This window comes from Delphinapterus leucas, chromosome 1, assembly GCF_059928025.1.
Source record: "Delphinapterus leucas isolate spDelLeu-1000000601 "Yukka" chromosome 1, BTC_Dleu_Yukka2, whole genome shotgun sequence".
Classification (NCBI taxonomy): Eukaryota; Metazoa; Chordata; class Mammalia; order Artiodactyla; family Monodontidae; genus Delphinapterus; species Delphinapterus leucas.
Genome location: NC_143129.1, coordinates 66,690,358 through 66,762,446, shown reverse-complemented (window position 1 = coordinate 66,762,446; position 72,089 = coordinate 66,690,358). Strand labels below are relative to the sequence as shown.

At 40.6% G+C, this 72,089-nt stretch overlaps 1 protein-coding gene and 1 pseudogene across 1 annotated transcript; both read right to left on the bottom strand.

Moving 5' to 3' along the window:
- Window positions 1-10,761: 10,761 nt before the first annotated feature.
- LOC111167364 (riboflavin kinase pseudogene) lies at window positions 10,762-11,651 on the bottom strand (annotated as a pseudogene).
- A 5,751-nt stretch (window positions 11,652-17,402) lies between these two features.
- DPT (dermatopontin) lies at window positions 17,403-57,176 on the bottom strand. Its single transcript, XM_022560130.3, has 4 exons — window positions 56,467-57,176; window positions 34,402-34,527; window positions 22,187-22,294; window positions 17,403-18,551 (listed from the first exon to the last, which is right to left on the bottom strand). The coding sequence occupies exons 1-4, from the start codon at window positions 56,769-56,771 to the stop codon at window positions 18,485-18,487; spliced, it is 606 nt and encodes a 201-aa protein (XP_022415838.1). The 5' UTR covers window positions 56,772-57,176; the 3' UTR covers window positions 17,403-18,484.
- Window positions 57,177-72,089: the final 14,913 nt, after the last annotated feature.

The following is a 72,089-nucleotide window of genomic DNA, read 5'->3' as shown; positions in this document are numbered from 1 at the left end:
ATTAGGAAATGGAACTTAAACCCATGCACTATAGGGAGCATAGAAAGTAAGAGTTAAAGATCACTATGTTAGATCACTCTCTCAGCCATGTGTAAGTGGAATTTGAAGGAGGCAAGTCAGAATGGAGATAAGGAGACCAAATAGAAAAATGTTGCAGTAGTTTGGAAAAGAGATGATGAGTTCTACTTGTAGTTATTTTTCATGGAACTGTAGACTGTCTGGTGTTGGAAGGTACTTCTTTCATAGTTTAAATATTTATATAGTTAATAGTTAATAAATACCTGCTGTATGTGGGACAGTGGGTACAAAGGGACAAAGAGAACATTTAGTCTTTGTCAAAATAGGAAAAATGCAAAAGTATGACAAATGCTGTGAAGTAGGTATAGTTAGGTATTATGGCAGCACCAGTGAAGGACTACTAATTCACCCTGGGGAATCAGGGGTACAGCACTGTGAGACAGCCAGGGAAAGAAGGTGCAGGTACAGAGGCATCCGGGAAATATAGGAATGGGAAATAATATATAAAAGACACAAAGTCATGGAGGGACATGTCATGTTCTCTTCAGGGAAATGTGAATAATTCTGCATGGCTGGAGCAGAATTACACCCGAGGGGCACAGTGTGATAGAATATATGTCACTGGTAGGAATATGTTTAGGAATCATGTGAAGATTTTAAGCAAGGACAAAACATATTAGATTTATGTTTAGAAAAATCTTCTTCCAGCAGATGGGTAGATTTCAAAAGAAAACTGTAGCTAAGGAGACTGTGAGGCAATGATAAGGGTTTAAATAAATGTAGTAGTTGGAGATTAAATAAAATAGGTCAAATCCAAGAATTGCTCAGGAGGCAAAAATTATAATTGATGATTCCATAGTACTGGGAGCAAATGTGAATGTATGGCCCCCACTCAAGAGGAATGCAGGGAAAACCAGGAGTTACTAAAAACAAGGAGGAGGCGAGGTATGAGTCTATGAAAATGATGGAAAATGTATGCTTATTTATTTTCTTTTTTTGAGCCATGGGATAGAAGTTCTAAGAGCTTAGGTAGTAAAAATATTTGGGGATGTGAGAATGAAAGCAATAGTGAGATAATATGATTCGAAGAATATGAATAAAGAGTATGGGAGAGAAGATATAAATAAAGGGGCTGCCACTGAGGGCATTAGCCAAGAATAATCAACTGAGTAAGCCATTCATTCACTCAACAAATACGTTTTGATCTCCTATAATGTACTAAGTACTCTGCTAGGTGTTGGGAATACAGTAATGGGTCATGTTTACCAGGGGAAAACTGACTGGCTTTATAGTTTCAGATGTTGAGTTGATTTGGTACTCTTGCTGGCTGAGGCCTCAAGTGGGGAGAGAAAGAATGAAATTAGCGGGTCCACAGCATCACCTACAAAGAGCAGCATATTGCAGTCTACATTACAATACTCATGCACTGGACTCAGCCAGGTCTGAGCCAGCTCTGATGTGTAGGGTATGTGGCCTTGAAAAAGTAATTCAATTTCTCTGTTGTTTTTCTTGTTTATAGAATGAGAATAATGATAGTCACCTTGTAAGTCTACTATGAGTATTCAAATGAGGTGCATTTAAGGGCTAAGTACCCGGCTCAGAGTATGTACAAAATAATTGTTATCATCATCACAATTTGGTACCTATATTTAGAGCCACATGTAAATCAAAGACCTGGTTACCTCAGGACATGGAGACGGACTCTGAATTCACTGAGGCCTGTGTGGGCTGAAGTGACACGTAAGGTCAAAGGCAGCTTCTTTAAGGACGACTGACTTCATGTGCAAGGACCTCAAAATTGCCACTACTGTTAACTTGCTTATTTTCTACTTTTCTTTTAGCAAGTGAGATCTTTACAATGTTTGATGGAGCTGGGACACTTTATTCTACTTGTTTAGATTAGGGGTCCAAATTCCTTCACTGGGATTAAAGCTAATAAAGAAAATAATTTATATTTTTATTGAATAGGTTGTGATTACCAAATTCTAGTGATCAATTTGGTTTATGATGCAGGTAACCTTCATCCCTCAAGATAATGTTGGAAAAGAGCCTCATGATAATGTTGGAAAGAGCCTCTCTTCTCATGGAAAAAGAGCCTCATGAGAAGAGCTTTGATATCAGCCCAACACAGTTACCAGTCTGCTAACACACTGGGTATCCTGGGGTTTAATCAACTGAAGAGAACAGTAGTACTTATTAAGCATGATGATTCTCTAGGCAGAAATCTTCCCAGGGCACATGTGGTAAAGAAAAATGAGGCTGTGACTCTGTGTGGAGCTGAAATAATTGGGGAGGCTGGGGGACCAAGCAAAGATAATTATTGTCTCAGTTGTCAGAATAATCCTGCTTACTTGGGTTAGATTGAGCTTATGGAATTGAAGGTTTGTGATGTAGGAGTCATTTTAGAAGGCAGACAACAAAGAGTTATTGTAACTACAGGGGATGTTGAATCTGTTCCTGATTTTACTATGATGCGTAAAGTCTACAGTAATATGAAAAAGTAGAGTAGTAATGCTATGATTTTCAGACCACTCATCTGGCTTTTTAGACCTCCAACAACATTCTTCCACTTACTGTACAATGTATCTCTCTCTCCAAGGGTAATATGTAAAATATTGGAATACATCTCTAAATCTTTTCTTTATATTGTACAACATTCAGCTATGGAAAAATAAAACACAGAGTCTAAAAATTTTCTGTCTCCTTACTCTCACTGGAAACCCTTGACTCCAAGTTGATACAGCAGAGAGAAACTGGGTTTTGCAAACAGCATGACGGGTTCCAAGTCCACTCTCACTAGCTGTGTGACCTTGGGCAAGTTACGTTCTATTTCAGAAACCCTTGAACCCACCTAAAAAATGACAGTAAGCAAGCCTACCTAGAGTAGCTGCAAGTGTTAAATAGGAAAGCCTGTTAGAGAGGAAAGCCTGTTAGAGCACAGAGTTCAAGGGCCTGAATCACCCTGTCATTTAACCTCACTAAACCACTGAACAGGGACCTGGGAGTGTACATAACCAAGCTAATATCCCAGAGCCTTGAATTCTAGATCCAACTTTGCCACTTATTCATGGGGTGTCCTTGAGCAAGTCGTTTACCTCAGTGGGCTCCAGCCTTCCATGGGTAAGAGGTAAGAATTGGACTAATGGGCCCCAGGGTTTCCCTCAGCTCCTTGAGAAGCACCTCACTTCCATAGGTATGCCCAGACAATCTCCACTACTGGCATGACTCTTATTCTTTTTTCACTTATCCCAATGTCTTCTATTTCATCAGCCCATAGTGATCCTCCTACCTCTGCAATAGCATGAGATTTCCTGGGTGTATCACTCACCATACCCTTGATTGTCACTCACTGGATACTTGATTATAAGCAGCCTTCTTTTAATTTTTAACCTTTCTTGAATTTTAGGTCTTGGCTCCTTATCTAGAACAAAAATCTTCCTGAAGAAAGGAGTCTGTGTGTGTGTGTGTGTTTTGCTTTTTTGTTTTTTTAATAACATCATTTGGTCAAGATTAACTTCAAGGCCTGAAAATATTGACTAATCAAAAATGCCCCTACTGCAATTTCTTATAATATATAAATACTTAATAAAAAACTTTAAAAAATGTAGACACTATTAACTAATTCCTAAACCACACACTATAGGTTTTTCAAAAGCAATAGTAATTTAACAAAATGTAAGGTGACAACACAATATCAAAGAATTTTCACACTTAATGAGGACAGGATCAGCAGCAAGGTACTCGAACAAACACAAATATGTTTTACACTTTCCATGTTCATTTTTAACTGTGTTTCATAGAGCCACTGATAATTGAGGCTTCTTTCAAGTATAGGATTTCTAACATTAAATTACATTTTCTAAGTATTTCTATAGAGGATAAATGAAAAGAACACAAACTACATTGTTTGCTGTAAATTCACACACCAAAAATTCAAAGTAATCCAGCTGAATTTATTGCTGCTTCCCCCTTCTCCAACATTAGCTTTAGATGGTTTTCTAAATATTATATAAACTGTTTTGTTAAAATCAGTTCTCTCATTTATACGGATTAGAGGAAAATGATTTTATAAAGAGTTACCTTTAAAATTAGCTTCTAGATAGCACTCTTTAGCCTTAAATTAATTGTGCACACACAACTACAACAGTTCGCATTTGCTCAGGAACATATAACCACATTAAAAACAAATAACTTTGTATTTCATAGTCTAGTTGGCTCGTCAATAGTTTTCCTAAGGGGGAAACAAGTATTTTGTGTTGTTTAAGAAACTGGTATATATAAATGCACTGCTAGGTGCTCGTTTAAACTTTGAGGAAACCTAAACATGAAGTTTTAGGTGTTTTTTCTAAAATGTAAGAGATATGCACTTGAGTGCTGCCAGAGGTCTGCGGAGAGAAAGATGCTGCCGTGTGGAGGTGAAGGGAATGACAACCACATGCATAGAAAGATAGACAAAATGAAAAGGTGGAGGACTATGTACCAGATGAAGGAACAAGATAACCCCAGAAAAAACAACTAAATGAAGTGGAGATAGGCAACCTTCCAGAAAAACAATTCAGAATAATGATAGTGAAGATGATCCAGGACCTCGGAAAAAGAATGGACACAAAGATTGAGAAGATGCAATAAATGTTTAACAAAGACCTAGAGGATTAAAGAACAAACACCTAGAAGAATTAAAGAACAAACAAACAGAGATGAACAGTACAATAACTGAAAAGAAAAATACACTAGAAGTAATCAATAGCAGAATAACTGAGGCAGAAGAAGGATAAGTGACTTGGAATACAGGATGGTGGAATTCACTGCTGCAGAACAGAACAAACAGAAAAGAATGAAAAGAAATGAAAACAGAATAAGAGACCTCTGGGACAATATTAAATGAAAAAAAATCATTCGCATTATAGGGGTCCCAGAAGGAGAAGGGAGAGAAAGGACCTGAGAAAATATATAAAGAGGTTATAGTCGAAAACTTCCCTAACATGGGAAACAAAATACCCACACAAGTCCAGGAAGCACAGAGAGTCCCAGGCAGGATAAACCCAAGGATAAACATGCTGATTACTATAAACACATGTTTATAGTAACCAAATTAACAAAAATTAAAGACAAAGAAAAATTATTGAAAGCAACAAAGGAAAAATGACAAATAACATACAAGGGAACTCCCATAAGGTTAATAGCTGATTTCTCAGCAGAAAGCCAGAAGGGAGAGGCACGATATATTTAAAGTGATGAAAGGGAAGAACCTACAACCAAGATTACTCTACTTGGCAAGGATCTCATTCAGATTCGATATAGAAATCAAAAGCTTTACAGACAAGCAAAAGCTAAGAGAATTCAGCACCACCAAACTAGCTCTACAACAAATGCTAAAGGAACTTCTCTAAGTGGGAAACAGAAGAGAAGAAAAGGAAATACAAAAGCAAACCCATAACAATTAAGAAAATGGGAATAGGTACATACGTATTGATAATTACTTTAAACGTGAATGGATTAAATGCTCCAACCAAAAGACAAAGGCTAGCTGAATGGATGCAAAAACAAGACCCATACATATGCTATCTACAAGAGACCCACTTCAAACCTAGGGACACATACAGATTGAAAGTGAGGGGATGGAAAAAGATATTCTATGAAAATGGAAATCAAAAGAAAGCTGGAGTAGCAATACTCATATCAGACAAAATGACTTTAAAATAAAGAATGTTAAAAGAGTCAAGGAAGGACACTACATAATGATCAAGGGATCAATCCAAGGAGAAGATATAACAATTATAAATACATATGCACCCAACATAGGAGCACCTCAATATATAAGGCAAATGCTAACAGCTATAAAGGAGGAAATTGAAGATAACACAATAATAGTGGGGGACTTTAACACCTCACTTATACCTATGGACAGATCATCCAGACAGAAAATTCATAAGGAAACACAGGCTTTAAATGATACAACAGACCAGATAGATTTAATTGGTATTTATAGGACATTCCATCCAAAAACAACAGATTACATCTCCTTCTCAAGGGCACACGGATCATTCTCCAGGATAGATCACATGTTGGGTCACAAATCAGGCCTCGGTAAATTTAAGAAACATGAAATCATATCAAGCATCTTTTCTAAATGCAACACTATGAGATTAGAAATCAATTACAGGGAAAAAAAATGTAAAAAGCACAAACACATGGAGGCTAAACAATACGTTACTAAATAACCAAGAGATCACTGAAGAAATCAAAGAGGAAATCAAAAAATACTTACAGACAAATGACAATGAAAACATGATGATCCAAAATCTATGGGATACAGCAAAAGAAGTTCTAAGAGGGAAGTTTAGAGCAATACAATCCTACCTCAAGAAACAAGAAAAATCTCAAATAAACAGTCTAAACTTGCACCTAACAGAATTAGAGAAAGAAGAACAAACAAAACCCAGAGTTAGTAGAAGGAAAGAAATCATACAGATCAGAGCAGAAATAAATGAAATAGAAGCAATGGCAAAGATCAATGAAACTAAAAGCTGGTTCTTTGAGAAGATAAACAAAATTGATAAACCTTTAGCCAGACTCATCAAGGAAAAGAGGGACAGGACTCAAGTCAATAAAACTAGAAATAAAAAGGAGAAGTTACAATGGATACCACAGAAATACAAAGCATCATAAGAGACTACTACAAGCAACTCTCTGCCAATAAAATGGATAATCTGGAAGAAATGGACAAATTCTTAGAGAGGTATAATCTTTCAAGACTGAACCAGGAAGAAATAGAAAATATGAACAGAAGAATCACAAGTAATGAAATTGAAACTGTGATTTAAAATCTTCCAAGAAACAAAAGTCAAGGACCAGATGGCTTCACAGGTGAATTATATCAAACATTTAGAGAAGAGCTAACACCCATCCTTCTCAAAATCTTCCCAAAAACTGCAGAGGGAATAACACTCCCAAACTCCTTCTACGAGGCCACCATCACCTTGATACCAATACCAGAGAAAGATACTACAAAAAAAGAAAATTACAGACCAATGACACTGATGAGTATAGATGCAAAAATCCTCAACAAAATACTAGCAAACATAATCCAACAACACATTAAAAGGATCATAAATTATGATCAAGTGGGGTTTATCCCAGGAATGCAAGGATTCTTCAATATATGCAAATCAATCAATGTGATACACCATATTAACCATATTAATACACCATATTAATATTAATATTAATTGAAGAATAAAAACCATATGATCATCTCAATAGATGCAGAAAAAGCTTTTGACAAAATTTAACACCGATTTATGAAAAAAACTCTTCAGAAAGTGGGCATAGAGGGAACCTACCTCAACATAATAAAGGCCATATATGACAAACCACCAGCAAACATCATTCTCAATGGTGAAAAACTGAAAGCATTTCCTCTAAGATCAGGAATAAGACAAGGATGTCCACTCTCACCACTATTATTCAACATAGTTTTGGAAGTCTTAGCCATGGAAAATAGAGAAGAAAAAGAAATAAAAGGAATACAAACTGGAAAAGAAGACGTAAAACTGTCACTGTTTTCCAATGATATGATACTATACATAGAGAAACCTAAAGATGCCCCAGAAAACTACTAGAGCTAATCAATGAATTTGGTAAAGTATCAGGAAACAAAATTAATGCACAGAAATCTCTTGCATTCCTATACACTAACAACAAAAGATCAGAAAGAGAAATTAAGGAAACAGTCCCATTCACCATTGCAACTAAAAGAATAAAATACCTAGGAATAAACCTAGCTAAGAAGGTAAACGACCTGTACTCAGAAAAATATAAGACACTGATGAAAGAAATCAAAGATGACACAAACAGATGGAGAGATATACCATGTTCTTGGATTGGAAGAATCAATATTGTGAAAATGACTCTACTACCCAAAGCAATCTACAGATTCAATGCAATCCCTATCAAATTGCCAGTGGCATTTTTTACAGAATAGAACAAAAAAATCTTAAAATTTGTATGGAGACACAAAAGACCCCGAATAGCAAAAGCTGTCTTGAGGGAAAGAACAGAGCTGGAAGAATCAGACTCCCTGACTTTAGATTATACTACAAAGCTACAATAATCAAGACAATATGGCACTGGCACAAAAACAGAAATATAGATCATTGGAACAGGATAGAAAGCCCAACGATAAACCCACACACCTCTCGTCAACTAATCTATGACAAAAGAGGCAAGGATATACAATGGAGAAAAGACAGTTTCTTCAATAAGTGGTGCTGGGAGAACAGGACAGCTACATGTACAAGAATGAAATTAGAACACTTCTTAACACCATACACAAAAATAAACTCAAAATGGATTAGAGACCTAAATGTAAGACCGGACACTATAAAACCCTTAGAGGAAAACACAGGAAGGAGACATTTTGTCATAAATCACAGCAAGATCTTTTTTGACCCACCTCCTAGAGTAATGGAAATAAAACCAATAATAAACAAATGGGACCTAATGAAACTTAAAAGCTTTTGCAAAGCAAAGGAAACTATAAACAAGATGAAAAGACAACCCTCATAATGGGAGAAAATATTTGCAAATGAATCAATGGAGAATGGCTAATCTCCAAAATATATAAACAGCTCATGCAGCTCAATATTAAAAAAACAAACAACCCAATCCAAAAATGGGCAGAAGACCTAAATAGACATTTCTCCAAAGAAGACATACAGATGGCCAAGAAGCACATGAAAAACTGCTCAACATCACTAATTATTAGAGAAATTCAAATCAAAACGACAATGAGGTATCACCTCACACCAGTTAGAATGGGCAGCATCAGAAAATCTACAAACAACAAATGCTGGAGAGGGTGTGGAGAAAAGGGAACCCTCTTGCACTGTTGGTGGGAACGTAAATTGATACAGCCACTATGGAGAACAGTATGGAAGTTCCTTAAAAAACTAAAAATAGAACTACCATATGACCCAGCAATCCCACTACTGGGCATATACCCTGAGAAAAGCATAATTCAAAAAGAGTCATGTACCAAAATGTTCACTGCAGCTCTATTTACAATAGCCAGGACATGGAAACAACCTAAGTGTTCATCATTGGATGAATGGACAAAGAAGATGTGGCACATATATACAATGGAATATTACTCAGCCATAAAAAGAAACAAAATTGAGTTATTTGTAGTGAGGTGGATGGACCTAGAGTCTGTCATACAGAGTGAAGTAAGTCAGAAAGAGAAAAACAAATACCATATGCTGACACATATATATAGAATCTAAGAAAAAAAAAAAAAGGTTATGAAGTACCTAGGGGTATGACGGGAATAAAGACATAGACCCACTGGAGCATGGACTTGAGGATATGGGGAGGGGGAAGGGTAAGCTATGACAAAGTGAGAGAGTGACATGGACATATATACACTACCAAACGTAAAATAGATAGCTAGTGGGAAGCAGCCGCATAGCACAGGAAGATCAGCTAGGTGGTTTGTGACCACTTAGAGGGGTGGGATAGGAAGTGGGGGAGGGAGGGAGACGCAAGAGGGAAGAGATATTGGAACATATGTATATGTATAACTGATTCACTTTGTTATAAAGCAGAAACTAACACACCATTGTAAAGCAATTATACTCCAATAAAGATGTTAAAAACAACAATAACAAAAAAAACAAAAAGACACATGCACCCCAATGTTCATTGCAGCACTATTTACAACAACCAGGTCATGGAAGCAACCTAAATGCCTATCAACAGACGAATGGATAAAGAAGATGTGGTACATACATACAATGGAATATTACTCAGACATAAAAAGGAATGAAATTGGGTCATTTGTAGAGACATGGATGCATCTAGAGACTGTCATACAGAGTGAAGTAAGTCAGAAAGAGAAAAACAAATACCGTATATTAATGCATATATGTGGAACTTAGAAAAATGATACAGATGAACCGGTTTGCAGGGTAGAAATAGAGACACAGATGTAGAAAACAAACATAAAGACACCAAGGGGGGAAAGTGGAGGGGGGGTGGGTGGTGGGATGAACTGGGAGTTTGGGACTGACATATATACACTAATATGTATAAAATAGATAACTAATAAGAACTTGCTGTATAAAAAAATAAATAAAATAAAATTCACACACAAAAAAAGTGAAAAGATTCTGAAAATGGGACAGGACCCAATCCCTTAATGGCTAAATAAATTATGATTCTCAAAGTAATTAATTAATAAAAATGGATGTGAAATCTACAAAAAAGAGAGATATGCATTTAATCTCTGTTTATATAGTGAAGGGATGGGATGGCACATACAGACTCAGATGAAACTACATTTTGTAAATGTAGAGTTGTAGGATATTCTAAATGGAAAAACTGACACTGACAATTGTTTACCGGAAGCAAAGGTTAAGAAAAATGTTGAAGAATATCTACTCTTAAAAAGAGAGAAGTGTTATACAACACAAAAATGAGACCTAGAGATTCGAAAAACGCGCGTTTTACTGTTTTAAAAGAAAAACAAAAAAATAATAGGCAGACTGTAGACCAATTAAAACTGAGGCAGCTGTAACAAAGATGGAACACAGTACAGTGATTTGAGCCCTTAAAGGAAATGACTAATTAAAATGAAATTTCGCACGTCTTCATGTCTATAATAATATATAAATGCACAAAATATCAAAAATACGAAGTCTGGATTTTTCCCCTTAGGTTTGTAATAAACTGTCAAACCTCTGCTTAATATAGTTGCTTTTATAAGCCTTCTGATTAGCAGAGCATGCTATGCAGGTACATGCATGCTAGAATTTTACCATGAGAATTATAGTTCTCATCTCAAACTAATGACTTGCCTGTTACCCATATTTATATATATTTCATTTCCATTATAAAACACTTAAGACCTTTCTAGTGGTACATTTTAATCAACATACATATAATAGAATCTCGATTTTTAAAATGAAGCTTTTTAGTACTGTAACATGATGGGTTTAATTGAACGGTTGGAACATAATATGGTAACTACATTAAACTGTTTAATTCACAGCTGTAGGAAAATGTTTGATTTTTTAAAATATAACCAAGATGAGACTGTAGAGTTATGAGCAGTAAAATATTAGAGAATAGTGAATGAATAAATAAAATGCTTTTCCATTAGTGGCCATTCATTATTTTGCTTTTAGGAACCGGGAAGAAATTGTCTTCTTTGAGTTTCAAATGTTCTGGTAACTCTAGTCATTTCTTGGCTTCCTCAATATCACCTTGAATTGCTGAAATAAGTGACTCTAAAGAATCAAAGTTCTTTTCTGGTCTGAGGTAGCCAAAAATGGCCACATTAAGAATTTCCCCATAGAAGTCCTCTTAGAAAGTATGCATGATATGAGTTTCCCTGGACTTTTTTGTATTCTTGTAGTATGGGTTCCATCCTATGCTCACCACCGTCTTACAGACGTCTCCACTTCCAACACTGGCCCAACCATAATAAATGCCAGTGGATACATCAGCTGGAATATTATCTACTACTTGTTCAGGAAACTTAGCTGTAGGGATGCCCGGCTGCTTGGAGCCGCGACCGAAGCCCCGCACCACTTGGCCGCTGCAGAAGTATGGCAGGTGCCTCATGACGTCGTCCGCTCGGGGTGCGGGCTGCGGTCCAGTCCGCGCGTTCGGTGGCGCCGCCGTCGAGGCGGTGTCCGGACCCGCCGGACCAGCCGGGGGATACGGGCTGGAGCTGCGCCGGCCGGCCGGCCCGGCGAGCACACGGGCTCACAACCGGCCGAGCCGCGCGGACTACACGCTGCGGCGAGACCCTCACGCCGCTGACCGAACAGAAGGTGCCGGGCGACGCAGAGGCTGCGTCTGGGCTCCGGAGCGCCGGCGATCGCGGAAGTAAGTCAGGAGTGTGTTTTATGCTTTGTGGCTTCCTTCAGTTTGTTCCAGGAACAAAGTAGGTGATTAATGATACCTTGTTGAAGTAACAGTCAACATTAAATGTACAACAGCACAGATGTGTGAGATTATGGATTTAGAACAAGCAATGGCGCCATTCTGGGAAGGGCTGAGCCTGATGCCCTGCCCCAATAATCCACTCATCCACATCTTTCCATCTTTTTCTATCCGTCTGCAAGGACTTTTATCAAGGCTTACCTACGCATGTGGAGAACTAAGCCTGACTTCTCTCTGAATTTCTGGGAAGTCCTTCTCCAACTTGAACTGTGCTGTTTTACACTGTGAGAGATTTTCAATTCCTTTTTCCTGGGAGCAATGGGCAGAACTAATTTGCATGACATTCTACTGTCTCGGTAGGGGACAGGCAGGTATGACTCAGAGCCTGTTTGATTTCCAAAACGTCTTTCCAAGGGGTTAGGGCTAATGAACTCACCTTTGAGTCTGCCAACAAAAGAGGCCCAAGGAGACACCCAGGTCAGTTGAAATCCACCAGTCTCAGAGAGGGAAGATGTGGCACACCAGCATGGCTTATGAATGCCTGCCAGGCAACCTTATAAACAGGAAACGCTGACTCTGAGAAACTAGCTTCACTGCTTCAGTCCAGTTTATCATCAGCTAATCCCACAAGTAACTCTTAGTGGGAATAACCAGGAAAAACAAGGGTCATAAAGTCTGTATTCATGAAATTTTAATCTGTGTTAGCGTTAGTCTTAGGGCTCTACTTTTATTTATTCATCAAATATTTGTTGTATCGGGGATGCATCAAACAAAAATCACTGCCCTTCCACCCCCCTGGAACTCATATGCTGTTATAAGACTCAAAAAGCATCCAAATTCATACAGAGTTACACCAGTTTACCAACCTGAGCCCCTTTGCCCCTCAGCCCCAAGTCTCTTCAGGTCTTAGTTAACTAGGCTCTATCTCATGTGCAACAAATACCTAGCCCTGTCCTTGCTGCTCAGATATTGATTTCAATATAGTTGAAAAGGTCATAAAAACACCAAAATTCACATTCTGGTCATTAGTGTGGTAACACACTTTCTGAACATGTGACAATTGTGACTGGTGTGTTTTCCAACTCCCTCATCATTAGTGAGTAGGTTTGCAAAGGATGAAATTAATGATTACCTAGTGATGCTGGGGAAAGAGCAGGAGATGGCATTAACCCCCCTCAAAACCGCAGCAGCAGCATCATACCACGCCTCTTAATAGAACTACACAATTTTCAAAGTACCTTTACTCATGTTTTCAATTACTGATTGCTTAGAGCTTTGGTAGGTTTTCCCAATAAAAACTGAAAACCAACTAGAAATCCAGATTAATTTTAAAACATATGTCTTGGATGCCCACTATGTGTAAAACATCTTGCTAGGCGCTAAAAACCTACAAATGAACCAGAGAGGCAGGACCCCTGCCTTCATGAGAGTGAAAACAAAGACGTGGAGTACTGGGGGAGCCAGGGAGGGACCCTGAACCAGTCTTAGAAAGCACTGGAAGTTTTCTGGGGAAACTGAGCCCATGCTTGGCCCTGAAGGGCAAGTTAGACTTTGGTGAGTGGAGGAGTTTAAAATATTAGTTTCTCATTGGCCGTATGACAGAATGAACATCTGTTCCATTGTCTCTGGGGATGGTGAGAGACGTTGGAAAGAGCAGGTAATTCTGCATATTAAATTATACTTCACTAGGTGGCCGGTTAGATGAAAGAGTCTGGTTTTATAATCTTTCTTTCCATGAAGTCACCATATGCTCACCTTTCAGCTGGAACACAGTCCTGGGGCTGAAATGCTTGGCAGCTGGTGACCGTTTTTGTTCCATAAGATTAAAATACTTTTTTAAAAAAATTATAAACACAATCAATGGTAATTGTTTTTTAAAGTTGGGAAAAGCAGAAAAGTATAAAAAAGAACAGAGAAATAAACAGTAATGCTACAATTCGGAGAATTCAGAGAATATAGGAATTTACATTTTTTAAAAGATATTTCTATTCAACATTTTTCACTGATACAGATACTCATTCATTCACACAGACACCTGGGCTCCTTCTGGGTGCATTGGGGAGAGGAGAAGAAGGAGGTCACAAATGGTACATTTCCAGTACTTAGCAAGGCACAGCAGAATCTAATAAATAGGTTTTAAAATACACAGGTAGTGTTGGTTGGTTTTTAGTTTTTAGGAGATTGTGGTTATTTCATCCTGTGAAAAGTTTAAGTTCCATGAAAATCTGTGCTATGCATGAATACATTATTATTTAAAATGACTTTTTGAGGTAGGTGTGTTTTCTTATCCTTGCTTTACAAAGGAATAAGTTGATAAAATATATTCATTTCACTTACCTAAATGACTCTGGCTTCCAGAATGGTAACTAGGCTCTGGTACTACTTCTTAACACAGTGGTTTAACTTCAGAGAGCTAAACAGAAGCGCTAAACAGGTTTAATTAAAACTGATGGAAGCTTTGGAAGATTTTCTTTTTTTCTTTTCTTTGATTTTCTTTGTAAGAGTGGACTCTATTGACTCTATGGCCTTTGCTTGTGTTGGCCACCTTGATATGCATCCCTGTTTGGATGCAGTCTGTATTGAGCAACCTTTTCCTTCATTAATAGGGGGAGAAGAATCTGGAAGTGTAAGAAGAGAATCAAGTAGGTTGGAAGCTAGATGGAGGACCAGCTAGAGAGAGGGAAAACCCCTGACTACATGATGGACAATAAAAAAAAAAAAAACATGGCAGAAGGAAATGTCTAAATTTTAAAGTTTTTTTGTTTTGTTTGAGTTTGTACATTCATTAATGCTTTTATGAGAATACATTCCTCTGAAGGGACTAAAAAAAAATGTTGAGTTTCTGGTCTGGGTCAAAGCCGTTGATGGTAAAGATAATATATGTGGATGAACACCCAGGATGGAGAGAAAACTTCCCAGGCCCTGGTATTGTGCATATGAGAAGAATGGAGGAGCAGAGACGGGAGTTGATAGATTTCCTCTCCCTAGATTTCTAGGAGGCTCCAGCTGCAATCTGAGTTCTAGATAGATATAAAAATTGCAGTTAATATGCATAAATAGTTTATGGTGCTGATGTGAGCACATCCTTAGGGTGTACAGTACATCCTTAGGGCATTATGACTGCATGTGTGCCTCCCAGACACCTTGGTGACATCAGTGTTTCCCAGGGAAGCTTTCCTAAGCGTATACATCTTTTTATGCCTTCCATGATGTTGTTTCTATTGCCTGAAATGCCACTTTCCCTTTTCCCACCCTAACCTTTCACCACTCTCTATTGAAATGATACCTATTCTTGACTTATCAATCTGGACTGTAATGATTTGTTTGCTTGTCTGACTCCCTTAGTTTATAATCCTCTGGAATGTAGGAACTGTGCCTAGGACAGGGGTTAATATATAATAAGAACTTAATAATTTATTGATTCAGTGACTGAATATGAATAAACAAATAAATAAATGAATGAGAGCAAAACTTAAGTCCCACCTCTTTTGTGAATTTTCCTATTCTTTATCTCTACTAATATCCAGCTTACCTGAGGAACATTTTTTCTAATATATACTAATAATATTCCATTCCTCTTACTACATTTATTGGGTACTTATTATGTATAATAAGTAAGTACATATAATAAATATAATAAGACACTGTGAGATTGCATTTAATCCTTACAACAACCCCATGATGTGGGTACTATTATTGTCTTTACTGGTAAGGAAATAGAGTCTCAGGGAAGGTAGGTGACTGAGCCAAGGTCATGCAGCTGATAAGGGACAGAACCAGGATTTGTGCCCAGACAGTTGGACTCCAGAGCCCACACTTTTCCCACTCACCTCACAAGTTCTCCTGGTCCTTCAGGGCTAACCATAGGATTGGCTTCCTCAGGAAACTTTGCTGCACTTGTGTCTCCATTGTCTATTTTCTCATCTCTCCCTACCAGACTGTAGACCCTGTGAGGCAGGAATCATGTCTCTTTTCTTCCCATTTTATGTGATCACCATCTTGTGAAGTTATTGGAAAAGGGATTCCTGTTCGTACGAGGCAGATGAAGAAAGGGTGGGCCCGGGGATTTGTCTAGCATTGCACAGCCACTTTCTGTCAGAGCCAAGGGTAGGACCTAGGTTTTCAACTCTCATCCCAGGCTTCTTCTCTGGAAGAAAATGCCTTAGCAAAGCCCTTTGTAAACAATTTGGGGCAGCTGATAGCATTTACGGAATTCTAGGATTGCAAGAAAACACAATGATTACCTAGATAAATGTCCTCCTAGAGTGGAGAGGTAGCTCATCCAAGGTTGTGGACAAGTAAGTAGAAAGATTGGAGTAATGAGAGCACAGAGAGAAAACTTGCAGTCAAAAGATCTGGGATTTAGCCCCAGTCTGACACCCAGTTCTTACTGACTGACATGATAGAAAGTATAAATTATTCAGGTTTGAACCAAGTTGATAATGTTTTTACTGTTATTGTCCTTGGCCTATATGCAAAAACAGCTTCTCTCATAGTTTTTCTCTCCATGTAGTCTACTTGGCACAGACACTTATTGGATTGCTTTATTATTTTTTTTCCTCGACTTGTGCTGTCTGGCAGTCTTCTGGACTGCTTCTCCCAGCTGCATCTCTCCAACCTCAGCCCTGGTGAGGTGCAACACCCCCTACACACCTTTGGTTTTCATCACAGCTGCTAAGTCAGCCCGTCTGTGTTGCTTGCCTCCCTTCCAGCTGTGTTCCACACACCCAACTAAGTCCATTTCCTGGCTGCCATCCTGACCCAGAGCTACCATTGCTAAAATATTAATGATGCCCATTGTGAAACAACACTGTGAAACTTGCTGTAAAGTAAAATTGCCAGAGAGGTGGAAACAATGAAATGGAAGAAATAAAGCAAAACCATAATATGAAAAAGGGCCTCAGCATTAAGGCAAAGGAGGACATATCCTTAGCTCTGCCTTCCTCTTCCTAATACCAGGATCTCACTGTGGGAAATGCAGCATCACCGGCTGAGATTCACTATCTTGGCCACCTAGATGGCTTGCATGACAAGGTGGGTGACCCCTGTGGTTTTGCTTGGCTGCCTGCTCTCCTGGGTCCCCTGAGAGAGAAAAGAAGGGAAGGGCAGCATAGAACTGAAAAGAAAAGGCCAACTGTACGGGTAAAGGAAATAGGGGCTCCCTGTGGTTAAAAAGCATTGGTGTGAGGAGGATTTAAAGGCAAAGAAATGTGATTCCACCCTTTGTCCAATCCTTAATGGAAGCACTTAGCACTTTATATTTTATGTATTGGATTTCTTAACCATATTCTGTCATTATCGTTATTGTATTCCTGGTGCCATGCATGGTACTTGGCACAAATCACAATGCTAAGCTATATTTTCTGAATGGATGGATGAATAATCAGAAAGCGGACGTGAAGAGAGAAAAAAGCTGACCCTTAATATTTGCAGCATAGTAAATGTTAATATTTTTATTCCTTTTATGACGAAGAGAGTGAAAAGGGCTGGGGACGGAGACATCACAGGAGGAGGAAAGATAATGCCACCTCTGCAAAAGACACTCCTAAACTACACATAGAAGAGAAGTAGACCCCCCAGGACAGACCTTCCCATCCAGAATATTGAGACCAATCCAAGTGAGTTTTCCAGAGCTCTCACAGCTACAGGGTGTATGCCAGCCTTTCCAGGTGCCAGTGAGTCAAACCCCTTTTTCAGTTTTCCAAAGCACCCTGACCACACTCCCTTTCCAAGTTCCTAATTTGAGTTCCATTCTCTGACCTCTCTCTTCTTTCTTGTTTTTGTCTTACTTGAGACTGATTCCCACAGGTTCCCCTGGTTCCGATGCTCATTTTCATTACTGGGTGTGCTAGTAGTCTTCTTCCAATTTAGGAAATTCTTCTAATCCTCAGTCTTTCAGCCCCCAAACTCTTCCACCTCCCCATTTCACCTCACAGTCTCCTCCCTCCTGGAGCACAGAGCTCTGCAGGTGAACTTCTAGGCAACCATGGCTCGTGTGGTGGGGGAGAGTGGAAGCATGTCCCCTGAAGGCAGAAGGTCTGTTCTAGGTGAGGACCCTAGGTTTCCTTCAGACAGTCATAGCTGCAGACCTTCCTTCCCCTTCCTCAATTTCTGCCCCTTCACTCCACTACTGAACCTGTTCACAGACACTGCTCAGCAACAGGCAGCTTATTGGGTAGTAAAAGCAGCAGCAAGCCTGTGACAGGTGCTCCAGCAGCCAGGCATTTTTTCAGGCTGTGAGCATGCACACAGAGTATATGGTGTGCAACAGAGCCATTGTCACTCATATAAAATGGTTGCTATGGAACATGTTGAAAGTGAGAAACTGTGGATTTTATTATATGTGTGATACTAGTCAGAAGGGCCCAGATAGCTGGCATAGCAACTATCAACCAGCTCAGGGAGAAGAAAAGAGAGCAGTAGAAACCATTTAGGAGTCCCAACTGATGTTAACATAAGTGGACATCCTCAGGTCTCCTGGCCCCTTTCCCTTCGCCCAGATTGGTAGGTTGCAAATCTAAACATTTGCAAATTCGCAGTTGTAGTCAGTCATCCGGCACATTATGAACTTCCACTGGCGATCCCTGTGGGGACAGAGTCAGAGAGCTAACGTCAGTGAGAAAAGACACCTTAGGAAAAATCACTGCTAAGAGAAAAGGAGTGAAAAACCTTTGGAGAATTTAGGGCCAACTAGTTTCACTTTCCTCTCAGAAGACACATCTATGAAGTCACTAGAAAACCTACAAGTAATCGTCTATGAGGTCAGGAGTCCTGGACACCGCCTTACCTAGTTCAAGTTGCACCTAGGAGGGGACTAGCTAGGTCACTGGCATGTTGAGGTCCTGTTTATCACCAGTGATCAGTTCACCACTGCTCTGTCTCAAAGGGACCTCTTGGACATATAGGTTAACAACTTGTAATAAAAGCATTTATTCAACATTGTCTCCATTTCATGGTAAAGAATCTTCTCTTACCTAGGCCATCCATCTGCTCATTCTTTCTTTTCCTAAATACCTATCATGTGCTAGGCTCCATGCTATACCCTGTGTGTTCCCCTTCAGAAGACACTATCATAGGGAAATGAAGGGAGGGGAAACAACTCTAAAACCCATAAAGTGAAAAAGAAAATGCCTGCCATTCCTGTATAACAAATTGAAGAGTATTTGTTTAAATGGTCAGGCATGGGTATGAGAGGACATAGAATTGCTCAATTTTGAAAAAGCATGGTGTGGATACATTTCAAGGAATGTTCTTTGCTAAGGGCTAGCCTAAGTTCTTTGTTCACCCTTTTTTTTTTTTTTTTTTTTTTTTGTTCACCCATTTAACAAAAAATTTTTGAGATCCTACTCTGCACAGCACTTTTCTGGTCTGATTTTGTTTAACAATGATAACGGTGATGGTATTGACAATTGTTAACTACCATTTGCTGAGTCCTCCAATATATCCAACATTGCACTAGATGCTTTACATATTTTTTCATTTAATCCTCATGATAAGTCATTGTTAAGGTGAAGAAGCAGACTCAGAGAAATAAGTGACCTTCATTAACATAATTAGGTGACAATTTCAGGTTCCAAGTTTGTTGAACTCAAATCTTCCTCTTTATCTTATATCAGAATGCCTCCATAACTTGATACCCATAATCTCATCGAGGACTTGGGCTGTCACATCCTTTGCAAAGTCTTGATGAAGGGCAAAAAGAAAGAGTCATTCCATATACGATCACACAAATGCTTCCCAAGCACAGTGAGGTCATTCAACCTTAGAATATCCTTCTTCCTTTTCAATCTGAAAGGCCTCTTCCCAGATCAGTTTCTCTAAAACACCAACAGTGGTAAGATCCTCATCCATCTGGAAGGTGGGGCTGACTACTCTCAGTTCTGGGAGATAACAGCAGCTATGGTACATGCTGCTCAAACAGCCTAAGGCAGGCTTTATAATTTGAGTCTGCTGCTCCAGCTTGTTTGTTTAGAGTTATTGGGCATAGGCTCCTCCAGTAGAGATCTTTAAGAGCCTGGATAACCAACTATTTATTAGTATTTATTCCTGCAGTTGTCAACAGAGGACATGGCTTGTTTTAGATGGAGGTTAGAAAATTGGTAGCATGCATATTTATCAAATGAATTTTATTACTGTAGACAAGTCTTATTTATCTCTGTGCCAACAGACACAGGTAAATAAGATCTTCAGCCAGGCATTCACACTACTCTTTTACGAGGCTTTTAATTGATGCTAAGCAAAATGTAGACTACTTGGTTGTAAAAGAATCAAGGTACTCAAATCAGGCTTAGTCGCTGATTTCTTTCCTGGACAGTGGTGCTCAAGCAGGGGCAGTTTTGCTCCCCAGGGTTCGTTGTTGCTGTTGTCACAACTATGGGCGGGGGTTGCTACTGCCAGCTAGTGTGTAGGGGCCAGATGCTGCTGAACATCTAGACTGCACAGGAAAGGCTCCTGCAACAAAGAAGTATCTGGCCCCAGTTGTCGGTAGTGCCCCAGATGAGCAACTCCATTCCAGGAGGAAACCACTATGATTTACATGTAGAGGAAAAGCTCCTGCCCAGTGAGTCCTGTGCACTGACAATATTTATCCAAGGTAGTGGCCTCAGCCTCTTTTAGCAGAGTGGAAGAAATCCAAGTTGTGGACCTTTAAGCCACTGATTGTTAGTGACAGCAGCAAAATCACATGGGTATATTCATTTTAAACAAATGCATGACATAGTATCTCAGTTTTCCAAGATTTTGAGCTAAACCACATAACTGAAAATTTCCAAGCCAAGCAGTTGGACATTTTAACTGCCAAAATGTATTTATTTGGTGGAAATTTTGGATGGCATGCTTTCTTTACTGTATTCCTTCCTGCCTTCTTAAGGAGGAAATGCAGAACTAATTTTCATGATGACTTGGAGACATCATTAGGAATATTGAGCTCTCTGCTATAATGTTATCCAGTGCTGCCCGTTGGGGATACACACTCCTGCTAAATGTCACCGGGCTTCCATAGTCTTTGAGTTCTTAGGTCTTTCCTTTTCTTTCTTTCTTTTTCTTAAGTATGTTTTTGTGTGTGTCACATCATTCAGCTATTTCTTCTCACTGGTGAAGTGAGTCTCATTCTAAGTAATATCTTCCCTCTTTATTTTTTAATTTGCCCCTTCTAGAAAATAGTAACTAAGCTAGATAAAAACATATCTAAAATACAAATAATTAATGTGTGAGAACTAAGAAGTTCTCCTATGAGCAAATGTAAGAGTTTTTGTTCATGGAGCCGGCAACACGTATTGTGTCTTTTCAGAGCTACTTTATGGGGTTTTTTTTTCTGTTTTATTTTTCTTTTTTTAAATTAAGGATTGTGTTAAATAAGTTACTTCAGTTAGGTGTGATATCATTGCACTCAAAAGCATAAATATACACAAAAGATAAGTCACACTCAAATTTGTCAATCTATTATTTAATGAGTTAATGAGTTAGGTTTTGTCCTATTTGAAAAATATTTATTGCTAACTTTTCAGGAATTCATTTGCTGTGCAAAGTGATGATCACCTGACTAAAAGTAGACAGATCAAACTTTTAACACCTGAATTTATTCATATCTCTTTATTAGTAGGGAGGAGAATTTTTATTCTCTTCTTCTTGTTTTGTTTTGATGTATTCAATATTTGTGATAAGATTGGGAGCTGATTGTGAGAGCAAACATATTTAAAAACTTAGTGTCGTTTTCTTTTCCGTTATTTAAATTCTCCTTTTTTATTTCTAAATAAGGTTGGTAAGTTTTGTGTGTTTCTCCCCTCCAGCCCCCTCTCCTTCTTTTCTCTCTCCCTTCCCACAACCCAAAGTGGGGACCATATGGAGAAATAGCATTGGAGAGGGTTCATTTTGACAGTGGGTACTCTTTCAACCATTTTTGTGCTCTCTTCCTAATGTTTGGTAAGGAAAAATGCTCTTTGAAATTGAGTAAAGGGAAGAGCTTAGAACATCATGGAATACCAAGTTGGGAATTTCCTGCTCTGAGCAAGCTGGAACACAACCTCATCTCCAAGGGTGAGCTGCTCCATGAAATGTGTTCAATTCCCATTGCTTTCCACTGTCCCATCAATCTCTCAATCTTTCCTACCAAGTAGGAAACTCAAATAGGGAAAACCCCAGATCCAGGTTCCTGCAGGCATGATCCTTGTGTGGAGCTAATTCCTGACCTTGCTAACCCTAGCCCATGGTGAAGGCTCACCTTTCCACTGGAGAGAAAGTGGTTGTTGCTCCTCGTATATAGTAATCATAATTGTAGGAAATCATGTCCATTTCCTCACCATAGTGGCCTGGATATTCTGTTGTCAGCCTATGTGGGAAGAACAAAAGGTTAGAGGGAAAAGATAAAACTATTATTGCTGGGGGAAAACAGGAGCAAACAAGAGACATACTATAAAGGAGAGATGGAGTTTGAACATTATGGGAGACCCAAACCAGAGTTGGATGGCCTCCACCAAGCTATTCCAGGCTGCAAAATGATGGACAGCTTCCTTGCACTCCTCATATTCCTTCTTGCCGTTAAACTATACACTGAAAAAGATGTAGATAACTCCTCAGGCCTCGAGGAAATATTGATTAATATCAATATTAATCCATTCCATTCAAGTCCACTAGAACCATGTTTTCAAACTGTGGATTGTGACTTAGTTGCAGATCATGAAATCAATTTAATTGGCTAGTACCAGGTGAACTTTAAAAAAAGAAGAAATAGAATAGAAAATATCAGAGACTGCATTGTACACACTAAAGATAAGTTCTTGGGGGTGTGTGTAAAAACTTTGTTTCAAGTATATATGCATGTTTGTATTTATATGATGTTTGTATTGTGTAATAGTTTAATATGCATTGTTTATTGTGAGTCATGATCAAAAAGGTATTTGAAAAATATTAAAGTAAAAGGTAAGCTGTACAAGGGTAGTCTTCACCTAGTCTGCCATTGTTTCTTTGGCACCTAAAACAGTTCCTGGTACCTAGTAAGTATTTGCTGAATAAATAAATAGCCTTGGGAGAGTCATTTAATCTCAGTTTCCTGGTCTATAGAAGAATGAAAGCTACCTTATAGGTTTGTCATTGGCACTAATACAAATATGTGTGACACGTGGTAGGAGTTGAATTATTAGGAGAAATTTTGTTTCTTCTTCCTCCTTCTCCTTTCCTTCTTTCTCCAAAATTACGTCAATCCTGGGCCTCTCTCTGAAGAGGTTCGTTGTGGTCCATCCTGGAATAAATCTAGAATTTCCTGGTTCTTATAAGGCTAAACCACTGGGGCTCTTCAGGACCAAAATAGTCCTTTCAGTATGATACAGGTTCCCCAAAGTCTTCATCTGCACCCCCAAGGCTGCTTGGGAAACAAATAGTGAGTGTTAGTAATTTAATGTGATTTGGGGTCACAGATCATTGTATGTTGATGATAGAAAGATCTCTCCCTGTGTAGTCATGATACTGCAAGATTGTCATGAAATCTTAAAAAGATTGATTTGTAAACTGGAAGGTCTCCCAAGAGAATTTCAGTGCTTAGATGCAACAAGATCAATGGTTAGCTCAGGGTAACCTGGGTTAGCCAGAGCCCTAAAAATTCGGTCTTTGTTCATAACCATCCCTTTTCCCACATTATGCAGTTGTCCTTGTTCTCTGATTTTTCTCTTCTTAAGACATAAGTATGCTCTATCAGGATGCCAGACCCAACATGTTCATGAAGGGAAATAAGGCTAATGCAGAAGTCTATTTTGTGCTTCTAAAGAGACCCAGAACAGGGGCTTTATCTTTCTAATGAAAATCTTAAATGACTCATAAGTGGACCTAATAGGTTGTCATTTGGATTCCATTGGTTTATGATCCCTGAGGATCCTAACAAGTGCTAGATTCAAGTTTACCCAAAGAAAGAGGGATTGGTTGAGAATGTGGATAATGCAAATTAGGATTAAAAGAGATGGAGTAGGAGGTGTTTTTCTTGCATCAGGAAGCACAAAGTATTTTCCAGAACTTTTAGAGCATTCTTTAGATACAGTGTATAAAAGTTAATTGCCAAACATTTAAATACCTGCTGAGGCAAAATCTACATAAGGTAATACTGCATTAGGCCAAATCCAATTGCCAAAACTATTGGAAATAATTAGGCTAGACTTTTATTTAAGTCTTTACTGATCTACCTTCAGGTGATTTGGTTAGTTAAATACATTTGGAATAAGTGGGAAAGAGGCTTGCATTTTAAAAAAATCATGACATTTTAAGCTTCAAAGGGGGACAAAATTCATCCAACGCTTTCTTCAACGAGCATTCCCTATTGCTTCATTTTTGGAGGTGATCAGACCAAAGGGCCTGCTGTTCAACTGGGAGATTTCTCTGTGGGGGACTGCTGTTCAGTGAATTTCTAGAATGCCCTGGCGAAGGTATTATGCATGCTTATTTGTGTATTTCCATCTTGATCCCAGGCAAGTTTTTGTTTTTGCTTGATTTCTGGGGTTTGGTGTTGTTTTGTTTTTGTTATAAAATCATGAGATAAAGTTTAGACTATCTTACAGAATCCTAGATTAAAGGGGCTAGGGAAGGAGTTTGGATATTGATAGAAATTATCCCTACTTTATGAAACTGAAAATACAGAAGGAGAAAGGCCCCTTTCCTCCCCTTTGGGAGGAAAGTGAACCTCCCAAACACCATTCATAGAGGGAGCAGCTGTTTCAATACGGTCCAGGACTCTGAATTTTAGAACCAGATAGATGTGTCTCCGTTTAGTTTGTGATGACATCATGCACACACAAAATATTCTAATAAATGAAAGCCCTAGTAATGGCTCCTCAGAAGAAAAAAAGAATTTAAACTTTCAGAACTAGGTATTGGGACAAGGGCATAGGGACTTGTCAGGAAATTAAGAGACTACAGGGAAGCAGAAGATCAGGGTTTCATAAGCTATGGCAATGAGCTTCCAGAGGGAGAGAAGGGGAGAGTTCAGTGTGGTTCCAGATTCCTTGTGAATTACCAGGTCACTTCAGGCAGCTTTTTGGCAAAGCACACTTCATACTGAGCATTGCCATACATTCCTAGGCCAATTACAACAATCAAACAAGCCTTCAGCTTGGCAAGATGAAAGGAAAGTTCAGTCAGAAACGTGTCTTTATTCAATTTACTGAAATGAGTCTATTACTGAAGCTCTTCTATCAGGAACCTTACATACCCCTTTACAAAGAAGTACGTATCTGTGTGTATGTGTTCCTCCTATCACTTTTAGATGAGTGACTATTGGGGTACAATTCCTCGCTTTACATTACTTTTTATGCCCTATGCAGGCAAGATGAGACAGACAGAGAGTTGTTCCAAAGCTAAGTGAGAACTTGATAACATAGAACCACTTGTACAGCTTCTTGTATTAGATAAGGTTGAAGGAGATGGAAAGAAATTAGTTATGAACTGAAGAGAGCCCATACAAATGGAAGGGATTTTTAAGACTGATATAGGATTTTCTCGTCTAAGGTTATTAAAGCTCTGAAATTATCAGTAGATCCAACTAGAATCAATAAATGACTTCTCTCCAATACGTTACCACAAACTGAACTGCAGCTGATAGATGGCATTCTCCTTTGCTGTGAGACTAGGACATATCACAGAGCTTACTCAGATATATGTTATCACATTCATTTTAAAAAGGAGAGTAGAGATAGAATTTAGTTAGATAAAGAGGACAATTTTACTTTTTGTCGGAGGTTTGCTTAAGAAATTATGCAGTTTTTAATAGTTAAAGGGTTTTGACTCTATTCTTTAACAGAAAGTGACTCAGTATAAGATTTTAACAAACTTCACCTTTATTATTGATTACTGAGACTTGAACATAAAGTCAGACTTCATAGCACCAGCATCTATCTGTTACATGTCTGACCTGCTGGTAGGTAGGACAGCTGGATTATTTGGGGTCATCCTAGAGGCTCCATTTTCAGGCCATGCACCCCACTGTAGTGCACATGAACAAATGGGGCCATGTCTCATGACCCAAAGTCAGCTAGTGTCACATCCTTAACCTTATCCCACTTTGTGAAATGCCAGAGAGGCACACACTACAGACTTCTACTGTAAAAACTGGAAGAAAACTCAGCACTTACAAGTTAACAAACCAAAAGGGGGTACCTGAGGAAGCCATACTTCAGCATTTTTAAAGACAAGAGTAAACAATGTTTTCCATCCCATTTTTAAGAGCTCAGCCCATGCTCAAACAACATTTCAGAGAAGCTTCTTCTGGTCAGTCCAATCTCTAGTTCTGTTTTGCTCCTATTTTCTCCACTTTCCAATTAACACCTTATTTAAAGTATCATATTCTAATGTTCTATTACTTGTTAGCACCATATATTTAGCATCTGATTGAAAACAGAATACTGTATAGCATCTTGTTTCACGATGATGATCAATACAGTGAACTCTTTGAGGGGTCATTGGTACATGGAAGTCATACACCTTTATGATCTAGTTCAGCAGTTGGCATGGAGGAGAAATTCAATATTTATAGACTTGATGTGTTGAAGCTGGCCTACATTCTGCATCCAGCCAAAAAGAGGATGCCCCTTTCTGACAGGAAAATCATTGAGAAATGTCTTAAATAAACAGAATCTCTTTGTGATCAATCCTCTTGCATAATAAATGCTTTTCTAGGTAAACTACAAGAAATGAGAAAACTTTAGGTTAGGCTAATTTGCCAGTGGTCTGGCACCCCCAATAGGTGCTGTACCAGAACCTGTTCGAATTATTTTTGCAAAAATGCGAAAAGTAAAACCCAATTGCTCTTATGCATAAAGGAAAGCAACCTCAAGGGAACAGTCACCCTGGCTTCTACTGCAAAGAGCTGGGGAAAGTGGTCAAGTGAGACTAAATGACTCTGTAGTCACCAAAGTGCCCTTCTCTGCAGAGAGACCCTGAACTCTGGGGGTATGAGAAAGAATGCAGTATGTTCATGTCTGTCCGCTTGTGGCGGATTTTGGAGATCTATATATCAAACAGTTCAAGTATGTATCACAACATGGGGAACACAGTTCCAGAGATATCTGTGACTTAAATTAGAAGAGGAAAGTCCCTAAGTATTTTCCAAATTATTCTCTTAGAACTGAGTTTCCAGCTTGCTGTCCAAGCTCAGGGCTGGTCAGCAAACACATTTGTTTTGATTCATGCTGGCTTTCACTGGCCAACTTACATCATGGTTGCCATGGTCCTGCAATCAGTGGGGGCAACTCCATCTGCAACATCTCCCCTTCAGCAAAAATAACCACTTTCTTCTCTGTTTTCACTACTGGGTGCCTACTCTATTGTTACCTAATACTTCACCTGTCCAGGTCTTATTTCCTTATCAACACTCAGAGCTCAGTTCTCTGCAAAGAACATGGGATTGGGAAGCAGATAGACCTGTTGGAATTGAGTTCAGTACTTTGAACAAGTCGCAATTTCTGCACCTCTATTCTCTGATCTGTGTCATAATATCATGAGTCGCATGTATAAGAAGTAAACGAGGCACAAGCCTCTTAGATAGCCTCATCCACCAGAGGGCAGCCAGCAGAAGCAAGGAGAATTACATTCCTGCAGCCTGTGGAAGGAAAACCACATTCACAAAAGATACACAAAGTTAAAAGGCAGAGGACTATGTACCAGAGGAAGGAACAAGATAAAACCCCAGAAAAACAACTAAATGAAGTGGAGACAAGCGACCTTCCAGAAAAAAAATTCAGAATAATGATAGTGAAGATTATCCAGGACCTCGGAAAAAGAATGGAGGCAAAGATAGAGAAGATGCAAGGTGTGTTTAAAAAAGACCTAGAAGGATTAAAGAACAAACACCTAGAAAGAATTAAAGAACAAACAAGCAGAGATGAACAATCCAATAACTGAAATGAAAAATACACTATAATGAATCAATAGCAGAATAACTGAGGCAAAAGAACATATAAGTGACCAGGAAAATAGAATGGTGGAATTCACTGCCATGAAACAGAATAAAGAAAAATGAATGAAAAGAAATGAAGACAGAATAAGAGACCTCTGGGACAACATTAAACACACCAACATTTGCATTATAGGGGTCCCAGAAAGACAAGAAAGAGAGAAAGGACCTGAGGAAATATTTGACGGGATTATAGTCAAAAACTTCCCTAACAGGAGAAAGGAAATAGCCACCCAAGTCCAGGTAGTGCAGAGAGTCCCAGGCAGGATAAACCCAAGCAGAAACATGCCAAGACACATGGTAATCAAATTGACAAAAATTAAAGACAAAGAAAAATTATTGAAAGCAACAAGGGAAAAATGACAAATAACATACAAGGGAACTCCCATAAGGTTAATAGCTGATTTTTCAGCAGAAACTCTACAAGCCAGAAGGGAGTGCCACGATATATTTAAAGTGATGAAAAGGAAGAACCTACAACCAAGATTACTCTACTTGGCAAGGATCACATTCAGATTCAACAGAGAAGTCAAAAGCGTTAAAGGCAAGCAAAAGCTATGAGAATTCAGCACCACCAAACCAGCTCTACAACAAATGATAAAGGAACTTCTCTAAGTGGGAAACAAGGAGAAGAAAAGGACCTACAAAAACTAACCCATAACAATTAAGAAAATGGTAATAGGCATATACATATCAATAATTACCTTAAACGTGAATGGATTAACTGCTCCAACCAAAAGACACAGGCTCACTGAATGGATACAAAAACAAGACCCATATATATGCTGTCTACAAGAGTCCCACTTCAGACCTAGGGACACATACAGACTGAAAGTGAGGGGATGGAAAAGATATTCCATGCAAATGGAAATCAAAAGAAAGCTGGAGTAGCAATACTCATATCAGATAAAATAGACTTTAAAGTAAAGAATGTCACAAGAGACAAGGAAGGACACTACAGAGTGACCAAGGGATCAATCCAAGAAGATATAACAATTATAAATATATATGCACCCAACATAGGAGCACCTCAATACATAAGGCAACTGCTAACAGCTATAAAAGAGGAAATCGACAGTAATACAATAATAGTGGGGGACTCTAACACCTCACTTCCACCAATGGACAGATCATCCAGACAGAAAATTAATAAGGAAACACAGGCTTTAAATGACACAATAGACCAGATATATTTAATTGATATTTATAGGACATTCCATCCAAAAACAGCAGATTACACTTTCTTCTCAAGTGCAAATGGAACATTCTCCAGGAGAGATCACATCTTGGGTCACAAATCAAGCTTCGGTAAATTAATTGAAATCATATCAAGCATCTTTTCTGACCACAACGCTATGAGATTAGATACAAATTACAGGGAAAAAAAAGGAAAACCCCCACAAACACATGGAGGCTAAACAATACGTTACTAAATAACCAAGAGATCACTGAATAAATCAAAAAGAAAATTAAGAAATACCTAGAGACAAATGACAACAGAAACACGATGATCCAAAACCTATGGGATGCAGCAAAAGCAGTTCTAAGAGGGAAGTTTATAGCAATACCATCCTACCTCAAGAAACAAGAAAAATCTCAAATAAAAAGCCTACTCTTATACCTAATAGAACTAGAGGTAGAAGAACAAACAAAACCCAAAGTTAGTAGAAGGAAAGAAATCATAAAGATCAGAGCAAAAATAAATGAAACAGAAACAAAGAAAACAGTAGCAAAGATCAATAAAACTAAAAACTGGTTCTTTGAAAAGATAAAGAAAATTGATAAACCTTTAGCCAGACTCATCAAGAAAAAGAGGGAGAGGACTCAAATCAATAAAATTAGAAATGAAAAAGGAGAAGTTACAACAGACACCGCAGAAATACAAAGCATCCTAAGAGACTACTACAAGCAGCGGTATGACAATAAAATGGCCAAGAGGCACATGACAAGCTGCTCAACATCACTAATTATTAGAGAAATGCAAATCAAAACTACAATGAGGTATCACCTCACACCAGTTAGAATCGGCATCATCAGAAAATCTACAAACAACAAATGCTGGAGAGGGTGTGGAGAAAAGGGAACCCTCTTCCACTATTGGTGGGAATGTAAATTGATACAGTCACTATGGAAAACAGTATGGAGGTTCCCTAAAAAACTAAAAATAGAATTACCATATGATCCAGCAATCCCACTACTGGGCATATACCCAGCGAAAACCATAATTCAAAAAGACACATGCACCCTACACTTCATTGCAGCTCTATTTACAATAGCTAGGTCATGAAAACAACCTAAATCCCCACCTACAGATGAATGGATAAAGAAGATGTGGTACATATATACAATGGAGTATTACTCAGCCATAAACAGGAACGAAATTGGGTCATTTGCAGAGACGTGGATGGACCTATAGACTGTCATACAGAGTGAAGTAAGTCAGAAAGAGAAAAACAAATATCGTATATTAACGCATATATGTGGAACCTAGAAAAATGATACAGATGAACCAGTTTGCAGGGTATAGAGACAAAGATGTAGAGAACAAATGTATGGACACCAAGGCGGAAAGCGGGGGTGGTGGCGGTGGCGGGATGAATTGGGAGATTGGGATTGACATATATACACTAATATTTATAAAACAGATAACTAATAAAAGCCTTCTGTATTAAAAAATAAAATATAATTCAAAAAAAAGTAAATGGGTTAACATGGTAAGTGCTCAATAAGTAAAAATCATCATTATCATCATCATTGTGATCATCAGGAACTGAATCAAAGCCTATGAGTTGTACTTATTTTATATTCATTTATATTCAGTCTGGTTAAATGAATTCATGAATAGAAGAATGAATGATTATTTCTAGAAAACAGTAAAGGAGAGCAGACTAGAGAGAACAAAATGACAAATTTGGTCTCAAATTGCGAGGTTTACTTTGTTCTAAGGTAGCAAGTAGGGCCTGGCCTTTGTTACCCAATACTTACTAGACAACCAGCGACATCTCTGAAATTTCTGCTCTTGAAGTTTGTGCATAAGAAGGGAGGCAGCACTGATATGCATGCAGCAAACACATTTCTGTATTATAAATATGGCACAGTAATTACGATGGCCACCCCAACTGATGAAAGGTATGACTGATTTTGCTCAAGCTCAGAGGGGCCATTGTCTCCCGAATGAGTGCTTTGTGCATCATGCAATGCCAGGCAACGGTTGATCCAGGGCACCGAAGCATCTAAACTCAATGCAAGCTGCTTTAAATGTTAACGTTCAGTCTTATTTCTCAAAGTGTGGGTGTCTCCATCTCTATAATAACAGCTTCCCACCTGCTCAGAAGAACCAGTGTAGAAGCTGCCCTTCCCACCAGACCTCTGGGAACAGTGCCGCAGCAGGCATTTGAGCTGGGGTGGGGGTGACAGACGCCACAGTGGAGGTGCCTATGAGGTCATTCTTGTGTCTGCCACGATTTCATGGGGAACAGTCATGCAGAGACTATCCATCTTGTATTAAAATCTGAATAATGAGAGTAGGAGTTAAAGATTAGCTTTGATGGAGTGCTTTGGGGTAGACAGAGGAGAATATTATGATGAACTGATTTTCTTGTTGTTGTTAGCTAGAGCTATCTAGGAATTAAGAAGAAAAATTCTGTGGCTATGACTTGAGCAGGGGAGAGGGGGACCAGGCAACGGAAAATAGAATGCAACATCTGAGAGTCATAGAAACTCAAGGCTGAAGGAAAACTAACAGGTTATCTATGTTAATTCTGAGGAAGGCCATTATTTTTTTGGTCAAAACATATTACCCAGTGAACCTGATGTAAGGTCACGAATCTGGAGAAGAACCATTTAGGAAAGGAAACACATACTCAATTCAAAACTGTCGGTTCCTGGGACATATTCTCCACATGGACAGCCTTAGCATGCTGATGGGGGACAGCCTGGTGCATGGCATGCAGCCGCTGGAGCTGTTTGGAGACTGAGGAATTATTTCAAACAGCCTGTGAAAGGTTGTGGCTTCCTCAGTGACGTGTTTGTGGTTTGCAGATGAATGGACTAAGAATTAATTCTCACATATAAATAAATATGTGTAATGTTTACATATGTATCCAATCCCAGTGGGGACCGGTGAGTGACGCCATGTCTGCATCTATCAGGAATTCGCTTTCTTGCCAGAGTTCAGTGATGCTGTATTATCTCATGAGAAACTGCAGAGACTGAAATGGGAGCAGCACCTTGGTTCCCACCAAACAAATAAATCCCGCACTTATGTGGGAGTTGATTGGATGATTTTTTTTTTTCCTGGGCAGAGTGGTGCTATTCCTGAATCCCTAAAAGCTTGCAAGCACAGAGAGGATAGATGCTCACTTCTCAGTGTCAGGCTCAATGCTGCAGAATGGCCTTCAAAGTGGGAAGAGAAAAATGTCCCCACCTACACATGTCCAGTTCCCTGGGAGGTGATTCAAGCTAGTTAAAGTGATGTAAGGGAAGGTTTCAAATAAGAGAGTTATCAGGAGTTTTCACTGTGGGAAGGTGTGGGAAAACAGTTCTCACTCCAAAGAGATGTTAAAAGGATCAAATAAAATGATGCTCGTGAATGAAGTCTTTTTCCACTATAAAACATCATCATATCAATGTCAGGTTTCACCACTGTTACAGTTCCTATGCACCTGTGATGTTTTGTTATTCATTCGAGAAATTTATTAAGGGCCCACTTTGTGCCAGGCAATATGCTGAGATGCTGAAGAACTGTGACCTAATTCATGCCCTAGAGGTTTCATTCAATTTAGAAAAACATATACCGTCATGACTCCGGAAATTTAAAGATGCCACTAAAATGTCTAGACACACCAGTGGGATAGTGAGTCATGCACTGCTTACCATGGTGATATGGCAGTCTCATTCTGCTGCTGCTCCAAGTGTCCCTTTGAAAAAGTACCATTTCCTTGACAACCGTGGTAGCTCTCAGCTCTAACACCATGCAACCAGAAAGAGGTGCAGCCAAGTGAAGCCTTCCTTAGAGGGACCGCTTCTAAGTTGACTTGCTGTGTCTTTCTGAGTAATTCTCTCCTCTCTCCCCCCACCCTTTGGTTCTACCAACCATCAGTGACATGTCTGGGTGATGTAGTGGGATGAGGAAGGGGCAGGGTAGGGTGGTGAAGGAAGATGGGCAGACCATTGTAAACCAAAGCCAAGGATAAATGCTGCTACCAGAGATTTGAATGTCTTGGGCAACTTAAGAAAAGTTGCACATCTCTATTTGTCAGTCTTTGATATCAAGACTTTGTGCCTACCTACATAGTTCCATGTTCATTAATTTCCTAGCACCTTAATGATTGGTGGGCTCCTTCTACTCTACCCCAGAATGTGAAGCCCCTTTGGCCTTGGATTCAGGACCTTTCACAGTTATATTCTACACCCTAGCCATGCCTGTTTGCCTGCTGTGGTGGAGTAAGAACAGCTTTATGGAGGCATTTTGGAAAGCTGGACGAGGTCCCTGCTCCATCAGATAGCTACTGATATCAGCTGACCTTGATCTCTGAAGTTACCATTTATCATTGCTTCAAACAGAAAAATGTTAAGAGTTTTGAGATGCATATCCCTAGAGACATTGTGCCCCACGTGGGCATCTGTGGAATAATGCTCTCTGGTTGCAGAGAATAAGCATAACCCACAAGGCTGTTCTTCCAAGCATCACACTGTGGAGAGATACATCATTTGAGTCAGCCAACGTTCAAATGTTGACACATTTGGATTCCTTTGTCCAAAGCAGAAATGTCTGACTTGTTTGCAGACTGAAGAACTTGGGACAAGTTACGTTGTCAACATCCAGTGTAAGTTATCAGGGTAAATAAATATACACACATTCTCCTAGTCAACCCAAAGTCTAGGTCAGGGGATATTTGGCATCAGCCCAGGGAGCCGGAAAGGAACAAAATTTCACAGACTGGAATTACATAGTTATCTAGAAAGCACTAGCCTCCTTTTTCAGTCTGTAATTATATACTATGTTTGCCACTCTGACCTGGAACAGGGTTGGCTTCTTCCAAAGAAGTCCCGTGGGAAAACATAAGTTCCCAGATGGGTTCAGCAGCCTTGGATGTGATGAGTAGTTATTGTGATAGAGGGAAAAGAGCACTAAAACAGGAGTCAGTACACTTCAGCTTAGAAGTGAACCCCCATGAAATAGCTGGGTGGCTTCGGGCAAGTCACATCCTTGCTCTATTCTGTTTGTTTCCTTTTCTGCCAAAAGAGGGATATAGGAGCAGTGGGTTGATGACCTGTAAGTTCTCTACCAGTGTGAGTATTATTCTGACATTTTCTTCCACTCATCCATCCATCCATCCATCCATCCCCTTCTATAGGCTAGATGCTATATTTAAAACTTGTTTGTGACAGCCCAGGCTTATTTGAAGCCAGAAGCCTGGACCAGAGCACCGCCCCCCACCACCCCGCAAGCTCCCCTCCAGCCCCAGAAGCAGTGAGGAGTTGCGTTTGGCTGCTAAACTCACCAGCAGGAATATGGGCATCTCTTGCTGTAGCGACAACAGTAAAATTGCCACTCCCGATCCAGCACTGACTCGAAGTAGCGGCTCTGGAACCCTGCCACCAGTCCATTGTTGGAGCATGTCTGGTACCTGAAGAGAAGAGAACAAGTCCAAGTAAACCAACCACAATGATGCACAAGTAGAGCCCCCCTTTCCAAGATCCCAGCTCCCTCAGTTATTGAGTCATGACACTCTTTCAATGACCTAGATTCCTTACAATTTATTCTATTTTTATGCAAATCATAAAAAACCTTTGTTTTACTGGTAGGAATGATGTATACTCGCCATTAAAATTCAAATGATTCACAGTCTTTCAACCGAAGGAAAATTGGGAAACTCTGCTCTTGTTAGACCTCTATGAATATATTATTAGATGGAAGAATGCATAAATGAATGGATATAGAGGCATCTAGAATTTTTACAAATGCAATATTATATTGTTCATGCCATTTAAAATAAAAGATAATATAATTCACATTACTTGAATTAAAATAAAAAGAATACAAAGAGAAGCTTTCACAAGACCTTCTTAGAAGCATAAGCCTGGAGACTGAGCACAAGGATACTCAGCAGGCAAAGCCCAGATGGGCACAGCGATTTGTACAGGGTGACCCAGTACAAGCTGTGGGGAGCTGGGACCACAACCCCAAGTTTTCACAACTTATCCAGGAATCTTTCTATTGCCCACTAGACAGCAAGCTCTACGTGGTCAGGGAGTGTTTGGTCAAAATTCTATCCCCAGTGCCCGCTGTGGGTCCTGGCATATGGAGGCAGTCCTTACAGAGTGGTGACGGGCCACCTGAACTCCTCAAACATCCTCTAAGGGTCCCTTTCCTGTCTAAGCTGCTCAGTTCTAATTCTTCTAGTCTACAGACGCTCCCTGCAGTCACATGAATTTTCACTGTTTCATTCTATCTGGGCTGCTGTTGGTCTAGGAATCAGCCTGTTTCATCTTCACAGCACCTTGCTAGCTAAGCGTTGCCTTAGAACGGTGTAATCATTTCTCCCTTTGTTCCATCTCCTGTCCCACTTTCTCCCACTCCTTCCCCATATCCCACCGGTGCCTTAAGGCTTGCCCCTTTTGCTGTGTTGATGAGGTTGCTGTTCTCCACCTGGCCACAGTGGGCTCCCACCTTGCGCAGAGTGAGAGCTTTCATAAAACCTTCCAAAGGAGGTCTTTAGCTACCTCTGCTTCTTTGTATTTTTACCCACCTGGCCATTGATCATGTTCCCTCTTATGAGTAAGCAGAGAAGGCAGTTGTCTCTGTGTCACAACCTGACAGCTGCTGGAATACAACCCTGCTTTTCAAGGAAAGGTAAGTTTGCAGAAAATATAATAGATAAAGTAAGAATAAGTACCTGATGCTGATAGGTGAGAGGGACCTTGCTGACACACAAACTATAAAACCATCAGCGAATGGATTTCATTTCATTCTTTTTAATTATTGGAAGTGATCTTCTGGGTCTGACAAAACTAGATATTAAATATATTTCATGTCTGGTCAGAAAGCATCTGTACTTTTCATCATTTATTATTCATTTATGCTTATATATATTCAAACATGTGTTTATTTATCCATTCATTCATTCATTCATTCAACAAACTTGTACTCCCTCACTATTCTGTTTCAATCACAGTGCTTCTGTGTGGAAAGAAGAATTGAGAGATGGGCTTGGTACTCGGTCACCATACAAACTGGCTTGAATTCCCTGTTGCCAGGACCTGTAAGAAGTTCTGGAAGACCTTAGAAAGCTCAACTGTAGGAGATCAATAGTGCAATTTATGACGTAAATTGAGACCTGTGCCCTTTGATGATCTAGTCTTCTTTGCTCTACCAGTACTCGCATCTCATCAGGAGTATTACCGCCTTGGAAAACACCTGGTATGTATCAGGAAGCCACACACTTGGAATGGACAACCAAGGTCTGAAGGGTAGCCTTGGGGGCTGATCTTCCAGCATGGTCTTATTCTATCCTAATCCTAGCAATGCGAGTGAAAGCCAACTTCAACAGAAAGCTCTAAGAGTTGTAAACAAAGCTCATATGTGTCCAAAGAGAGACGGTGCAGCAAACTGGTGCTCTCTGTGAGCTTCCTCCTTACCATCACTAAAATTCTGCCTTCCTCTAAAACAGCCCTTTCAGAACTGAGCCAGGCTGTGGTTTCCCTGGAGCTGTTGTTCCATTGTCTTGGTTTGTCCTGTGCGCTCAGACTATCACGGGGATAGCATTCCCAGGGTGGTGAGTTCCCATAAGCAAAAATAAATGTAGCAAGATAAGCTGAATGGTTTCACGGGGTACCAGTTCTGAAGGCTATCCAAGTTCCATGAATTCTCCGCCGGCTGCCAGCCAGGCAGCTGACCCCATAGTCCTGTATGGGAAGTGTGTGTGTCACTCTTTCACATACCACCTCAGATAACACTGCCCTGTGAAGATTATTTGGACACTACAGGCCCAGGGCCTAAGAACATATGATGAAAGTTAGACAACCAAAGAGAGCTCACCTCCCCCAGCTTCTGTCCCATTGCACTCACATTTTAGTAGAGTGAGCCTGCACTGGAGTTTGGCAGTACATGAGGCCAACACAATGAAATTATTCCTTCTAGAATTGGATTTTTGTAAGGGTACATTTTCACACTCATGTGGGAGCAGTATAGCAGGGTGGTTAAGAGCATAGGCTATGTTGCTGGACTGGTGCTCCAACCACTTCTGACTGTGTCACCTTTGACAGGCTTCAGACCCTCTAATGGTCTCAGTTTCCTCATCTGTAAAATGGGCATAATAACAGTATGTACTTATTAAAGTTATTGTGAAGACCAAATAAGGCGATGTATATACAACTCTGGGGATAGTGTCTAAATGATTAATAAATTACTTACTATTTTCATCATACTTTCATTTAGTCCACACGGCACTTGTGAGTATACTCTGTGAAATCTGCCCTTGGCTCCCCAGTCTCCATCAGTGGAAAGCTGGTGGACTCATATGTGTTCCTTGAGCTGCTGTTTCCCTAAAACAAAACTCACAGCAGTCGACTGTCTTAGTCACTGACACACCCACTTTGCAGCATAGATAATTGAGTATGACTTATTGCCCCCAATAGATGGTAAAGTCCTTGAAGGAGAAAGATCACTTAATCTTCAATTTGAATTCCCCACAGTGCCTGACAATGGGGTCTAACAAATGTTTGATGGAAGAATGATGAACAAATGAATGATCAGGGCATCTTCCATTATCAGAGGCAGAATGGACTTTTAAAAGCCTGTCATTCAAATCCAGGAAGGGCCCTGAAACTCCCTCCAAGTAGTTCTCAGGAACTCACATTGAGCAATCCATCTTCCCACTTCCACCTTCTCTTTCAGGAACAAAGCCTACTCCAGGACGAGGGTGAAAAATGAATATAGCTTTAGGCGTTTCTCTCCCTTTCAATCACCTTTTTAAAAAGTACCTTATTTAATAAGACTCAGTTAAACATTTGGCCACAAACTGCAGGATTGCAAACACAGGAACCAGGCAGGTGAGAAAGGGAATGAGGGCAGCCTGTCAATGGGAGTGGCGGGGGAAGTTGGAGAAAACTTGAATCATTAAAGTGATTCAGATTCAATTTTTTTTTAAAGAGTTTTATTAGCAACTAATCAAGATGCTTTTTTTTTTTTTTTTTTTTTTGCGGTATGCGGGCCTTTCACTGTTGTGGCCTCTCCCGTTGCGGAGCACAGGCTCTGGACGCCCAGGCTCAGCGGCCATGGCTCACGGGCCCAGCCGCTCTGCAGCATGTGGGATCCTCTCGGACCGGGGCACGAACCCGTGTCCCTTGCATCGGCAGGCGGACTTTCAACCACTGCGCCACCAGGGAAGCCCCAGATTCAATTTTTAAAAAAGGTTGATGGTGAAAAGACATTCTTGAGGATCTGCTTTACTTCCCAGCACTTGGTTGTTGCTCCTGAATGGTCCACAGAAAAGAGTTTGAGCCCAAGACTGTAGCTTTCCTGGTGTACAGTGATAGGACCCCAGCTGAGCCCTAGGCACAGACTCCCTGAGAACATTCCCTCAGAGTCTCAGGACCCTGGGGTGCCCTCATTCAGGACTCTCTCCTCTCCATTTGAAAAGCCATATTTTCTTTCTTATCATCTCTTTGAAGCCTGGAGGCTCAGTTTCACAAACTGGAGCACTGTTAGCTGTGCTCCATCTGACACTAGAAACTTTCTAGAAGGAAAATCAGCAGGCAGTTACTCCTCCTCTGACAATAGTCATGGACCTTTTCTGAGAAAGTGGTCTTTCTGAAAGTGGTTTCTCTCAGGGCCTTCACCCTAAAAGCAAAGACAAAACCTTCTCCTGTGTCCACAATAACAAAACATGGAAGTGATAGGATGCAGGGGAAAGAGCCCTTGTTGAGGAATCAGCAGCATGAGTTCTGGTCCTAGCCCTGACCTTCACATGCTGTGTGGAGCCTCATCTAAGTCACTGTGAGGATGAAATAAAATGATGCCTGCAAAAATCTTGGCGAAGATAGAAACAGGAAGATCCAGGATCCAAACTCAGATTTTTCTGAGGCCAAAGCTCCTGGTCATGAACTTTCAGGGAGCACAAACTGCTGCTCCAGGATTGTCATTCTGCTTCTGGTCCAGTCTCCGGCCAGGCTTTCTCACTGTTTTTTTGTGTTCTTCATTGGATCCAGGGCTGTTGGTCAGGCCCAATGATGGAGGCCAGGACTGGAAGGTGTGCACATATCTGGTTTTGCTGGTGAACTCCTTTGTGAAGTTTTAGTCTCTCCTTCCAGTCTCTGCTGGTCTCAGTCCCAACTCAAAGAAAGTCCAAACTCTTAGCAAGTTGGGGGTGGCATTGGGTTGAGTGGAGAACAGGGTAAAGGAAAGCAGCACTATCTTGGTTAAGAGCTTTTACAGTCCCATCGGATGGGTGGGCTGGTTGTGCTGGTAGCTTTCTTCCAGCTCTATAAACATACAGACGTGTTTCCAGGACTGCTATCCAGTCTTCAGCTCCACGGCAAATATGAAATAAGAGCAGCTTTGATCATCATCCAGGCTGGTGGCCACTCCATGTGACCGGGAGACCATGTGGCAAAGCTCTTACTCCCCAGTGTTTCTCTCCCAACCCAGCTTGATGAGGGTTTAAATTCCACCAAGGGGGACTCATTCTTTTAGAGTTAAGTTTGACTCCTGTAAATTCTATTTTCCCCAGAATAATCCTTTGAGTTGCTATCAGACATTTATAACATGGGTCACAGAGTTTCAGAATGTTTGTTAAGTTTTTCAACAAATAGTCATTAGAACCTACTCTATGTCAGGTGCTGTACTTGGTCTGCAATCCTTTCCAGACAACTGTGCTAATAAGAGACACCACAACAATACAGATATTGGAGAGAAGAAGTAGATTTGTACTAAAGACAGAAAAGAGAAACAAGAGACTGGCTTGGGATGGTGGGGCAGTGAAATGGCAAGGGGCAGAGGCAAACCAATTTGGGAGCACGTTTGCCTACTTAAAGGAGCTTTAAAAGTTCTGGATTTCTCTCTTAAACCCCAACAGAATGACTCCATTCCCCATCTTGTCCTTTCTGCTGACATTTATACCTACTTCCACAAAATGGAGATGACAATTTCTGCCCTGATAGTATTACGTGAAGATTAAAGAGAAGCTATATGTCAAGTGTCTACCCCAGAGCATAGCACAAAGTTTATTATGAAAGGGCAGGAAAGGAGCTCTCCCAGAGATCTCCGTCTGAACGTTAAGACTGAGCTCCACCCAACAGCAAGCAAACTCCAGTGCTGGAAGCCCAATGCCGAACAATTAGCAAGACGGAAGCACAACCCCACCCATTAGCAGAGAGGCTGCCTAAAATCACAATAAGGTCACAGACTCCCCAAGACACACCACAAGACACAGTCTTGCCCACCAGAAAGACAAGATCCAGCCTCATCCACAAGAACACAGGCACCAGTCCCCTCCACCAGCAAGCCTACACAACCTACTGAACCAACCTTGCCCACTAGGGGCAGACACCAAAAACAACAGGAACTATGAACCTACAGCCTGTGAAAAGGAGACCCCAAATACATTAGGTTAAACAAAATGAGAAGAAAGAGAAATATGCAGCAGATGAAGGAGCAAGATAAAAATCCACCAGACCAAATAAATGAAGAGGAAATAGGCAGTCTACCTGAAAAAGAATTCAGAGTAATGATAGTAAACATGCTCCAAAATCTTGGAAATAGAATGGAGAAAATACAAGACATGTTGAACAAGGACCTAGAAGAACTAAAGAGCAAACAAACAATGATGAACAACACAACAAATGAAATTTAAAAATCTCTAGAAGGAATCAATAGCAGAATAACTGAGGCAGATCAATGGATAAGGGACCTGGAAGATAAAATAGTGGAAAAAACTACTGCAGAGCAGAATAAAGAAAAAAGAATGAAAAGAATTAAGGACAGTCTCAGAGACCTTGGGGACAATATTAAACACACCAACATTCACATTATAGGGGTCCCAGAAGAAGAAGAGAAAAAGAAAGTGTCTGAGAAAATATTTGAAGAGATCATAGTTGAAAACTTCCCTAACATGGGAAAGGAAATAGTCACCCAAGTCCAGGAAGCACAGAGAGTTCCCATACAGGATAAATCCAAGGAGAAACATGCCAAGACACATAAAATCAAACTATCAAAAATTAAATACAAAGAAAAAATAGTAAAGGCACCAAGGGAAAAGAAACATACAGGGGAATCCCCATAAGGTTAACAGCTGACCTTTCAGCAGAAACTCTGCAAGCCAGAAGGGAATGGCAGGACATATTTAAAGTGATGAAAGGGAAATACCTACAACCAAGATTACTCTACCCAGCAAGGATCTCATTCAGATTCAACAGAGAAAATAAAACGTTTAGAGACAAGCAAAAGCTAAGAGAATTCAGCACCATCAAACCAGCTTTACAACAAATGCTAAAGGAACTTCTCTAGGCAGGAAACACAAGAGAAGGAACAGACCTACAAAAACAAACCTAAAACAATTAAGAAAATGGTAATAGGAACATACATATTGATAATTACCTTAAATGTAAATGGATTAAATGCTCCAACAAAAAGACATAGACTGGCTGAATGGATACAAAAATAAGACCTGTATATATGCTGTTTACAAGAGACCCACTTCAGGCCTAGGGACACATACAGACTGAAAGTGATGGGATGGAAAAAGATATTCCATGCAAATGGAAATCGAAAGTAAGCTGGCATAGCAATTCTCATATCAGACAAAATAGACTTAAAAAAAAAAGACTATTACAAGAGACAAAGAAGGACTCTACATAATGATCAAGGGATCAATCCAAGAAGAAGATATAAAAATTGTAAATATTTATGCACCCAATATAGGAGCATCTCAATGCATAAGGCAAATGCTAACAGCCATAAAAGGGGAAATCAACAGTAACACAATAATAGTAGGGGACTTTAACACCCCACTTTCACAAATGGACAGATCATCCAAAATGAAAATAAATATGGAAACACACGCTTTAAATCACACATTAAACAAGATGGACTTAATTAATATTTATAGGATATTCCATCCAGAAACAACAGAATACACTTTCTTCTCAAGTGCTCATGGAACATTCTCCAGGATAGATCATATATTGGATCACAAATCAAGCCTCAGTAAATGTAAGAAAACTGAAATTGTATCAAGCATTTTTTCTGACCACAATGCTATGAGACTAGATATCAATTACAGGAAAAAAAATGTGAAAAAATACAAACAGATATAAGCTAAAAAATACAATACTAAATAACCAAGAAATCACTGAAGAAAGGAAAGAGGAAATAAAAAAATACTTAGAAACAAATGACAATGAAAACACGGCAACCCAAAACCTATGGGATGCAGCAAAAGCAGTTCTAAGAGAGAAGTTTGTAGCAATACAATCCTACCTCAAGAAACAATAAAAATCTCAAATAAACAATATAACCTTTCACCTAAAACAATTAGAGAAAGAAGAGCAAAGAACTCCCCAAAGTTAGCAGAAGTAAAGAAATCATAAAGATCAGATAAGAAATAAATGAAAACTAAATGAAGGAAGCAATAGCAAAGATCAATAAAACTAAAAGCTGGTTCTTTGAGAAGATAAACAAAATTGATAAACCATTAGCCAGACTCATCATGAAAAAGAGGGAGAAGGCTCAAATCAACAGATTTAGAAATGAAAAAGAAGTAACAACTGACACTGCAGAAATAGAAAGGATCATGAGAGATTAGTAAATGCAACTATATGCTAATAAAATGGACAACCTGGAAGAAATGGACAAATTCTTAGAAAAGCATATTCCGAGACTGAACCAGGAAGAGCTAGAAAATATAAACAGACCAATCACAAGCACTGAAATTGAAACTGTGATTAAAAATCTTCCAACAAACAAAAGCCTGGGACCAGCTGGCTTCACAGGCGATTCTATCAGACATTTAGAGAAAAGCTAACACCTATCCTTCTCAAACTCTTCCAAAATATAGAGGAGGGAGGAAGACTCCCAAACTCATTCTATGAGGCCACCATCACCCTGATACCAAAACCAGACAAAGTTGTCACAATAAAAGAAAACTACAGGCCAATATCACTGATGAACATAGATGCAATGATCCTCAACAAAATACTAGCAAACAGAATCCAATAGTACATTAACAGGATCATACACCATTGTCAAGTGGGATTTATCCCAGGAATGCAAGGATTCTTCGATATATGCAAATCAACAATGTGATAAACCATATTAACAAACTGAAAGGTAAAAACCATATGATAATCTCAATAGATGCAGAAAAAGCTTTCAACAAAATTCAACACCCATTTATGATAAAAACTCTCTAGATAGGAGGCAGAGAGGGAACCTACCTCAACGTAATAAAGGCCATATATGACAAACCCACAGCCAACATCATTCTCAATGGTGAAAAACTGAAACCATTTTCTCTAAGATCAGGAACAAGACAAAGTTGCCCACTCTCCCCACTATTATTCCACATGATTTTGGAAGTTTTAGCCACAGCAATCAGAGAAGAAAAAGAAATAAAAGGAATCCAAATCAGAAAAGATGAAGTAAAGCTGTCACTGTTTGCAGATGACATGATACTATACATAGATAATCCTAAAGATGCTACCAGAAAACTACTAGAGCTAATCAATGAATTTGGTAAAGTAGCATGATACAAAATTAATGCACAGAAATCTCTTATATTCCTATACACTAATGTTGAAAAATGTGAAAGAGAAATTAAGGAAACACTCCCATTTACTATTGCAACAAAAAGAATAAAATACCTAGGAATAAACCTACCTAAGGAGACAAAAGACTTGTATGCAGAAAACTATAAGACACTGATGAAAGAAATTAAAGATGATACAAACAGATGGAGTGATATACCATGTTCTTGGATTGGAAGAATCAACATTGTGAAAATGACTATACTACCCAAAGCAATCTACAGATTCAATGCAATCCCTATCAAATTACCAATGGCATTTTTTACAGAACTAGAACCAAAAATGTTAAAATTTGTATGGAGACACAAAAGACCCTAGATAACCAAAGCAATCTTGAGAAAGAAAAATGCAGCTGGAAGAATCAGGTTCCCTGACTTCAGACTATACTACAAAGCTACAGTAACCAAGACAGTATGGTACTGGCATAAAAACAGAAATATAGATCAATGGAACAGGATAGAAAGCCCAGAGATAAACCCACGCACATATGGTCACCTTATCTTTGATAAAGGAGGCAAGAATATACAATGGAGAAATGACAGCCTCTTCAATAAGTGGTGCTGGGAAAACTGGACAGCTACATGTAAAAGAATGAAATTAGAACACTTCCTAACACCATACACAAAAATAAACTCAAAATGAATTAAAGTCCAAAATATAAGGCCAGACACTATAAAACTCTTAGAGGAAAACATAGGCAGAACACTATGACATACATCACAGCAAGATCCTTTTTGACCCACCTCCTAGAGAAATGGAAATAAAAACAAAAATAAACAAATGGGACCTAATGAAACTTCAAAGCTTGTGCACAGCAAAGGAAACCATAAACAAGACAAAAAGGCAACCCTCAGAATGGGAGAAAATATTTGCAAATGAAGCAACTGACAAAGGATTTTTCTCCAAAATTTCCAAGCAGCTCACGCAGCTCAATATCACAAAAACAAACAACCCAATCCAAAAATGGCCAGAAGACCTAAATAGACATTTCTCTAAAGAAGATATAAAGGTAGCCAACAAACACATGAAAGTGTTCAACATCACTAATCATTAGAGAAATTCAAATCAAAACTACAATGAGGTATCACCTCACAGTGGTCAGAATGGCCATGATCAAAAAACCTACAAACAATAAATGCTGGAGAGGGTGTGGAGAAAAGGCAACCCTGTTGCATTGTTGGTGGGAATGTAAATTGGTACAGCCACTATGGAGAACAGTATGGAGTTTCCTTAAAAAACTAAAAATAGAACTACTCTTTGGTCCAGAAATTCCACTAGTGGGCATATACCCTGAGAAAACCATAATTCAAAAAGAGTCATGTACCACAATGTTCATTTTAGCACTATTATTTACAATAGCCAGGACATGGGCCCAACCTTAGTGTCCATCAACAGATGAATGGATAAAGATGATGTGACACATATATACAAAGAAATATTACTCAGCCATAAAAAGAACCGAAATTGAGTTATTTGTAGTGAGGTGGATGGAGCCTGTCATACAGAGTGAAGTAAGTCAGAAAGAGAAAAGAAATACTGTATGCTAACACATATATATGGAATCTTTAAAAAATTGGTTCTGATGAACCTAGGGGCAGGACAGGAATAAAGATTCGATGTAGAAAATGGACTTGAGGACACGGGGAGGGGGATGGTAAGCTGGGACAAAGTGAGAGAGTGGCATGGACGTATATACACTACCAAATGTAAAATAGATAGCCAGTGGGAAGCTATCATAGCACAGGGAGATCAGCTCGGTGCTTTGTGACTACCTAGAGGGGTGGGATAGGAATGGTGGGAGGGAGATACAAGAGGGAGGGGATATTGGGTATACGTATACATATAGCTGGTTCACTTTGTTATACAGCAGAAACTAACACAACAGTGTAAAGCAATTATACTCCAATAAAGATGTTTAAAAAAAAAAGGCAGGAAGGCAGGAAAGGTAGTAGTTGTTATTATTACTATTATCATAAATATTTGCAATTAAATGGAAAGAGAAGCTACATTTTAGTCTCCACAAAACACTTTCTGTTGGAGCCTACATTAGGAATTATCAAGGTTGAACCCTTCCAGTGGGGCAGTAAGATTAGCCTCAGAAAGTAGATGATAAAACATAATTTGAAGCTCACCTGCTCCAAGAAATCTTCCTTTCTTGACAATTGTAACTCTTGCTGATTTTTCTTCCTCCTGATACATTGATGTCACCATCACACATTTCACCTAACATGTACTATCTCTGAACCATCTCATCGTGGGATAGTGCACGGGTTTTGAAGGTAAACACTGTACCACTGATTAGTGGCCCCCCTGCCACAATGATGGGGATATGAACAGTCTCTTTAAATAATGCTGAGTTATATGCTGTCTGCTCTCTTCCTGCCCACATCTGGGTAAGAGTTCTGCTATCTTCTCCATGTCGGGTTTTAATTCTGCTAGTATATAGCAGGTTTCAAGATGGGGAATCAGAAATGAACTGCTGAACAGCTTCTCTGGATAGAAAGCCATAGGACAGGACAAGGGAGAAATAGAAATTCTTCCCAAAACACAAACTCCTGCCCTGTTTTAGAAAAATACAAGCAGTAGAGGCTAACCCAAAGGCCTCTGAGAAGATCCAGGTTATATTATGAGATGCATTTGTGTCCTGAGATCACTTTTGGCCTGAGAACAGTTTCAGGTCACGCAGGGGTTTCAGGCTTAATTAACCACAGGAGCTCCTGAAGTCAATTATTTACAATATTTGTTAACCAAGAGATCTGATACTACCACTGTGTTATCTGAAATGTGAAAAATATTTGACACTCATATTGTACACTTAATATGTATACTGAATTATATGTTCCCAAAACGAAATGTTACCTATCAGTGGTCTTTGTAATCTAGCAATTTGTATATTTCAACTCCAGCTTTATAATTTACCAACTGTGTGACATTTATCTCTTTGAGTTTCAGTTTCCAGGGAGTAGTCATTATAGTAAGGATAAATAACTCTTATATAGGACTTACCATGTGCCAGCCATTGTGTTAAGCACTATACCTGCATTATTTATTTTAATCATGAAAACAATCCCGTGAAATGGGCTTGGATAATCAGTTCCCCACCACCACCACCATTTGATGGATAAGGAAACTCAGGTTTAGAAAGGTTAAGTAATTCCCCAAAGGACACACAGCCAATAATACATATATATTATCTCATTTAATTCTCACAACAATTCTGGGGCATTGTCTTTGTAGAAGTAGAAGCTGAGGCTTAGAAAGTTGACATGACTTGCCTAAAGTTAGTAGTGGGGCTGCATTTTGAGAACTGTTCTGTTTGTCTCCAAAGTCCATATTCTTTCAATTACTTCAAGATACCTTGAAGAAACACACACATACACACAGAGAGAGAGGAGAAAGAAAGGTATCCTAATTCTGTGGAAATCTCTTATTCATTAGGAATATTATATCTGACAAGTATGCAGACAGAAGCAAATCCCCTACTGGGAGGAGTGAACGTTTACCATCCTATGAGCACAGCCAAGAGCCATTTTGCAAAGCCCAAGTTCCCTCAGACAATTGATTGCTAGATCTCAGGACAGTGACCAAGATGGAAAGTTGGCAAGAATCCTAGATCTGCTATAACTCTATTCTCCCACACTCAACCTTGTTTCCCTCAGAGGTCAATCTTACATAGGCGTGATATCTTCTTTAGCCCAGAACTGACTACAACTTTATTCAAGACCAAAAATACCACCAACATTTAATATTCACCGGCAGCACTGTGGCATCAGCACTGTGGCTTGGGTTCCACCTCTGCACTATCTATGAGCAGGCAAGTCTCCTAATGCTTCTGAACCACGTTCCTTCATGTATAAAATGGGGGAAATAGTAATGCTGCCTTGCAGTATTATTGTGAAGATCAAATAAGATTAGACCATGAGTAGCACAAGGGCATAGACTGTATGTTATTTATCTTCATAATCTTGGAGTCTGGCAAAGTTTGTGATAATAAACATTTGGTAGTGAATGAATAAGCAAATGAATGTATGACTGAGGAATACTTTATAAACTATAAAGCACCATATCAATTAGGATTAAGATAATAGCACTTATACTTAATGTACTTGTTTCACTGCTTTTTCAATTGCTTCACTCTTGGCTTTAATTCCTAATCTATGATGTAGGGAGGTTGTTCTGGATTTTACATGAGATCCCTCCCAGCGCTGAGATTTTGTGATTCTGTTACACTCTGCCTTTTAAACTCCCAATATATACTCTACCAGCCTGCATCCTTATTTTTTAATCTTTTAATTCTGAAATAATTTTTGAGATACAGAAGATTTGTAAAGATAATACATAGGATTCATGTATGCCCTTCACCTAGATTACCCTAAAGTTATCTTTCATCACTCTGGTGCCTTTATGAACACTAAGAAATTAACATTGTACATCACTAAACTCCAGACTTCATTTAGGTTTTACCAGGTTTTCCATTAATGTACTTTTTCTGTTACAGGATCCAAACCAGGATACCATGTAGCATTTAGCCTGTATGGCTTTTGCAATAAAAAGTTTTGCTATTGTATTTTTAAAAGCATATTGGGACATTAAGATTTGTGGGATAATGGAAACCTAATAAAGAATTTATCCTGAGCTAACAAGTGTGTCAGCCATCCTCTGCACATGGTTTAGAGAACTTCAGGAAGTCAAAAAAGACCATCCTGCATGGTGGTGAATGCAAGAAGCCAAAATGAGATGTGTACAATAAAATTGAGCCCCATATTATAGACACTGGAATATTGAGAATCAAAAATGTAAGTATAAGTTTGTTTTTGAAGTCTGTGAGTCTGTTTGTAAATAAATTCATTTGTATCAATAGGTTCCACATATCAGTGATATCATATGGTATTTGTCTTTCTCTGTCTGACTTATTTCACTTAGTATGATAATCTCTAGGTCCATCCATGTTGCTGCAAATGGCATTATTTCATTCATTTTTATGACTCAGTAGTATTCCCCTGTATATATGTACTGGGGGGGAGGGATAAATTAGGAGTTTGGGATTAACATATACACACTACTATATAGAAAATAATCAACAAGGACTTACTATACAGCACAAGGAACTCTACTCAACATTCTGTAATAACCTATATAGGAAAAGAATTTGAAAAAGAATGGATATATGTATATGTATAATTGAATCACTTTGCTGTACACCTGAGACTAACACAATATTGTAAGTCAACTATACTCCAATATAAAATAAAAAATTAAATAAAAAAATGTAAGCAAAATGGTTTCCCTTGCAGGAAGATCTCAGGCTTCTTTGTTGAGGGCACTGTGAGCTGCTCGATGCACTAACTAGTCTTACTTGGTCTTTTGCTACATATTTAGTGGGGCCCACTATGTGCCAGCATTATTCTAGTGCTGGGCAATATTCTATACAGTGGTGAATGAGACAAAGTCCCTACATTCATGAAGCTTATAATCTGAAGGGGACAAACTATAAATACAAATCATGTAATGACAAGAGCACTGCGGGAAACGTAACGCAGTTTGGGGAGTAGAGTGTGAGAGACGTTGGTTTAGAGGAAGTGGTCTGGGAAAGCTTCTCTGAAGAGGTGAGCACTGTGTGTACTGAATGATCAGAATAATGAATCAGGACGGATTGCTCTAGACAGAACCTTGGTCTCAGTTAGAATCAGATTATGGAAAACTGAGTTCTTACTGTAAAAAATTAATAAGCAGAAACCTCAATTAGAGTCAGGAGACCAGAAAGGGGTGCTCTCATACCCTTCAAACATAGCAGAGCCCAATAGAAGAAGAAAGATTTCCTCTTCTTGCCTGGCAAGAGCTCAGCCAATGAGAGATCGTCATAACGCAACCAATGAAAAGCCATGAACTTTGTTTAATATAGGCCCCCCAACTTCCTTTTCCCCTCTGTAAAAGAGTTTTCTCCTCTCCATTTTGTGGGGGACTTGTGCATGCCTCACTATAGTTGTAGACCCTAAATTGCAATTCTTTGCTCCTCCAAATAAACCCATTTTTTTCTGGAGTTATAACTGGCTGTCTATTTGTTTTAGGTCAACATTTTGTTGTTCCATATGTGGGTCCAGTGAAGACCCCTGATTACTCTGAGGCTTGTAAGCAAACAGGTGTGGTACTACATTGAGTTCATTGTTGCTCACTGCTTTTCTAACTTACCCTGGGGTTTGAGGGCAAGTCTTTCTCCTGGATCTGAGCTTCATCCTCTTTGCATTTTGAAGCTCTCCAGGTTTTATTTGGGATCTGTTTTAAGGTTTCATCTTTTTTGGTTAAGACCTTGTTCTGTATGCGACTACTCATTTGGCACTTCGGCCTGATTTTTGAAATCAGACTTATCCAGCTTGAACTGGCTAGCCACCAGCCCATTCCTTCAGGAATAGGGGCTGTTCTATTGGAACTGTGATGAGCAGCTTCCTGCCTGGCTCTTCCAGGACTAGACTGTTCCCTTAGAACTGGCTGGTATTAGGCCTGCAGGCTGTTTGAGCTATTTGAGCTGCTTAAGTTGTTTGAAAAGAATTATTTTACTCTACAGAAAAAGCTCTGAGAAATAGGATCCCAGTTATCTAAATATTTTGAGGGTACCCCTTTCCTACAGGGATCCTGGCCCATTTTATGTTTGAAAACCAAGGTCCTTCTTCATGTGCATGTCTAACCAAACTGGACTGACCTAACTGAAAGCAATTTAGAATATCAATGACCATTATGAGGAATTTTGAAAGCCCTAAACGTTCTTTTCTTAAAACCAAACTGGACAACCATAGCTCTAAAATTTCCAAAACTAAATGGAATGCCTATTTCGATTGGTATTTTTAGGCTTCCAAACATTATCAGCAGCCTAAAATTGGATCTTTGCAAAATAAGATTTTAAGATGGACTAAGGTAAACAATTAAAGAAAGGTAACATGGCTCCCAAAGCCCCAGGCTCTTCTTCCTTGGCTTCTCTGTCTCAGGCTCCATCTCCAGCACCATCTTGTCTCACTCCTCCTCCTGCTTAGGTCCCACCTCCAGTGCCAGCTTCCCCCTTCCCTTCTTTTTGCCTGCCTACACCTCCCTTACATCCCCAGTTCCCCAATACTAATTCTCTTGCCAGACTTCCCCTTTTCTCTGAAACTCTCCTCACTCCCTTTTCCTCTGAACTTATCAGAACCTATCCCTTTAAAATTAAGCCTTTGGGGGATCCAGAGGACAAACCCTTAATTTCTTATATTTCCTGGACTAATGCTGAACTGCGAGTCAAGGTCAGAGATTCTCCCAAAGTAACTGGAGATCCTCACAGATTTGCTGAATTAATATAGTAATTCAGATTTATCAACCTGGTTTCTAAGACTTAACATCAGCTTGTTCATATGCTTGTAGATGAAGGCCAGGCCCAGCATTGAATAAAAACTGTTAGTAGAGGAAAGCCCGACAGTTCTCTAGAATTACAACCATGAGACCAGCCCACTAACTTATTATATGATCAGACTCAGGCAATCAATAAGTGACTTCGTTGAGGAATTCCTAGGGCTTTTCCAAAGACTGTTGTGTTGAATGGAACAAAATTCAGGCTTGCACACAAAAATCTGATGAACCTGTTTATGACTATTACAATAGATTTCATATTATTTTTAAAGCAAATTCTGGTCTTTCTTCAGATATTGATTCCACCCATGTAGCTTGTAACTCTATGTTTAGTCATAGGCTGACCCAGAACATCTCCCTTCTGGTAAAAAGGACCAGGACAGAACAGGAAAATTTGTCCACTCCAGGTTTAGTTAATCTGATAAACCAGCTCTCTCATACTTTAAATGAGTCACCTAAAAGGAAGACTGACAAAATTCTTAACCTTCAACTCCAGCAAGTGAAGGCCCCTAAATGATCCCCCACCCACCCCGAGTTTCTGCTATTATTGCAAAAAGCCAGGACATTGGAAAAGAATTTGCTACAAATTTAAGTGCTTTAGGTGCCTTCAGCCCTCTAATCAGCCTTTTCCAACATCCTCCCGGTTCTCAGTGACTAAGCTCCTGGGAACTATAGGAGCTCTTCCCAATCCTCCCTCTTAACTGACTTGAAGAACGTTTCTCCAGATCGGGGATAAATCTCTTCCAGACCTCACTGACACTGGAGCCACACTCCTGGTACTCAACCCCTCTACTGTCAATCACCCCTTGCCTTGTAGCGCTAAAACAATTCAAATAGTAGGGATCTCTAATAAACCTCAAGAGGTTTCTGTCCTTGGACGTATTCCCTTTTGTTTAGGCCCTTTGAAAGACACATACCCCTTTCTCCTTAGTTTCTCTGCCCATCCATTTATTAGGTCAAGACTTCTTAGAGAAGTATATAGAACTTTCTTTCTCCCAAAAGGAGAAAGCAATTCTAGAATTGACAGTAGTTATCCAAGCAGCCAACCAGGTGAGTTAAATGACTCTTTGACATCTTTTATTTGCTTTGTTTTTGATGGTACTAGAGTTTATTCTGGAAACACTGAGCATCTACCCCTATTGAATCAACTACCACCCTCCGCATGGGCAAAATCTACAGCTGATATTGGCAAAATTCACAGGCCACCTCCCATCAAGACTCAGATAGATCTCTTAAAACCTCTTCCCAGAATTAATCAACATCCTGTAAGTAAAGAAGCCCTTCAAGGCATAAAAACCATCTTAGAAGATTACAAGGCTCAAGGCCTCACTGTCCCTTAACTAGTCCCTGTAATGCTCTTATTTTACTGGTGAGAAAACCTAAGGACTTAGAGTTGAGGTTTGTCCAGGACCATTTCACCATTTCAGTAGAAGCTCTCCTGAAAATTCTCATCACACTCAACATTTCTCAGCTGCCTCACTTCATAAGAAGTCCTTTTGTTAGCTGTTCCTCACATCACTCTTTTATGCTGTAATAATCTTAATTCTGCTACTCTTCTCCCCTCTGTCACTGATGAAGTTCCTCTTGACTGCTTAACACTGATGGATCACCTACTGACTCCTTGTAAATGATCTGTAGGAAATTCTTTGGGGAATGTTGACTAGTCATGGTTCACTAGTAGTTCTTATTTAAAAGGTGACAATGGCAACTGCTGTGCTGAGTATGCTATTGCAACTTCTTTTGATATTGTTGAGGCAGTACCTTCATCTATGGCTACTTCAGCCTAACAGGCTGAATTATATGCTCTTACGTGGGCTTGTACCTTAGCCAAGGATAAAACTGCCAAAATTTGGAGTAGCTCATGATTTTGGAATGTTGTGGAAGTAACATGGCTTCCTCTTCTCTATCATGCGACTTATCTTTGGTAAATTCATAAATTCAAATAATTAGCTCTAAAACAAGCTACCTTTTTGAAATATCTTCTTGGGAATTCTTTGAAGCCCTGGGGAAAAAGCAGATGCCAATATACTGAATGCTCTTCTTCTGAATTCAGACTCCATGTAAAGCTGGTTTGCCTCAAATTACCCTCATCAAATTTCAGATTCACAAAATCTTTATTGACTGTCCATGATGTGCCAAGAATTTGTTTTAGATTTAGATTTGTTTTAGAGTTCTCCTACACTTTCTCCTGTAAGCATCACGGTAACACCCTCTAACAGCTTGTGAGGTGGGTGTCACACTCTTTTCTTTTTTTCCAGAATGAGAAACTGAATGCCCAAGACCACAGAGCTCAGATATGATAGAAACAGGAGCTGCAAGTCAAAGTTTCCTGATTCTAAGACCAGAGCCCCTTCCACCACACTCCAGCTCAGCCTCACTACAAAATTCCAGTTTCATCCTATTCCACACAGGACCCACATGTCCTGCAGCCTGGGTCAACCCAGGTTTGAGAAGACTCCCCAAGAACAACTGAGGCATGCTCTGAGATGGCAAAATGCCACTCATGGAACCCAGATAAAGCCTCCAAGCAGTTGTTAGTGAGGGACAAGCATGCACACTTCAGAATCTGCCAACTGAAGAAGTGATTTTCAACAGAGAAACCCTAGCCAAACAGCAGTGTTACAAGTCACTCAGCCACAGCGGAAGCACTTTTTAAAGACTGTGCTCCAATTAGCAAGTGTCTTTAGCAGACCCTATGTACTGTTGTCACATCTGTGTTCAAGATTCCTCGTCCCCTTTTAAAATAAGCCTGCAACTAATGTAGTTATACAAGGCAGCCAAATTGCACAAAACTGTCAACTCTTCCTCCGGAACAGATTAAGACCCTGCAGCCAACGGGAAGATATAACTGTTCCCCAGTTTATGAGCAATTTCTTTCCTTCCAGATTTTTCACTGAGACTGGAGTCTAAACTCAAAGCAATAATCATCCAACAAAAATGCCTCTGGAATAATTGAGATCAGTCCTGGGACAGCTGAGTCCTACTGTTTTTCATGTTTGTACATTTTTTACTCTGTGATTAATGGAGGAGGAGATGAGAAAACAGAGGGTGGAAAGGGAGAAAGAAAAAAAATATCACTTGACTCTGCATACTCAAAAATGTTGAAGAAGAGAAGGTGGAAGAGAGATCGTGCCTGTCAGTTTCTCATTCGACTCGCATTGGTCAAACAAAATCATATACTTTCTACTCCCTCTCATATTTTTCTTCAAACAGTTTGGGAGTTAATGACAAACCAGTCACACTCTGGCAAGTTTGAAACTAAACATAATTTGCCTTCTCTCCCTAGCAGGGGTAAACACAAGAATCAACAGAATGAAAGAAAAATCCAACTGTCTTTTCAGAGCCAAGCAGAGGAAAGAGAACTGGAGCCATGGAACCTTGCGAGATCATGCAGTCTGACTGCTCACTTTCCAAATGTGGTGGGAGCCTAGAGAGCTGAACCCGTGGTTCAAGGTCACCCAGCAAGTTGTCTTTAGAACCAGGATCTAAATCCAGGCCTCCTGATTCAGAGCCCAGGGCTCTTCCTTTGGGGCTTAAGAAATCATCTGAGTGTGTTTTGCTGTGGCTCTACAAGGGGAACATTAGAAAGGGGCCCCACCCATATAATAGCCCCCTAAGTTGGAGGACTAGACAGACAGTTGTAATTTGGGCATCCCCATGCTCTGTGCCAGGCAACTGGCCTGGCTACAGAGAACCACTGGAGACTGTCAGTCATTGAGGTGAGGCTGGATTCGGAGTCAGCCATCTGTCAGAAGGGGGTTTGGATAATTAAATCTGCTCACTAGAGGCAGTGAGGGGGATGAGAAAGGCCCAATAATGGGGCCTCTGACCTGAAGCTGCCTGTGTGACCCTCTCCCCATCCCTTCCACAGGCTGGCTGAGCCCCTCCTCAGTCATGGTAGTAAACAAGTTCGTCCAATCCCTCCAGGGCTGGCTTCTGCTGTGATTTGCAGTGCCCTCCATCCTCAGGATGAAGAACTGCCCTGAGTCCAGTCCTGTGGCCCTGGCTGTGCTGACTGAGCCCACAATGGGCAGAGGGAGCAGACTCTCAAGTCTGTCTCACCCATCACCAGGGCTAAGCACATACACTTTGGAGCTGAGACTCACTGAATCCAAATCCTTGCTCTACCACTTCCTAGCTGAGGAAACCCCTGATCTCTAGACTGCGTTCTATCTACCTATAAAATGACTTAGAGATTTGTTTTGAGCATTAAATGAGATAATCCATAGAAATCACCCAGCATGGTGCTTGCTCAGGGTAAGCACTCAATCAATGGCCGCTGTTTTTATTACTGAGAGGTCCCCTCCACCCATCAGTCTTTTCCTCTTGATCTCCCATCATTGTTCTGTGTGCTGCTGGAGTGATCCTCAGAGTTTTGTGCTTGACCATCCCTAACCCCCATTACACCACATGCATGCTGGGAGTCCTCAAAGAATCTTCTCTCTACAGTTACCATAACAGCAGCCTGCCAGGTGGGCTTCCTCTTCCCCAGGACAGCCTTCCACAGGGCCTGCTTCCACCCATTCCCCCGACCCACCCAGTGGTGCTGCTTTCATCCTGGCTGCTGTGATTAACTGGCCTCACAGACCATAGCTCCTAGGATGGGTTCTGACCAAGTACTAGGGTGAGACAGTCACACCCCACAGTGAAGACACAGGCTCAGACCATTTCCATGTCATTAACCATGGCAGAGCCCAGTCAGAAGAGAACATTCCTTCTCCCCAAAAGACTTTAGTAAACTATTTCCCAGCAGTGAAACCCATTTTAAATTCAGACAGAGAGAAGGACCTTGGTACTCAAAACTGAGAGAGCACATTTAATCGGGGCAGGAGGGAGCTATTTAATTTCACTTCTCTTTGCCTAAGCTTCTTTGACCCCTCTCCCCATTCGTTTGCTCTATATCAATATTTCTCAAACTGTCTGTGGTGAACGTCCCATTGTTTATTTTCCCCAAACTATTGGGTACCAATACTTTTGTAAAACAGTCAAAATAAATTACTACCAAACTAAAATGTCACTTGGATGTCACAATAATGTTAAATTGCTATAAAGTTCCATAAATACTTTGAATTTCTGTACTTAACTTTTGGCGAACTGGTAAACGTTTCGCAGACCCCTACTAGTCCTGGACCAAACTGAGAGTAGGGCTGCTTCTGGAAGGAACAGAACCACAGAAGAGTCCACCTGCCATGGACACCCTCCCATTCTGGGTTTTTGTCCTGTAATGCGGTCTGCTCAGCAGTGACCCTGCCCCACCCAGAGCATGCAATGGAAAGGTTCCTGGTAGAACTTGCCCAGACTCTAGTAAGTGCTATTCCCTGAGCATCAAGCATCCCCCAGTGAGAGGGATATGCTGCGATAATACCGGCCGTGTGCAGCCCGCTGGCTCTTACCATTCCATTCCAGCCCTGTTGATCTCCTCCCACCAGCATTCTGTAGGCTCCCCCAGGCTCTGAGGCGTGGGCATGCAGGCGTAGTTCCACTGTCTGTCAGAACCTTCCTTCTTGTTGAAGATGCTCCTCACGGCCACCACCACCTGCCCATGGGGACACTGGTAGCTGAAGCCCTGCCGGTTCAAATTCACCCACCCATCATCACTATAGTCTTGGTACTGCTGATATGGGTACCCGTAGTCTCCATACTGTCCCCAGGTCACAGTGACCAGTGGCAGAAGCACCCACAGAAGAGTGAGGTCCATGCTGTCTGGGTTTCTGGCAAAAAAAGTCACCCTATGTCTGCTGGGCTGCTGGTTTTATACAGCTGCTGCTGACATGTGGCTTCCAGATGTGGGCGAGCAAGCAGGCTCCAACTGCAGTGTGTCATCGTTTAAGCAAAACTTTTCAGCGCCGAGATATTGGCCATAAGTACATTCAGTTTGTTTTAAGGTGGAATTCTAAGAAAATGTAAGGAACATGCAAATGGAAGAAACTCCCTAGAGGAGGAACAACTTAGCAGATAGATTATAAAAGCAAATGGCTTCACACACCTCAGAAACATTCACTTGAAAAAAGGAACAAATTTGTCCCTCATCTCTTAGCACTTCACTTCTCTCTTCCCTACCCCCCCCAACCCCACCACTAGCAAACCCCTGTATTTGTTCTCCAAACCAGCCTTCCAGGACCACACAAATATGCAGAAAGTGATTTCAAAACACCAAAATAATAGGTTGAAGGGTCAGAGTTATTCACATTTCTGCAAGGCTAGATACCTACTTTAAGTTCTCAGCCCAACATCTTTTAACCCTGAGTTATAAGCATGGAATGCCAGTTTGCAGGCTACTCTGAGAATTTTTAAGTCACATAGGGAAGTACTATGGGCCCCTGGAGAGAAAAATTGGGCATTATCGCTACATTTAAACATCCTTCCGAGCTGCTGAAATTTGACCCATCTACACCTAGAAACCGTGCTGGGCTGACAAATACGTCATGAGTTTAATTTGAATAAAGCCACTTTTTATCCTTTGGTGGTTTTCCCCTCTGTGTTGAGTTTTCTTTTTAATGAGGTATAACTTACATATAATAAAATTCATCTCTTCTAATGTTCAGCATACAGTCGTTCAACCAGTACCATAATCAAGACACAGAACAGTTCCCTCAACCCTCTAGTCCCCTTACGCCCTTTGGTAGTCAAATCCTTCCCAATACCCAGCCCCTGGTAACCACTGATCTACTTTCCGTCACTGTAGTTTTGCCTTTTCCAGGATGTCAAATAGATGGAATCATACAATATGTTGCCTTTTGTCTGACTCCTTTCACTAGGAAAAATGCTTTCTGGATCCATCCATATTGTTGTGTGTTAGTGTCAATAGTTCATTCCTTTACACTGTTGAGTGGTATTCTATGGTATGGCTCTACTACAGACTGCTTATACATTTACCAGTTGAAAGACATTTGTTTTTTTTCCCCAGTGTTTAGTAGTTATGAATAAAACTACTATAAACGTCCATGAATAGGTTTTTGTGAGAAGAAATTTTTATTTCATTTGGGCAAATACCTAGGAGTGAGAGTACTGGATTAAGTGTATATTTAACTTTGTAAGAAACTACCTGATTTCTCAGGTGCTGAACTATAGTGCATCCCTCCCAGAAAAATTGCAGTTTCTTTTATTTTAACCATTTTAACAAGTTACTAGGTTTCCAGTAGTATTTCAGTGAGGTTTTGATTTGCATTTCCATAATGACTAATGATTTTGAGCATCTTTTCATGTGTTTATTGGTCATCTGTCTGTTTTCTTTGGTGATTTAGCTGTTCAAATTTCTTGAGCCCTTTGGGCATCTCCTAAGTGGGTAGTATTTCCCATTTTTCATCAGGGCTGTCCCTCAGGAAGTTTCTTAAAATTGTGGTTGTAGGCCAATGATTTCTCAAGCTCCCGTGAAGATTGTTAAAATGCAGATTCCTGGGCTCCAGACCTACTAAATCATAACCTCACAGGTGATGCCCAGGTATCTACATTAAAAAATTATTCCACGTGATTCTTATTCACACCAAAGTTTAAGAACCACTTTCCTAAAGGAATGTGGATCCAGGGGAAAAAAATCACACTATGAAGTCCACCCCTTGTCAATTTATAGCATATTTACCAGATGGCATTCAGGCTAAATTAAGGTAACCTTGAAGGAGAAAGTTACACATGGGAAGAAAGCAAACGTGTGTATATTTGTGTGTGTGTCAAGCGTGTAATTTGCTCTGAGGATGTAGTTATCAAAGGGAGGGGAAGAGGCTCTGGGCTGAATAGGCATGAGTCCCAGTTTGTTTTAGTACCACCTTCTCCAATAACAGGGGTCCCCAACCCCTGGGCTGCGGACTGTACTGGTCTGCAGGCTGTTAGGAACCTGGCCACACAGCAGGAGGTGAATGGCGGGAGAGGGAGCGAAGATTCATCTGTGTTTACAGCTGCTTCTCATTGCTCTCATTACCACCTGAGCTCCACCTCCTGTCAGCATTATGGTGAGTTGTACAATTATTTCATTATGTATTACAATGTAATAACAATAGAAATAAAGTGCACAATAAATATAAAGCGCTTGAATCATCCCGAAACCATTCCCAGCTCCCCCGCTCCCCTCCCCCGCCGGTCCGTGGAAAAACTGTCTTCCTTGAAACCTGTCCCTGGTGCCAAAAAGATTAGGGACCACTGTCCTATCACTCCTATCCCTAAGTAACTCCCCAGTGCTGGCAACTGGAGTCCTCCAAGCTTAGGGCAACCACTTTGGTTTATGATATGCTGGAGCAATTATTTGCAACCATGTCAGCACTTAAGAATTACCTGGGGAACTTTTGAAAGACACTAGTGTCTGAGCCTCACCCCAGATCCATCAGATCAGAAGCTTTTGAACCAAGCCCAGACAAGAGTATCCTTTAAAACCTTCCTGTATGATTTGCATGTACAGCCAAGGTTGAGAACCACTACTGTAGAGGTTTTAAAACAGATCATCCTGATGCTCATGAGTTATATCCTGCATTCTGGATATGTCTTAAGATTTAAAGAGCTCCAAGAGACAATGCAAATCATTGTAAGCACTCATCTTTATCACACATTCATTTCCCAACAATTTCCAGGCCCTTCCTGTTCCCCATTCTCTGCAGACCTCTTTTATCTTACAGTTTACAGCTTCCATGGCTAGACCCCCTGTAATGTGCACAAGTAAACATCTTTAGAGTTTAGTCTAGTTTGGGTATAGATTCTTGTTACTTAGAGTTGATAGCATCCTAACTCATGCAGTGTCTCAGGGGATTCTAGAAACTGAGGACTTGCAGCCCATTGCTGGAGGTTTCCCAGAGACTGGTTGTCCTGAACAGACATTAAGAATGTACGTTTAACGCATATGCAATTTGCCATGCATTTTCAACTAGGTTATCATATTATCTTTCTCACAGCCTTGTATATATTAGTGAGGCATTATTGGGATTTGTTTTTCACAGGTGAGGAAACTGTGGTCAGGAACTTTTTTGGTTCAAATTCCTAGGGCCGGAAGGGCATGACCCCCAGGTCTTCTGATTCCTAGACTGTGATTCCTTTCATCATTTCATCAAAACTGCAGTCCACTAATTATATATCAACATTTAGAAATAATTGCCGGGCTTCCCTGGTGGCACAGTGGTTGAGAGTCCGCCTGCCGATGCAGGGGACACAGGTTCGTGCCCTGGTCTGGGAAGGTCCCACATGCCGCGGAGCGGCTGGGCCCGTAAGCCATGGCCGCTGAGCCTGCGCGTCTGGAGCCTGTGCTCCACAATGGAAGAGGCCACAACAGTGAGAGGCCCGTGTACCGCAAAAATAATAATAATAATAATAATCGCCAAATAAAATATTGATAAAGTTATTAATATTAAATCACACATACGAATTAATTTGCACTATGAATTTCTGCTGTTGTTGGCAAAGTATGCTCAGTAGGCCCTGGGGAACGTCAAGAACTCAGCATTAGATCAGTAGTTTTCAAAGTGTGGTTCTAGGGCCCGCAGCATCAGCATCACCTGAGAACTTGTTAGAAACTCAAATTCTCTGGCCCGACACCAGACCTACTGAATCAGGCATTCTGGGGTGCCGCCCAGCAATATTCATTTTTACAAGCCCTCCAGGTGACCTGATGCATGCTGTAGAACCACTACACACAAGTTATATCAGAAAACTCTACCTAAATTTCAGGAGTCACTTGGTAAGGAGTAACACAGTCATGCTAACGCCTATCTGACCCCAGCTCAATCATACTTATTCCAGAGCCCACAGCATAATCACTGGACTGTCTCACTTCCTAGTAGTAATGAACTTGAGATGTTTTGGAGAGACTCTGCCAATGAGTATTCCAATGCCTTGATGATTCTTCTTCTTCCTTTTCCTTTTTGTCTCCTTTTCTTTCTTCTCCTTCTCCTCCTTCTAATAGCTTTATTGAGATATACTTCATACACCATACAATTCACCATTGAAGGTATATAATTCAATGACTTTTGGTATATTCATAGAGTTCTACCACCATCACCACAATCAATTTTAGAACATTTTTATCATCCAACAAGAAATTCTGTACCCATTAGCAATCACTCTCCATTTTTCCTCAACCTTTAGCCCTAGGTAACCACAAAATTACTTTCTGTCTCTATGGATTTGTCTATTCTGGATGTTTCATACAAAAGGAATCATTCAATATGTGGTCTTTTGTGATGGTTTTTTTAGTTAGTATTTTTTCAAGGTTCTTCCATGTTATAGCATGTGTCGGTACTTCATTTATTTTATTGCCAAACAATATTCCACTGTATGGACATACTGCATGATATTTATCCATCATAAATTGATGGACATTTGAGTTGTTTCCACCTTTTGGCTATGAACAATGTTGCTATGAACATTTACATGCAAGTTTTTGTGTGGCCGTATGTTTTCATTTCCCTTGGATGTGTACCTAAGAGTGGAGTTTTGGAGCTATATGGTAACTCTGTTTTTGACTTTTTGAGGAACTGCTAGGCTGCTTTCCAAAGGAGCTGCACCGTTCTACATTCCTACCAGCTGGGTATGAGTGTTTCAATTTCTCTACATGCTCACCCATACTTGCTATTAGGCCTAAGTTCTTTGGAAAGCTATGGAAAGCCACAGCTCCTCTGGTGAGACTTTTTAGAACCTGGATCCACTCCTACCTGGAAGCCTCCTCAGGCATATAATCCCTTCTTGAGAAATTCTGAATATGCTGTTTGGCCTGATTTCAATGGGGAGCCTCCACAAAGGCCTTCGAATCAACACATCCCTCTGAGCGAGTTACTTTAGGATTGGGGCAGATCCTGTTGTACATTGCTAGTTAAAACAGTATATACTCACGATGTCACTCTAGAGCAGATCTACATCTACTAGAGCAATCTGGATAAGACCTGTTGGCTCCGTGGACAAGCTATTGGAAAGGCAGAAGGCATGGCTCATCCTAGTGCCTGGGAGAAGGTGGTAGCCCCAGATGAACAGATACTTAACCTAAAATATTGACTGGAAATTATTGGAGGATTCCATTTGGGGGCACTTTCTTTTTTCCCTTTTAACTTCTGTGTCTAATTAGGATTTGGCTGCAGCGCTATGTGGCCAAAATACAGGGTCTTTATATATGTACTCTCAGGAAAGATGGCAAGTGTCTGCTGAACCGTTCATATTTTCCTCCAAACAAGAATATTTGCCAGCTTCACCGTTTAGCTGAGGAACATCTTGAATAACCCTGGTATACCCAGTCTGTCCTCCTCTTCCTCAAGCTTGCCTCTCTTTGTGCGATCCTTTTCTTTCCTATGATGGAACCCACATTTTTGCCATTTGAAGCTAAATGAGAGCTTGAGAGCTAAAATGTTAAATGTTAAAAATGCTCATACTGCAGGCAGCAGAGAAAGTTAAAGAAGTTCAGGAAGAGCTGAAGTTAAGAAGAGAGAGGAGAGAAGATTGGGAGGGGTAGAATAAAGTGCACCTACTGTGTGCTGGATACTCAACCATGTGCTTTACATGTGACAGACCAGTTAATCTTCCAATAGTTCTAGGCTAACCATTTTATGGTTGAGGAAAATTAGGTTCGGAGAGAATTAATAACAACCATAATTTTCAAAGCTAGCACAAAGCACCAAGGGAACTTCATGGAGTTCATCAGTCTTTTTCTCTTAATGAGGAGATGATATTAACCAAGGTAGTGGCAGGACCTGAAAGCCGTGGCACACGATGCTAAAAAGAGCAGGGGCTCCTGGACTCCAAATATCTGGGTTAGAATCTTGGTTCAACAAGTAAATGAAATGACATTAGACCAGAATATCTTGCTTGGCACTATTGATACTTTGAGCCAGATAATTCCTTGTTGTGGAGACTGTCCTGTACATTATAGGATGTTTAGCAGCATCCCTGGCCTCTATCCACTAGATGCCAGTAGGTCTCCCCTCTCCAAAATGTGATAGCCAAAAATACCTCCAGACATTGCCACACATTCCCTGGGGAATAAAATCATCTCTGGTTGAGAACCACTGAGTTAGACAAACCTGTTTTATTATCTGTAAAATGAGAGATAATAGCCACCATGAGATGATTGTGAGAATCATATCAAATTGTGGTCTGGCAAAGCCTTTGTAAACCTTTGTAAATTATAATGCTGGACACAAACGTAGGTTGTCATTATCACCTCAGAAAAACACTAGACACTGGAGCGGAGGGGATCGTTAGGCAAGTCGGTGTGATGAGCAGCCCAGGGCTCTGCAGGCAGCTGAGTATCCTTGTGCAGAGATGTGACTGGCGGGATTAGCCTGGGAATGAGCAAAACTGGGAGGGTGTTGTTTCACCACCCTCAGGGGCTCCGTTAGTCCATGTGATGAGTGTGGATGGCAGAGGTCACTGAGAGTGAGTTGCAGGGCTGAGCAATGAAGGCAGGGAGTGAGGGAGGAGAATTTAGGAGTTCCGGAAGCCGCAGGCAGGAGGAAGCGCCTTCATGGTGGAGGAGGCCTTCACGTGCACTGGAACCAAGATTGTGAAGGGAGAGCCAAGCCATGTTTGTTCTGAGATGCTCATGGAAGGAAGCTGGTAGGTCTAAGTGCCGAATTAGTATTTGAGGATCTGTGAGGATGAATGAAGCCCAGAGACATGGAGGCTGCTGGAAATATCACTTTAGTAAATAGATTATGTGCTTGTAAGTGAAACAACATGTTGAAATCAGAATACATGTAATCAAGAGCTTATGATCTGCTAGAGAACACTGCTGAAAGGAATGTCCCGTTGGAAAGATATGGATACAGATGAGGAAAAAAAGAAAATAATTCATTCAGAAAGCACTGTCATTCCAAGTCAAATTTCCTAATTTGAAATCGGCCTTTTAAATGCTTAAAGCTATGTATATAACCCACATGATCTAGCAGCTAGTAAGCACTCAGTAAATATTTAGCCTCTTCCATTGGCAGGGCTGTAGCATGAATCAGTTCATCCTTGCGTTGATTGGAGGCGGAAAAGCTGGCCTTATTATTTCCACTTTACCAGTTTGGAAATGGAGGCTTTGAGAAGTAATGGCCCAACTTACAGACATATTGGGTGACAGGGTCTGGATATCAACACATGTCTCCCACTTCCAAATTGAGGGTCTGAAGCACCCCACATTGCTCTGACAGTCAGTCCCATCACCCCTGCCGGGTTTCTCAGGGGTGTGGAGGACTTGGCATCGTGAGACTCGACGAATGTGTCCTGTAGCTCATGCACATTTAACAATCCCTTGCCTCTGACCATTCTGCAGCAGGCAGGGGCAGGAGCCTCCCTGAAGATGACTTTCCTCTCCAGGGAGACAGTATTTCCATTGTCTCTGCCAGTTGCTTCCCCAGCACTGTCTGTCTGCCGCTTCCTCTGATCTTGCCTGACTACCTTAACTAAGATTCACTCTCTTGCTCCCATTCCCGCAGGGATGCACTGGTACTTCCTTTGGGGTTGTACACTCACTTAACCTTTCTGGCCTTCAATGATGGACTTGGTCACCTAGGAAGCCTATGGTCTCTCCCAACTCTAAAAACACATGACCACTCCAAATCAGCATTTCTCAAAGTGAGGTCCACAGACCACCTGCATCATATTCACAGAAAAATGTGCTAAAGGCAGATTCCTGGGGCCCCATCAACCCTACTGAAGTGCAATCCCTGGCGACGGGGCCCTGGAATCTGTGTTTTTAATGAGCTCCCCCACCCCCACTCCCACTGTGACTTTCATGCATAACAAAGTCTAGAACCACAGGGTTAGGTGCATGTTCATTCACTGAGAATGAGTCTGATTTCATATCGTTCCCCGAGTGAGTGAGGCAGAACCACGCAAGGCTCCTCTGCCAACTACCCAGCTGCTGGTCCGGGTCCAGATGTGTCCCTGGCTCCGTGGCACGCGGGCTGCGGTGAGGGCTTTGCACTATAATCCTGTTTTCACGGAGCCCACCCTGGCTTCCTGCTCACACACCGCTCATGCAGACAGTGACAGAGAAGAACTGAGAATCACAGCAAAGGCTGCAGCCCAACCTTCCTCCCCTCCCTGTCAACAGCCTGGAGCCAAGCACGCTGGACGCTAATGACTGCTATTTTCTAACCCAGCTTTTTAAAATGCTGCAATATTAACATCTACCAAAAAAATTCAACCCTCTTGGACAGTAGGGTTGCTTCACCTAAGCAGAAGCACTGATCGAGTTGCCAAAGCCATGCAGGCTGTGTGTGTGTGTGTGTGTGTGTGTGTGTGTGTGTGTGTGTATCTGTGTGCATGCATGGGTGTGCCCACATTCATGCACTCATACATATATGCACATACTTTACTTTTAATCTACACAAAATTAAATGAGACAGTGTGTAGAAAGTGCTTGAAGAGAGGCTGGTATTAAAAAAAATAATGAGTTATGGTTTTGCAAGGTGATGTGACAGCTATTCTTCATTTCACTTTCCAGAGTACTTCTCTTTCCTGCCCTGGGCCCTGAGAAGCGTAAGGCACTGCGTGAAAGTGCCCTCCGCCCTCAGGTCCTCATTAGGCTTGGCCAGTGGGAGGCACCAGGGGAATATTAAAGGATGAGAAGAAAGGGGCAAAATAGTAATTTCCCTGCCAAGCCCTGGTAGGCAGTGACTGGGTTTCTCTCCATGAAGCCTCAGCTTCTGTTGGCTGTCCCCTCTTCTAAGACTAGGTTCCAATAACATCACCCTTTCCCTGCCCCTTCAGGCCTGGGGGCAGTATTTCAACTGTTTCTAGTGTAGCTGACCTGGGTGTTCACCTTTAATCCTGCTCACACCTTTGCACATGGTTCTTTCATTTATTCTCTCCAGTCATCCCTCTTGAATATGTACCTGTTTCTTGCCGGGACCTAGCTGATATAAATGATAAGCGCCTGGATTCAATACAAGGGCAATTTTGAAACATGGTGACTGTCCTCAGCACTGGACATCTGTCTCCAGTTGCTTGTGGCCCTTAGCTACCCAGTGGGAGAAAAATGTTCCTTTCAGTTGCGGGATGTTGGGAAGCGTCAATGTGGTTCTTTCTTCAATGTGAAGCCAGCCCCACTTCTCCCCACCAACCTTCTACCCTCAGCGCTCATTTCACTCCATCCAAATGCCCACGGTTGCAACTTGTTCCATTTGCGGAGAGAGCAAAGCTTTGTGTTCCACCAGACTTTAAAACAGATTATCTGCACCGGCTGAGTGACCTTGGGCAAGTTTCTTTCTCAGCATCAGTCACCCCCTTTGAAAAACTGGGAAAAGTTGTCCTTCAAAGGATGCAAACATGACATTCAAAATCATGAGTATAAAAGTGTGAGCCACAGTTAGACATACTGATGTAAGTGTGCAGGTCTGTGAGACGTCAGTTTTCTTTGCTCAGGAAGATCTCCAGGGACAGAGATTGCATGGCCTAGTGGAGAAGCCTGACTCACATACATCAGGACAAGTCAAAGGGATTCCCAATCTGTTTTCTGGAAAAGATTTACCTTTGACTTCCTGAATGGAACAAGTTGCAAAGGTGGGAATTTGACACAACTGAAAGGAACATTTTTCTTTCCATATTTCCAAACTGGTATGAAATATGGGAATTTGACACAACTGAAAGGAACATTTTTCTTTCCATATTTCCAAACTTGTAAAGTGGAAATAATAAGGCCAGCTTTACCTCCTCCAATCAATGCAAGGATGAACTGATTCATGCTACAGCCCTGCCAATGGAAGAGACTAAATATCTACTGAGTGCCTACTAGCTGCTAGATCATGTGGGTTATACACATAGCTTTAAGCATTTAAAAGGCCGATTTCAAATTAGGAAATTTGACTTGGAATGACAGTGCTTTCTGAATGAATTTTTTTCTTTCTATCTGCTAGATTATGTGGATTGTTACATATACATATAATACATCTGTAGTACAATGATGGAAAAGTACTGAAGGAGTAGAGTGTAAAGTACTAGTATCCCCATAAGAGTAACGTGTTTCTTCTAAGTACTTGGATACTGTGCAAGTGAGATTGCATAGTTCTGAAAGGAGGTCGTCCATATGCTGCAACCTTTGCCCTGTTAATTAGGAACCACACACACACACACACACACACACACACACACAGCTTTTGGCATCAGAAACAAATCCATGAGACAAAAAGGTGGCTTACAGGAAGCGCATGGTTTTAAACCACAGTAGTGAGGCACACTGCAGTGAGCCACGGAGAGCAGCAGGGAGGGTGAGGCTCCCTAAACAATGGAACTCCCAAAGCACTGCTCACGTTGGGAGTTGGAGCCCTGTGTAAACACCACCCCTCAGAAACAGCCTCCCAATCCCTGAGGCAAGTCCCTCCCTTGTTCCGGTCTCCGTCTGCTCTTCCAGTGCAGGGACTCTGCTCTCCTGGCCTGAGAATGATGAATTAGGCTGTCGGGGGTGGGGGGCAGTTACAAGGAAGAGCAGTAATTTTCCTGAGCAATGAAAACTGACATTTTCCCATGGCTAATCAGAAAGGTACTAAGCACCGTTATGTTAGTCAATCCCTTAAAGCTCCTGGGATGAGAGACATTACATAAGCATTAATTCTTATTGCAGTTGGAAGGAAGAAGAACTAATACAGTAAATATGTTTAAGGGCTGGAATGGAAGGCTTTGACTCAGGGATGACTTATGATGCCTTTGCTGCCCCTCTCGTTGAAGGCGTCATCACAGGGCTTGCCTGCGCATCAGCTTGCTGGCTAGCTGTCAGGTTGCAGGACAGTAGTAAGGACAAGAACGTTCCCCCTGGAAGCGTTCTCTTAAAATGTACTTGGACTCATTGAAAGAGGGTATAACACATGGAAGTACCTTGTGTGTTAGAAGGAAAGGGTTCTTATCTCTTCCATTCTACCCTTCTGTGTAGACTGTACTATGGAATAGACAATTACCCTGAAAGACTTGAACATTTAAGTGTCACTGATTTCTAGAATGATTTTGTTGGATTGTTTGTCAATAATCCTTTTGCCACTTTAATTGGAGTTGTATGAAGGCCGTATCTGAATTTGGAAAACTTCACTTTGACAGTACTTTCTTCCCATCCAGGAATGTAATATACTTGTGCATTTATTAAAGCAAAATCACTTATTAAACCTTGCTGAGACCTTGGATAAGTCATCAAACCTCTCTGAGCCTCAGTTTCCTCATTTGTTAAACAAGGGGATTGCATCAGATGAGGGGCCCTTTCCATCTCTAACATTTAGTAATTCTATATTTAAAATATATTCTTGAAAAAAGATACTCTTTTGAGTGTTGTCAAAGCTTCTGTCTCTGAAACCTCAAAGTCACTATTAAATTATTGGTTCTGGAAAAGAATCGATCATTGAGAAAGTTTAGGAGCTGTCCTCTCATAGTCTACCCCCTGCTTCTTCACCAGAGCCATATTACCTTCAGATGTCTAGAAATGTGATTTTCTTACTTCCTGGCCTTTGCGTGATCTTCCAACAGTGCAGGACACTTTCCATGGCCTCTTCCTTCCCCTTTCACTGGGCTCACCTCAACCCACATGCAGACTTCCACTTAGACAGTACCTCTCCTGGGAAGCCTTCCCTGATCCTCCCATCTGGTTAGTGTTCACCTGGGCATTCCTGTTTAAGTGCCCCTATTATACCACCTCCCAAACTGGTGCGCTTGCCTATTTATTTTTTAGAAACTTTCTCTAGATTGTAAGATCCCTGAAGATAGAAATTCTATGTTGTTCACCCTTACGTCCTATTTCTAATGGAGTTTCTGGCCCATAATCGATGCTTGATAAGTATTTATTGCTGCTATGATAGAATTGTAAACTCTGAGCCATCTACAATCTTCAACAGTTTAGTAACAATTTAGTACCTCTGAGTAACATTTTCACATTTGTCATTGTCAGTCAGCTCTTCTAAGTGCCCATTATCATGGAGAGCTGCTCCATAAATCACCAGCATGGTTAGGCTACCCAAAAGCATTTGAGTACTTACCCTATGACCATCTGAGAAACACGCTATTTTTACTTTTCTGGAATGGGAAGTACATTTCACAGAGTCTCCCTAGGATGCTGGAATCTTGGGATTCTCCCTTACCTCCTTTGGAGAGATAATCCAGATCTGTGAAAGTGGCCTCATATGGGGTCTGCTCCAAGAAGACTTCATGAGAGAAAGGCAAAGGAGAATTTGTCAACATTTATGGTAAACCAGTGCAAAGCTCCTCAAACTCCACAAGGACTAGAATACCCCAAATACAAACTTTGAGGAAGGAGATCCATGTACAGATTTTGACTTTGAGTCCTTTAAAAGAATAGTCCAGAAAAGGCCAGGGATAAATATCTGAATACAAATTGTTTTACATCTTGATAATCTCCATAAATATCAAACAATGATGCATTCATCCCTCCTGCTTCTAATAATTGCTATCTAATTTTGACTGATGAAATAAAGTTTCCATTTTAAGGCAGGACAAGAAAAAATTAAACATAAAATTCTCTCTGTGTGTTTATTTGGGCCTCCTCCCTCCCTGATGTGCAGTGTGCATCTGCATTACACATTAACCACAGCTCCTCAAAGATAGGAGTGCCTGTTCAACCATAAAGATCAATATTTTTTTCTTTCTTCTCACACTAGCAATGTAACTTCTCCAAAGAATAGTGTTCTTTCCCAGCTCTGTAGGGGGTCATGGTGACTTGCTGCTTGCTTTGTACGTACTTACCTGGACTATATATCCTTGGTAAACTTTATGTAAATTGTCAGTATGTCATTTTGATGTATGATCCTTTGTCTCAAAAATGTACATGACTATGCCTTTGACTTCTAACAAGCGGAACAGTTCTCAGAGCTTTCTGAGAACTTGGCTCCCCGGTTATAATCCTCAGTTTGACTGGAATAAAATTCTTTCTTTTTCTTCTTGATAGCTAATTGAATTTTCATCGACATGACAAAGTTTCTTCACTCTCTGAGTACAAATTCTTTCATTGTAAAATAAGGTAATCAGTATTAACTTGGGAGATTATGGTGAGAATTAATCTACTCCCTTTTCTTCCTAATTGCCAATTTATAATCCAGCTCACAGAAGGAAGGCAATGTGATGAAAGGAATCTAGGCTTTTTTTTTTTTTTCATTTGCTTTCTAGTCCTGGGTTGGAGAAAGGTAGGTGAAGGTATACTTACGGTCAAAAGCCTAGGAGTCTCTGATCAGTTTTGTGGAGCCTACTCTTCCCCTAGTGGATTAGAGAGGTTGGAAAGGAATCATCAGGACTTGAGATCAAATCTCTGCCCTCCAATATTCCTTGAAGCCCCAAGTAAGAAAACATAACTCTCTGAGTCTCCTCAGTTATAAAAATTGGCATAATAATATCCAGTTCTCAAATGTATTATGAGGATGAGATGATAATTGAGTCTGTGAAGTGCTCAGGCAGTGCCTGGCTCAGAGGAACCACTCAGGAGTTGAGGACAATCCCTATCCTCTTTTCTAGGCTGCACAGTCCTGTCCTCTGACACTCCATTTCCACTGCTCACCCAGTAGACATAGAGGTGCAGCCTGGGATGCTTTCAACTCCTGCTGATTAGAGAACTTACACAAGTAAGCAGGTGCGTGGTAGAGTGGTGAGGTGAGGGATTCTGGAGTCAGCAAGAAGAACTGCCTTTGGCAGTTGGTTATTTGAACTCTACGTTTGTGTTTGCCCAGTTGTAACATAGGGATAATAGTATCTACTTCATAGGTTGTTGTGAGTATGAAAGGAGAAAATGCACAATGCTTCATAGTAAGCATTCAACAAAAGATAACCCGTTGACTATTTTAGGCAAAAAAAAAAGCTCAACTCACATGCATCCTCCTCTCTGAAGAGTTTTCTGATCACACAACTCAGATGTCATTGCTTTGAGCTGCCATAACACATTGCCCGTATTTCTTTTTAGCATGAAATTGTCATGCTGCCATGTGTTAAAATTAGCAGCTTACACGAGACTCCCACACAAAGTTGTGTGCTTCTTGAAGACAAGGACTGCTTGTTTCAGCCATGAGTTCCTCAGAGTCAGTGTGGGTACATAGTAAAGGCTCAAAAGCCATTGTTGAGCTGAACTGAAATGATGAATTAAAACAGAAAACTCCTTCTGCCAAACATGATACCTAGGAAGAGAGGTGCCGTGTCTCCCCAGCAACAACTAAAACGGTAAGAAACAAACCAAATTTAACAGTCGCCCTGACATGGGTGGTCAGGAAACTGATTGAGGGTGAGAAGTGATTGAAACACACAAGTAAAAATTCCATTTTACAGGAAAAATCACTGAGAAAAATATGAGTAATGATATTAAACAAGTTATTTGGAGAGCATCGAGATCGATGAATTGGGCAATTTTTCCCAGGTTTGCCAGGAAAGGGAATCAAGGTCACTCAACTCCTGAGAGTTTGTTTTTTTTTTTTCCTTCGGTACACGGGCCTCTCACTGTTGTGGCCTCTCCCGTTGCGGAGCACAGGCTCCGGACCCGCAGGCTCAGCGGCCATGGCTCACGGGCCCAGCCGCTCCGCAGCACGTGGGGATCTTCCCGGACCGGGGCACACAACCCGCGTCCCCTGCATCGGCAGGCAGACTCTCAACCACTGCGCCACCAGGGAAGCCCAACTCCTGACAGTTTAACTTTTCAAATTCAACTTTATTTACTCTCACTCAGCTAAAGACAAATCAGTTGACACACTGAGTAGAATAAATATTAAATGGTGGATCACTTACAACTACGATTTATGGACCCTGTACAGCTTGTAGTATGTATGCAGATAGCATTGTACTGACAGACTCTGAGAGGGGTGGGGACGAGGTGAGGAGAGGAGAGATGGGAATTAAAGCTCTGCAGGTTTCCACTCATATCACTTCCTCCTCGTCTGGGAAATTTTATCTTCTCCTTATAGTCCAAGAAACTGTTGTGCAAACACCTCACACCTGACAGACCTGTTGGATGAGAGCCATGGTATGAGGTTTCAGATATCAGGGCGAGATATGGCAGTAATTTTCCATGAAACAAAAGCAGACAGCATCCCTCAACTCCAGGGCTTCATCAGAAGAGACCAAATACTTGCCACCGGCACCAAACATGCGAGCAGGATGC

Excerpts from the sequence above, each read along its gene's own strand:
- DPT (XM_022560130.3), bottom strand. The coding sequence starts at position 56,771 with ATGGACCTCACTCTTCTGTGGGTGCTTCTGCCACTGGTCACTGTGACC. Across the intron at positions 34,528-56,466 it reads AACAGGGCTGGAATGGAATG|GTACCAGACATGCTCCAACA; the intron begins GTAAGAGCCAGC and ends TCTTCTCTTCAG. Across the intron at positions 22,295-34,401 it reads AGATGCCCATATTCCTGCTG|GCTGACAACAGAATATCCAG; the intron begins GTGAGTTTAGCA and ends CTTCCCACATAG.